This window comes from Lolium perenne, chromosome 1 (assembly GCF_019359855.2).
Source record: "Lolium perenne isolate Kyuss_39 chromosome 1, Kyuss_2.0, whole genome shotgun sequence".
NCBI classification, from domain to species: domain Eukaryota; kingdom Viridiplantae; phylum Streptophyta; class Magnoliopsida; order Poales; family Poaceae; genus Lolium; species Lolium perenne.
This window is the reverse complement of record NC_067244.2, coordinates 28,255,041-28,327,129: the sequence shown is the minus strand read 5'-3', so window position 1 is coordinate 28,327,129 and position 72,089 is coordinate 28,255,041. Positions and strand designations below refer to the sequence as shown.

General features: G+C 43.5%; 2 protein-coding genes across 5 annotated transcripts; one reads left to right on the top strand and one right to left on the bottom strand.

Annotated features, from left to right (window-relative positions):
- Positions 1-20,368: 20,368 nt before the first annotated feature.
- Positions 20,369-26,216, bottom strand: LOC127344834 (phosphoinositide phospholipase C 2). 2 transcript variants are annotated; one of them, XM_051371171.2, is made up of 9 exons: positions 25,760-26,213; positions 23,315-23,511; positions 22,997-23,132; positions 22,622-22,858; positions 21,641-21,870; positions 21,415-21,532; positions 21,161-21,304; positions 20,944-21,030; positions 20,369-20,858 (listed from the first exon to the last, which is right to left on the bottom strand). In XM_051371171.2, the coding sequence occupies exons 1-9, from the start codon at positions 26,075-26,077 to the stop codon at positions 20,565-20,567; spliced, it is 1,761 nt and encodes a 586-aa protein (XP_051227131.1). In that variant the 5' UTR covers positions 26,078-26,213; the 3' UTR covers positions 20,369-20,564. The 2 variants fall into 2 exon arrangements, with proteins under 2 accessions (XP_051227131.1, XP_071682756.1); XM_071826655.1 differs by lacking the exon at positions 20,369-20,858 and having other exon boundaries at positions 20,956-21,081; positions 25,760-26,216.
- A 7,506-nt stretch (positions 26,217-33,722) lies between these two features.
- Positions 33,723-36,810, top strand: LOC127344825 (uncharacterized). Of its 3 annotated transcripts, none has more exons than XM_071826654.1 (4): positions 33,723-34,095; positions 34,444-34,527; positions 34,836-35,604; positions 36,555-36,810. In XM_071826654.1, the coding sequence occupies exon 3, from the start codon at positions 34,836-34,838 to the stop codon at positions 35,562-35,564; it is 729 nt and encodes a 242-aa protein (XP_071682755.1). In that variant the 5' UTR covers positions 33,723-34,095; positions 34,444-34,527; the 3' UTR covers positions 35,565-35,604; positions 36,555-36,810. The 3 variants fall into 3 exon arrangements, with proteins under 3 accessions (XP_071682755.1, XP_071682754.1, XP_051227120.1); XM_071826653.1 differs by lacking the exon at positions 36,555-36,810 and adding an exon at positions 36,319-36,532; XM_051371160.2 differs by lacking the exon at positions 36,555-36,810 and adding an exon at positions 36,335-36,532 and having other exon boundaries at positions 33,724-34,095.
- Positions 36,811-72,089: the final 35,279 nt, after the last annotated feature.

The following is a 72,089-nucleotide window of genomic DNA, read 5'->3' as shown; positions in this document are numbered from 1 at the left end:
GCTGACGGACACGCGCCCATGTGGAAGAAGAAATCTATTTTTTGGGAGCTAGAATATTGGAAAGTCCTGGAAGTCCGCTCTGCAATCGACGTGATGCACCTGACCAAGAATCTTTGTGTGAATATTCTAGGTTTCCTGGGCGTGTATGGGAAAACAAAAGATACAACAGAAGCACGGGAGGACCAGAAACATCATAAAGGACGAAACGGCAATCATCCAGGGAAGTTTGAAGGGCCTGCCAGCTACGCTCTTACCAAACAAGAGAAGGAGATCTTTTTTGAAGCCCTATTCAGTATCAAGGTTCCGTCTGGTTTCTCGTCGAATATAAAGGGAATAGTAAATATGAAGGAGAAAAAATTCCAGAACCTAAAGTCCCATGACTGCCACGTGCTTATGACACAATTGCTTCCGGTTGCATTGAGGGGACTTCTACCAGAAAATGTTCGACTAGCCATTGTGAAGATATGTGCATTCCTCAACGCAATTTCTCAGAAGGTAATGGATCCAAAAACTTTGTCAGGATTACAGGAAGATGTGGTCGAATGTCTTGTCAGCTTCGAGTTGTTGTTCCCACCATCCTTCTTCAATATTATGACGCACCTCCTCGTTCACCTAGTTGAAGATATTAGAATTATCGTTCCTGTATTTTTACACAATATGTTCCCCTTCGAGAGGTTCATGGGAGTTTTAAAGAAATATGTTCATAACCGAGCTAGGCCGGAAGGAAGTATCTCAAAGGGCTACGAAACTGAGGAGATCATTGAGTTTTGTGTTGACTTTATTCTTGACCCTAAGCCGATTGGTGTTCCTGAATCTCGGTATGAGGGGAGGCTGACTGGACAAGGCACACTAGGAAGGAAAGCAACGGTGTGTAGGGACAAGATTTCTTTCAATCAAGCACACTACACAATTCTATACAATTCCAGCTTGGTGGCTCCTGATGGCGTGTAACACACACGTTCGTTGGGAACCCCAAGAGGAAGGTATGTTGCACACAGTAGCAAGTTTTCCCTCAGAAAGAAACCAAGGTTTATCGAACCAGTAGGAGCCAAGAAGCATGTTGAAGGTTGTTGGTGACGGAGTGTAGTGCGGCGCAACACCAGGGATTCCGGCGCCAACGTGGAACCTGCACAACACAACCAAAGTACTTTGCCCCAACGAAACAGTGAGGTTGTCAATCTCACCGGCTTGCTGTAACAAAGGATTAGATGTATAGTGTGAATGGTGATTGTTTGCAGAGAACAGTAGAAACAGTATTGCAGTAGATTGTATTCGATGTAAAAGAATGGACCGGGGTCCACAGTTCACTAGAGGTGTCTCTCCCATAAGAAATAGCATATTGGGTAAACAAATTACAGTTGGGCAATTGACAAATAGAGAGGGCATGACAATGCACATACATGACATGATGAGTATTGTGAGATTTAATTGGGCATTACGACAAAGTACATAGACCGCTATCCAGCATGCATCTATGCCTAAAAAGTCCACTTTCAGGTTATCATCCGAACCCCTTCCGGTATTAAGTTGCAAGCAACAGACAATTGCATTAAGTATGGTGCGTAATGTAATCAATAACTATATCCTCGAACATAGCATCAATGTTTTATCCCTAGTAGCAACAGCACATCCACAACCTTAGAACTTTCTCACACCGTCCTGCATTTAATGGAGGCATGAACCCACTATCGAGCATAAATACTCCCTCTTGGAGTTACTAGCAAAAACTTGGCCAGAGCCTCTACTAACAACGGAGAGCATGCAAGATCATAAACAACACATAGATTGATAATCAACATAACATAGTATTCTCTATTCATCGGATCCCAACAAACACACATGTAGCATTACAGATAGATGATCTTGATCATGATAGGCAGCTCACAAGATCAGACAATGATAGCACAATGGGGAGAAGACAACCATCTAGCTACTGCTATGGACCCATAGTCCAGGGGTGAACTACTCACTCATCAATCCGGAGGCGACCATGGCGGTGTAGAGTCCTCCGGGAGATGATTCCCCTCTCCGGCAGGGTGCCGGAGGTGATCTCCAGAATCCCCCGAGATAGGATTGGCGGCGGCGGCGTCTCAGTATGTTTTCTCGTATCGTGGCTCTCGGTACTGGGGGTTTCGCGACGAAGGCTATTTGTAGGCGGAAAGGTAGGTCAGGGGGCCGCCCGAGGGGCCCACACCACAGGCTGGCGCGGCCAGGGCCTGGGCCGCGCCGCCTGGTGGTGTGGCCACCTCGTGGCCCCACTTCGTTGACTCTTCGGTCTTCTGGAAGCTTCGTCCAAAAATAGGACCCTGGGCGTTGATTTCGTCCAATTTCGAGAATATTTCCTTACTAGGATTTCTGAAACCAAAAACAGCAGAAACAAAGAATCGGCTCTTCGGCATCTCGTTAATAGGTTAGTGCCGGAAAATGCATAATAATGACATATAATGTGTATAAAACATGTGAGTATCATCATAAAAGTAGCATGGAACATAAGAAATGATAGATACGTTTGAGACGTATCAAGCATCCCCAAGCTTAGTTCCTACTCGTCCCGAGTAGGTAAACGATAACAAAGATAATTTCTTAAGTGACAATGCTACCAACATAATCTTGATCATACTATTGTAAGCACATGTAATGAATGCAGTGATCAAAACAATGGTAATGACATGAGTAAACAACTGAATCATAAAGCAAAGACTTTTCATGAATAGTACTTAAAGACAAGCATCAATAAGTCTTGCATAAGAGTTAACTCATAAAGCAATAATTCAAAGTAGAAAGCATTGAAGCAACACAAAGGAAGATTAAGTTTCACCGGTTGCTTTCAACTTGTAACATGCATATCTCATGGATATTGTCAACATAGAGTAATATAACAAGTGCAATATGCAAGTATGTAGGAATTAATGCACAGTTCACACAAGTGTTTGCTTCTTGAGGTAGAGAGAAGTAGGTGAACTGACTCAACATAAAAGTAAAAGAATGGTCCTTCAAAGAGGAAAGCATCGATTGCTATATTTGTGCTAGAGCTTTTATTTTAAAAACAAAAAACAATTTTGTCAACGGTAGTAATAAAGCATATGAGTTATGTAAATTATATCCTACAAGTTGCAAGTCTCATGCATAGTATACTAATAGTGCCCGCACCTTGTCCTAATTAGCTTGGATTTACATGGATTATCATAGCATAGCACATGTTTCAACCAAGTGTCACAATGGGGTACCTCTATGCCGCCTGTACAAAGGTCTAAGGAGAAAGCTCGCATTGGATTTCTCGCTTTTGATTATTCTCAACTTAGACATCCATACCGGGACAACATAGACAACAGATAATGGACTCCTCTTTTAATGCATAAGCATTCAACAACAGATAATATTCTCATAAGAGATTGAGGTTTGTTGTCCAGACTGAAACTTCCACCATGGATCATGGCTTTAGTTAGCGGCCCAATGTTCTTCTCTAACAATATGCATACTCAAACCATTTGATCATGATAAATCGCTCTTACTTCAGACAAGACGAACATGCATAGCAACTCACATGATATTCAACAAAGAAATAGTTGATGGCGTCCCCAGGAACATGGTTATCGCACAACAAGCAACTTAATAAGAGATAAAGTGCATAAGTACATATTCGATACTACAATAGTTTTTAAGCTATTTGTCCCATGAGCTATATATTGTAAAGATAAAGAATGGAAATTTTAAAGGTAGCACTCAAGTAATTTACTTTGGAATGGCGGAGAAATACCATGTGGTAGGTAGGTATGGTGGACACAAATGGCATAGTGGTTGGCTCAAGGATTTTGGATGCATGAGAAGTATTCCCTCTCGATATAAGGTTTAGGCTAGTAAGGTTATTTGAAACAAACACAAGGATGAAGCGGTACATCAAAACTCACATAAAAGATATATTGTAAACATTATAAGACTCTATACCGTCTTCCTTGTTGTTCAAACTCAATACTAGAAATTATCTAGACCTTAGAGAGACCAAACATGCAAATCAGATTTTAGCATGCTCTATGTATTTCTTCATTAATGGGTGCAAAGTATATGATGCAAGAGATTAAACATGAGCACAGCAATTGCCAAGTATCACATTATCCAAGATGTTATACCAATTACCACATATATTATTTTCCAATTCCAACCATATAACAATTTAACGAAGAAGAAACTTTCGCCATGAATACTATGAGTAAAGCCTAAGGACATATTTGTCCATATGCAACAGCGGAGCGTGTCTCTCTCCCATACAATGAATGCTAGGATCCAACTTTATTCAGAAAAAACGAAAACGAAAACAAACAGACGCTCCAAGCAAAGTACATAAGATGTGACGGAATAAAAATATAGTTTCAGGGGAGGAACCTGATAGTGTTGTCGATGAAGAAGGGGATGCCTTGGGCATCCCCAAGCTTAGACGCTTTAGTCTTCTTGATATATGCAGGGGTGAACCACCGGGGCGTCCCCAAGCTTAGAGCTTTCACTCTCCTTGATCATGTTGTATCATCCTCCTCTCTTGATCCTTGAAAACTTCCTCCACACCAAACTCAAAGCAACTCATTAGAGGGTTAGTGCACAATTAAAATTCACATATTCAGAGGTGACACAATCATTCTTTATACTTCTGGACATTGCACAAAGCTACTGAAAGTCAATGGAATCGAAAAATCCATCTAACATATCAAAACAGGCAATGCAAAATAAAAGGCAGAATCTGTCAAAACAGAACTGTTCGTAAAGACGAATTTCTAACAGGCACCAGACTTGCTCAGATGAAAAAACTTAAAACTAATAAAAGTTGCGTACATATCTGAGGATCACTCACGTAAATTGGCATAATTTTCTGAGTTACCTACAGAGAATTAGACCCAGATTCGTGACAGCAAAGAAAACTGTTTCTGCGCAGTAATCCAAATCTAGCATCATACTTTTATTAGAGACTTTACTTGGCACAACAATGCAATAAAACTAAGATAAGGAGAGGTTGCTACAGTAGTAAACAACTTCCAAGACTCAAATATAAAATAAAATACTGTAGTAAAAACATGGGTTGTCTCCCATAAGCGCTTTTCTTTAACGCCTTTCAGCTAGGCGCAGAAAGTGTGTATCAAGTATTATCGAGAGATGAAGCCTTGACATTCTTACCAGGGGTTTTGCTACCCTTCTTACCCTTTGATTTAGGGAATATATGATGGCATCCATGTATGGAGGAGCCTAGAGTGCCTTTTTCCACATCTATGATTGCTCCGAAGAGCTTTAGCAGAGATTTTCCAAGCGTGATTTGTCCTGTTCCTACACATTTAATAACGAGATAATCAGTGGATACCGTCCTTCCAAGAATGGTTGTGAAAACACCTTCAGCTATTCCCTTGGGAATTATAACAGAGTTATCAACGAGAGTTATTCTTTCTCCCCCTTTGGTAAGTCCCCAGAGTGTCAAAGATTTATAAATACTTTCAGGCATAAGGCAAAATTTAGTCATAATATCACAACGAGCATCAAAAATTTTACCATCAATAGTAACCTTAAGAGTGGGGTCCCACATTGAGGGTTCAGAGTTTATTGGAACATAATCAAAATGCTCACGGATTCGACCATACCCTTCTTTTAAGCAAGATACATTTGTCTCAAGAGTGTTCAATCTATTATAAATACTAACAAGGGATGGATCATAATTATTAGTGGAACTAGATGATGCAACCAATTTCTTTATGGCATTAAAAGCTCTATCTCCATCGCAATGAAGGAAATCTCCTCCCACTACAGCATCTAAGGCATATCTATAACGAAGAATAAGCCCAAAATAAAAATTACTAAGAAGCAAACTTAGCGTCATTTTAGGTTCAGTTTTACTATAAAAATAAAAAATTCTAGACCAAGCTTCTTTAAAACTCTCTTCACCTCCTTGTTTAAAAGTGAAGATTGATTCCTCAGGTGATAGAGTAACAACTACAGGACTAGTCATGATAATAATAAGGTAAATGCAAGTAACTAATTTTTGTGTGTTTTTGATATAGCAAACAAGATAGTAAATAAAGTAAAACTAGCAACTAATTTTTTTGTGTTTTGATATAATGCAGCAATCAAAGTAGTAAATAAAATAAAGCAAGAAAAAAACAAAGTAAAGAGATTGGATTGTGAAGACTCCCCTTGCAGCGTGTCTTGATCTCCCCGGCAACGGCGCCAGAAAAAGAGCTTGATGGCGTGTAACACACACGTTCGTTGGGAACCCCAAGAGGAAGGTATGTTGCACACAGTAGCAAGTTTCCCCTCAGAAAGAAACCAAGGTTTATCGAACCAGTAGGAGCCAAGAAGCACGTTGAAGGTTGTTGGTGACGGAGTGTAGTGCGGCGCAACACCAGGGATTCCGGCGCCAACGTGGAACCTGCACAACACAACCAAAGTACTTTGCCCCAACGAAACAGTGAGGTTGTCAATCTCACCGGCTTGCTGTAACAAAGGATTAGATGTATAGTGTGGATGGTGATTGTTTGCAGAGAACAGTAGAAACAGTATTGCAGTAGATTGTATTCGATGTAAAAGAATGGACCGGGGTCCACAGTTCACTAGAGGTGTCTCTCCCATAAGAAATAGCATATTGGGTAAACAAATTACAGTTGGGCAATTGACAAATAGAGAGGGCATGACAATGCACATACATGACATGATGAGTATTGTGAGATTTAATTGGGCATTACGACAAAGTACATAGACCGCTATCCAGCATGCATCTATGCCTAAAAAGTCCACTTTCAGGTTATCATCCGAACCCCTTCCGGTATTAAGTTGCAAGCAACAGACAATTGCATTAAGTATGGTGCGTAATGTAATCAATAACTATATCCTCGAACATAGCATCAATGTTTTATCCCTAGTAGCAACAGCACATCCACAACCTTAGAACTTTCTCACATCGTCCCAGATTTAATGGAGGCATGAACCCACTATCGAGCATAAATACTCCCTCTTGGAGTTACTAGCAAAAACTTGGCCAGAGCCTCTACTAACAACGGAGAGCATGCAAGATCATAAACAACACATAGATTGATAATCAACATAACATAGTATTCTCTATTCATCGGATCCCAACAAACACATATGTAGCATTACAGATAGATGATCTTGATCATGATAGGCAGCTCACAAGATCAGACAATGATAGCACAATGGGGAGAAGACAACCATCTAGCTACTGCTATGGACCCATAGTCCAGGGGTGAACTACTCACTCATCACTCCGGAGGCGACCATGGCAGTGTAGAGTCCTCCGGGATATGATTCCCCTCTCCGGCAGGGTGCCGGAGGTGATCTCCAGAATCCCCCGAGATGGGATTGGCGGCGGCGGCGTCTCAGTATGTTTTCTCGTATCGTGGCTCTCGGTACTGGGGGTTTCGCGACGAAGGCTATTTGTAGGCGGAAAGGTAGGTCAGGGGGCCGCCCGAGGGGCCCACACCACAGGCCGGCGCGGCCAGGGCCTGGGCCGCGCCGCCTGGTGGTGTGGCCACCTCGTGGCCCCACTTCGTTGACTCTTCGGTCTTCTGGAAGCTTCGTCCAAAAATAGGACCCTGGGCGTTGATTTCGTCCAATTCCGAGAATATTTCCTTACTAGGATTTCTGAAACCAAAAACAGCAGAAAACAACAACTGGCTCTTCGGCATCTCGTTAATAGGTTAGTGCCGGAAAATGCATAATAATGACATATAATGTGTATAAAACATGTGAGTATCATCATAAAAGTAGCATGGAACATAAGAAATTATAGATACGTTTGAGACGTATCAGCTCCGTACATCGAGAAACATAAGAATGTTTTACGAGAAATAAACCCGGGCAAGGCCGATTCATGGATTACACGTGAACACATAAATACCTTCGGCAGTTGGTTGCAAAGACATCTCATCTTTTCCATCGAAGCGGACACCACTGTTGTAGAGCAGCTGTACTTGTTGGCCAGGTTACCATCTTGAAACATATGTACATTCCAAGGGTACGAGATAAATGGGAATACATTTTACACGATCAACCAAGATAAAAAGAGCACCAACCACATATTATGGATACATAGAGGAGATATGGGAACTTGACTATGGACCCACTTTTAAGGTCCCTTTGTTTCGGTGCAAATGGGTGAAGCTCAGCGGTGTACATATAGACGATAAGTACGATATGACAACAGTTGATCCCAACAATCTTGCGTACCTAGACGAGCCATTTGTCCTAGCCAACGAGGTGGCTCAAGTTTTCTACATGAAGGACATGTCTAGCAAATCGAGAAAAAGAAATCAAGAAAAGAATACATCAACGGAGGAGCCAAAGCGCCACATAGTTCTTTCTGGGAAAAGAAACATAGTGGGAGTGGATGACAAGACAGACATGTCAGAAGATTATAATAAGTTTAAAGAAATTCCGCCCTTCACGGTGAAAATTGACCCAAGCATCTTGCTAAATGATGAAGATTCTCCATGGCTACGGCGTAGAAGATCACAACAGTAGATGGCGATGTAAGAATGTATTCTTCATATATAGTTCCCAAGACAATCTCTACATTTATGTAATAATAAGAACCCTTTCCCCAACACTGTTAGAGGAGACGGAGTCTTTCACGGGCTTGCAGGGAAATTTTTCCGAGGAGCAGCTTCCAAAGATGCCGTAGGGCGTGTGCACCAACGACATCTTCGAGAAGCTGCGCCACGGGAGATTTCCCAACCCTTTCCTTCATCCATGGGAATGAAACTGTGCTTGGTTTGTTGATCTGCTTGGCAAGGCGTATCAATGCTCCTTTTATAGGCACGACACCGCTTCTACTTTGTCTTGTTCCTTCGACAGGGCGTCGTGCGCTACATGCTTTATCTCATCGAGCAGTGCGTCCACCCACGCGTCCTTATCCTGCCGACATCTTTAGTCTCGGTTGCACCCACCAACCGTGACAAAAGGTTACCGACACATCCTTATCCTCCCGATATCTTTATTCCTGGTTGCACCCACAAACCGTGACAAAAGGTTACCGACACATCCTTATCCTGCCGACAGCTTTAGTCCCGGTTGCACCCACCAGCCGTGACAAAAGGTTACCCGCACATCAGCCCCCTAGATAAGGCCCTCCTAGATAAGCCTCCCCCAGTCTTTTGTCTCGGTTGGAGCCTCCACCCGGGATGAAAGTTTCGCACGCCACTTCGTTCCCGCCTATTTTCTTCCCGCATTCCCGCCATTTTTCCACTATATATATGTAGGCTTGGACTCATATTTGCAAACCTCATCACTCTCTCCCATGGCTTCCAACGTATGTCTAACACCCCGGGAGGTGGAGGCGCTTTGCGCCTCGAACTACCCCTGCCCGCCCGGCTACCGCGTCCCGACCGGCTGGTTGCTGAGCGTCGGAGGCGTACCGGTCCCTCCTAACCCTGTAGGTGTGCCACGCGATATGGCCATCACGAACCACTACTATTTCGAGCTGACGCCTGAGCAGCGGAGGAATCCCCAGTGGCATCCCGACTACAGCCCGACTTGGGACAGCTTTTTCATCAATCGGCGTGAGAGGGCGGTTGCTAGGTATGAGGAGGACGGCCCGCCTCCTTCGAACTTCAACGAGGCCGGCCGTCGGATGTGGTGGCACGGCCGGACTCTCCAGAGCGTCATGGCGTATCGTGGCCCCCGCCTGCGCTACCCTCAATCCCAGCCCACGCGTGCTCACCCGCCGAGGTTCGACAACCGCGACCCCGATGCTAGCGACGATGATGTCGGCGACTATGATGACTACAGTGGCGACTATTATAGGGCTAGGCACAACTATGATTGAATGACTGCAACATTCGAATCTGGCCATGTATCTTAATTTTCAGTTGAGCTCTGTACTTTAATTTCAGTTCAATCGTAATAAATTTCGTGTCAACCACTTTATTGAACAAAAACAACCGACAACGACTTTATAAACTAAAATTAAACTAATAGAACCGACAACGACTTAATTGAAATTACAATAAAATAGATAAATTACTAGTCTAGTCTCTACTCATCGTCGGAGGTTGTCTCCGTCCAAATGTCATCCCACCGAGGATCGTTTTCGGTCCAAGTTGTATTCGGGTTCTCGAGCTCGAAGGTGGCGACGGCCTGACGGTGGCGCCTGTTGGACCTGCGTTGTGCCCTAAGGTTAGCGAAGAACGCGTCGGTGTTGTCGATGTCGTTGGGGAACTGCGCCCTCCACTGGCGCATCAACTGCTCGTCGTGCTCGGCGATGGCGATCCTGCGCTGCACCTGGCGGTGTCGGCGACGGTCCTCGTCGTCCACGAGGCACGGCGGTGGCGCGAGGAACTCCGCCTCCTCTAGCGATTCAACATCCGGGAAGTTCATGTCGCGCCGTGGCCGCCGAAAACGCCACGCCGCCGCGTCATAAGCGCACGCCGCCAGCTCCGGCGTGTTGTACGTGCCGAGGGTGAGGCGGAAGCCACCGGCGCGTATCTCGGCGTAGAACCTACCGCTCGGACGCACTCGAACGCCACCGAAACCGGACACCCCTCGACGACGTGGAGGCATCCCGGAGATGAATGAGCGGAGGAGGTGGTGGCGACGTGTGGTTGCGCCCGCACTCGTCGCTCTATATAGCGCACGCGGGGCATGGCTCGTGTAAGCCACGGCTACACACGTCGCACGCCGGCGTCGACGGGGCGAGGCACGTGGAAGCGGTGGCTACACGTCGCACGACAGCGTCGGCGGGGCGAGGCACGTGGAAGCGGTGGCGACACGTCGCACGACGGCGTCGACAGGATGCGACACGTGGCACAGGGACGCGACACGTGTGGCACGGCGGCGGTGCACAGGGGTGAAACATACACGACTTTCAATGTTTGATATGATGCGAGATGCAAATAGGTATATGGATGTCATATTCATGTTCATTAGCTTTTTCTGATCAATATTCATATATAAAAATTTTGTATTTGAGTTACCATTCAAAAGTTATTAAAATAATAGTTTTATTAATTTAAAATAGAAAAAAGAAAAGGGGTCTGAGAGGGTATGAGCTGATCTGCGTCCAACGGCTCTAGGCCATTGGATTCAAACGGCCAGAGCCGTTGGATGCGCTGTGCCACGGATCAGCCCAAAACCCTTTTGTCGCGGGTGGTGGCTCGACCCGCGACAAAAGACCCCCCCTTTTGTCGCGGGTGGTGGCTCGACCCGCGACAAAAGGGGGGTCTTTTGTCGCGGGTCGAGCCCCCACCCTCGACAAAAGGGGGTAGGTATAAATAGTTGGCGTCGCGGGCGGAGCCGCCACCCGCGATACTGGAGGCCAACCCTAACGCAAACTAGCGCCGCCAGGCTGCCGGATTTCACCGCCGCCACCACCGACGCCGTCAGCCGCGCGCGCAAGCTCCGCCTCGGGCCGCCGCCTGCACGCTCCTCTGCCCGCTCCGCCTCGGGCTGCCGCCCCTACGCGTCCTCGGGCCGCTGCCCGCGCCGCTCCGCCTCGGGCCGCGCCACACCTCTCCTGTGCCTACTCCGGCATCGCCGTCTGCACCGCCTCGGGCCGCGCCGCCGCCGCTGCAAGGTAGCGCCGCCGTGCCTCCGGCTGTTGTTGCCTTTTTTTTTTGATTTTTCAGTTTTTTTATACTTAATTGATTAGTATAGTTTAGTTAGTTAGGTTAATGAGTATAGTTAGTATATATTAAGTTAATTAGTATGTATTTAGTTAGTTAGTTTAGGTTTAGTTAGTATGTAAGTATATGTATTTAGTTAGTATATGCTAGGTTGCCCGGATACGGCGATACGGATACGGATACTGTGATACGCCGATACGTCGATTTTTCAAAAACACCGATACGGGGATACGTTTGTATACATATAATTTTTGATAACATATATACAAATTACTCATTTTTTACCAGAAAAACTACTATATAAGAGTACCTAGAGTTTATGTATGTATTTAGTTTTTCAATTCCGATAAGATAGATATACCCGACGCCGACACTAACCCTCTCCCTCTTGTAAACGCGCGTCGCCGACACCCTCTCTCTCTCGTAAACACGCGTCTCCGACACCCTCTCCCTCTCGCAAACACGCGTCGCCGACACCCTCTCCCTCTCGCAAACACGCGTCGCCGACACCCTCTCCCTCTCGTAAACACGCGTCTCCGACACCCTCTCCCTCTCGCAAACACGCGTCGCCGACACCCTCTCCCTCTCGCAAACACGCGTCGCCGACACCCTCTCCCTCTCGCAAGCACGCGTCGCCGACACCCTCTCCCTCTCGCAAACACGCGTCGCCGACACCCTCTCCCTCTCGCAAACACGCGTCGCCGACACCCTCTCCCTCTCGTAATTAAACACGCGTCTCCATTAGGGTTAGGGTTTGGTTAGGGTTAGACCATGTACTTATCGATTTAATTTTTTGCTGAAACAATGGATCCATTCGAAATCCATCGAGACTTGGAACAGGAAGACTTGTTCGAGGACATAATCCGCGATGGTCCAGAAGCCGACCGAGAAGCTGGAGAAGACCGTGGCTCCGGTGATGGAGAAGCCGACGGCTCCGGAGCTGGAGAAGACCGCGGCTCCGGTGATGGAGAAGCCGAGGACTTCGGTGATGGAGAAGCCGACGGCTCCGGTGATGGAGAAGCCGACGGCTCTGGTCATGACGAGGTATACGATCAGTTGAGGCATTAATGGAATTCTATATGTACATATGTATATAAATTAACTGATTTTTATTCTCTTAGGCCTCCGAAGATAAGTTGGAGAAACGAGGCCCGGCAAAGAAATTGGGCAAAAAAGACCACTTCAACATTGAAGCTATATCACCGAAAGGCCAACCGGTGGCACCCGCGAGCGTCAGAGTGACATTTAAGAATCAGTGCGGAGTTCTGGTTAGAGATCATCTCCCGATCACTATTAGAGAATTGAACAAGACCAAGAATGTGTCCGAAGATCAGGTTGCCGATAGGTACAAAAACACACTTTTTGACGACCTCATGTCACATTTCACTTTGCCAAATTTGGGATCGAACTCTGAGAATACCAAGCAGAGGGTGCTAGTGAAGAAATGGGCTCTTAAGAAGATGGGGGAACTTTTCCGAGCGTATAAGAACCGGTTATGGTCAGCTTATAAGGCCGAGAAGAAGCCTCAAGTATTCGAAAACTATCTAGCGAAGCAGGAGCATAACTGGAAAGAATTTGTGCAGTACAAAGAATCAGAGGAGGCTGTGAACCTGTCAAAGAAAAACAATAAGAATGCAAGCGAAAAGAAATATCACCATCATACGGGCCGAGGGGGCTACGAAGTAGCCATGCCTAAGTGGGATGCACAAGAGGCTGAGATGAAGCTGAATGGGATCACTCCTGAACCAGAGCGAGAAGGATGGGACATTAGGGCTCGAAATTGGTTCCTTGGGCATGGCTGTGAGTATGACATGAAGACAGGGAACCTTGTTGAAAGTGACAGCAAGGTTAGGGTACCCAGGGCAAAATGGATTGAAGTGACGGCTGCTATTAAAGCGGGAAAACTGAAATTTGCTCCCGATAGAGAGAAAGACTTGCTGACGCTTGTCCTCGGTAATCCTGAAAAGGGAGGACGAACAAGAGGCTTCGGCCCTAGTGTTCCGTGGGCGCTTGGGTTCCGAATGACGCGTAGACTTATAGAAGCCGAGCGAGAGCAAAACAACGCAACCTGGAGGTGCAGAATGACTGGATGGCTGAGTTCCAACGGCAACTAGACCAGCAGAAGCTGGAGATTCAGCAGCAGCAGCGGGAGATTAATGAACTTAAAGGACATCGCCAGCCAGATAATACCGCCGGCATATATCAGCGACGAGACAGCAGCGTGGCCGACTCGGAGGCCCCGCCTACACGGATGATGATAGATGCCGGTCCTGGCGACCCCTTGGATGGAATCAAGGAGCAAACACCTTGTGATCTCCATGAGGTGTTCAGGAAGGTGTCTGTTAAGGTGGCGGTCGGCTATGTCTTACCGGCATTTGGACCTGAAGGTGACCCGGCAACATGGCATGGCAATCAGATTCCAGCTGGCTATGCTCGTGTCGGGGTGGATTCAGTTGTACCGATGTGGGAGACATTGGAGCTCCAAATCCCTGGAGGTGATGGGGGGCTTACACTCAGAGAGGTGCTGGGAGAAATCATTCTCTGGGAAAAGAAGAACATCAGGCTGCCAGGCTGGGTAGCCCCTAGTACCAGTCGTCCCAGTAGGTCACCATCACCTCCTCCAGGTGATCGCAGGCCACCATCACCTCATCCTACTGATCACATGTCGCCACCATCACCCCATGGGTACGACGTCGACCACGACATTTGTAGTCCATCTCCATCTCCAGCGCCGCCGCCTCCACCCACTAAGACTCGGAATGCACCCACCCGGAAGCATTTCAAGAGTCCTGTCCGCAAGATGTCGCCCCTCCCAAAAGTACCAAAGGTTCCCCCCCCCCCCCCCCGTCCTTACGATCGTACTGAGGAGGAAAATGATGCCATTGTTAAGAAATACAATTATGATTTTTTTCATAAGGAGAAACCTCCAGCGCCAGAGCCATACACAGAGAAGCAAAAAAGAATATGATGTTAGTTTTCTGAACACACCATCGCAGTATGACTTACGCGAGAAGAAGGATGACTATACACGCCACCTTGCGAAGGTAATTGACGAGAAGAAGGATGAAAAGGCTAAGGAGAAGGATATTGCTGGCACGAGCAAATCATCAGCTAGAAGTGCAGCCGATAAAAAGTCAAGTTCAACAAGTGCACCCCTCAAGGCCAAGCAAACGACAAAAGGCAAAAAGAGAAAGGAAGTTCCCCTCCTCGGAGATCAGCCCAAACAATCGACCCCAGCACTCAAAGTGTTTAATGTTCCCAAGGTGTACCAGGAACATGGTGGTTTTGATATGGAAGAAGCTGCAAGCCTAGCGGCTGCCTGTTCAGTTACCGTGGAGGAATTGCTGCTTGCAGCAGATGCTGCACTACCCACTGCTGATATAGCTCCTAAATTTGTCTACGGGGCCGACTTGGTCAGCAAAGAGCAGCTGCATAAACTGCCAACACATATGCGGAATTTGCATCAGTGGTACCTTGATGCATGCAAGGAGAACATAAGGTACATCGTGGCGAATATACCATTTGAATATTACTACCGAAAGGAGGAGATCCATATTGAGATGAATGAACTCTGGCAGTTATTCAATTTAGAAGCCCTCGACAAATCTCTCATGAGTTGCTATTGCTTGTAAGTTGTTAACTACATATAAGTTCATTTTCATTCAGTTCATGTTCGTTTTCATTGCATATACTCATTATATCTTATGTGTTCTCTTATGGAGACTGAAGATCAGTGAATGCAAAAGTAATAATATTATCAATATTGGGTTTGTTGACCCAGATAAATTACATGTTGAAACGGTAAAGCATAATGGCTCAGAAACGGGAGGAAACATACTAAGGTTTTTGGGGTAGCAATATTTCTGTGATTCAATATTGTTTCCTTACAACTACGAGTGAGAGTCTTAATGATCTTTTATGCACATTCAATTTTTCTTACTCGATGTTAAGTGTAATTCCTGACGTATATACATAACATGTGCAGCTTCCACTGGATTCTACTAGACATTCAACCTGATAAGAGAATAGTTGAAGTAAGAGACCCACTGAGTAGAGGCGTGGACGGGTTCCGCGACTTGCAGAAGTTGCTCCAATTGTAATTTCCTTCATCGCCGCGCTATATCTTTCGTGAGATATCAATTAATTATCCACTCATTCAATCATTCTTTTGCCTGACAGGGCTTGGATAGCTTTCAAGAAACATCATAAGGGTACCTGGGCAGAGAGGCTAACATTTACTCCTGTACCGTGCCCCCAACAGCCACAAGGGACGAATCTATGTGGATACTACGTTTGCGAGTCCATTCGCATGTTAACCACTGAGAAGCAGAACAATAATAAATTCGACGTAAGCAATAACATTCACAACTTTATTTATTATCGTCAATATTTCGTTATCAAGATTGATATAGTCATACTCATCTCATTTTCGTATATAGGTCGAGTTCATGCGGGACAGACTCCAACCAAAGGAACACCTACTAGGAATTGCGGAGGAACTGGCGGGATTTTTGGTTAGAGAAGTATTAAACAAAAAAATGCTTGTTTAGTCCAAATAGATGCTCCACCTCCAAATAGACAGTCGTTAGTACCGCTTGTCGATCGTGAGCTCCATGTATATATATATATGTAAGGGGAATCTACGAATATGTAAGGGGAATCGACTTTTGCTTCCAATATTTGTTTGATCGATCTATATACATATAATGAATGAATCTCGTGTACCACTTCTAGTAGCGTACAAATATATGCAACTTTTATTTTCGAATGAAAAAAATGAAATAACAGGCGGTCGGTGGCGGGGGGGGGGGGGTGCTCCACCCCTCAAACCCTAAAGCAGCAGCGTTGTGCGCGCGCCACGTAGAGGGCCTTTTATCGCGGGTGGTAATACCGCCCGCGACAAAAGGGCCTATCCCCTGCGCGTCCCGCGCCTGCCACGTGGTGGACTATATGCCGCGGGTGGTAAGCGACCCGCGACAAAAGGTGGACCTTTTATCGCGCCTCTTTTGTCGCGGATGGCCACCCGCGACAAAAGGCCCTTACCACCCGGAACAAAAGCCCTGTTTTCCACTAGTGAGGGGCACCCGCACCAGCTGGATTTTCCAGTTTGGGTGACTGGGTGTGTCTGAGAGTGCTCTTTCTTGGAAGCGAACACACGAAACCTGCGACGACCGGCCTAGTTAGATTTAGTTATTTTCAATGTTTTATACTTGTGTATTCAAACTATGTATTAGTTTGTGGAAAATCATGTTCCCAATTATGTGTTAGTTTGTGGAATGAAATATTTCTTCTCTTTATTCGATTTTCTATGCTTTTATTTGTGATTTTAATTCAAAAATTCTATCGGGGCCACCAGTTTAGGCGTGCCGGTGTGGGAACAGCTCCTTCAAATAGAGGATGCAGTGCCAGCGTCCCCCATACGAAGGTGTCGTCGCCTCTTCCGGTGACTATTTAGGGGGCACCGGTGGAGATGCGCTTATCCCGTCTTCATGAACTATAAAAATATTTGTTAAAAAAAAGAGAAAAAGTATTATAATATTCACTCCATCCATTCATTATGGTAATATACACAAAATGAGTTAAAGTGAACGATCCTGGTAATCTAGTACTATTGGTGTACTCAAAATTTATTTATTATTCTTATTGCAATTCGTCACATGCTGGGAGGCTTGGTCGACAGTGAGTGATCTTCAGACTAAGAAAATTTTCTTTTTGAAGAAAACCGGGCGAAGATTGGCTGCTCATTTATAATTGATAACATCTATTCCAAGAAATTGCGATATATTATTTAAAATTGTAATATATTATTTAAAATTTCAATATATTGGCGGATGATGGCGACATCGGTCGACGTCGTTACCTTGTCGAAGGCGTCATCTTTGCCCGTCTTGACACTACACTTGGCGAGTTGGGGATGCGCGGCTGCCGGTGAAAACCGTACTCCGACCTCGGTTGGCGGACGATGGCGACGTATCGCGCCGCTACCTTCTTGAAGGCACCGTTGTCGCAGTCTGCGGTCTCTCACTCGTGCTACTCCGGGGAAAACCCTAGGTCCGGGTCTCCTGGATCGGACGATGGCGGCGCGCCCTGCGTTGTTCTACCTCTTGGGGTATCGTTTTTGGAGCAGCGGCTGGATGTTGGCGGATGTCGGTGGAGTGGTATTCATCTACCACATTGTTGGCGCTGAGTCTTAGTGGCATGGTGTTGCAGGGTATCGACGACGATGCAGGATGATGTATGCGTACAGGATGGTGGAGCCGTCTGGCGTCATGGTGGCATCGATGGCAGGTCTTGCAAGGTTAATGCGATGATCGCACTTGAAGATGGAGTTGAGGAAGACGGCGGTAGCAACTTCTGTAGCGTGTGCGTTGGCGTGCGTTGAGAGTCTGCTCGACTGGATGTGCTTCTCATCTGCTATTGGACGATTTTGGGAAGGCATTTAGTTTTTTGGATGATGTGAGTTGGTGTATTATCACCCTCTTCATCCCACTGTAGGTATAATAAGGTTGCTTCGAGATTGATCTTTTGTATTGTTCTTGTACGGTTTTGTGAATAATCTAATAAAAAATACCGTGTGCATCCTTTGGATGCAGAAGCTGGGGCGATATTTCCCCCATTTCGAAAAAAAATTAAGTATGGTGATGCATGTATCATGTTGAGTGAAAGTCATGTAAATTTTCCAGCATTACATGAAAAACTCTTGGATATATTATGTGATCTAGAGTGTAGAATTGATTCCAAGAGACGCGCTTTTTTTTAGATAAAAGGCAACCGGTGTCCGACTTTAAATTAATAAATCCCTCAGTTTTATAACATAGTATAATTACAATGTTGCGGCGTACAGCTTAGCCAACAAAGTTACGGAGGGAAACAAACTAGCACGGAACAAGGGGACTAGAAGCAAGCCAAGCAACAACGCCGCACCCCCAGACGACTGCCACGGCATGGCCCTGAACTAGCGCTCGCTTGCCATCACCACCTAGCTCTCACTTGCCACCAAGTCCGCGTGAATAAGCTTTAATTGCCTTGTCAACTCCAACAGGTTTGCTTTGTCTTGGTGCTTTGCGAGTGGAGCCCACAGCTGCAAAATAACAATGATTTTGTAAAGAAGGTTTGCAGGTTTCGAAATCACACTAGATTCATACACATGCTTATTGCGGATGTTCCAAAGCGTCCAGCTTTGTGCCGCAAATAAAGTCCAAATTAGTCGCCGAGGGCGACCCAAAAAACTAGAGACAATAGCAAAAATATTGGGCAAAGGAGGTGGGAGACCAACAACATTCTAGCAGCTGTCTAACCACACTCCACATAAATCTGGCGAGGGAGCAAGTAAAGAAAATGTGGTTGGCGTCTTCCGGTAGGTCACAAAGAGCGCAGCGCCCCATGACCGGGCCAAATCTCGAAGCGATCAGCTGGCTGGAGGGGAGGCGGTCCAGAACAAGTTGCCAGGTCAAAATACGAATTCGGTAATTTGGCAGCCCAAAATGTCCCTAGCATAGACTACCGAGGCTCCATCTGATAACTTGTTATACAATGATGACACCGAATAACATCCCCAAGGATCCGGGTTCCAGACTACTTTATCCTCCCCGGGAGAAAGGTGGAACTCATCTAAAATATGTTGTAACTCCTCCCATTCCCTTCTGGCTGCTAAGTTAAAAGATCTTTGAAACCAGATCCTCGAGGGTTCTTCACATGCTGAGGCGACAAGAAGTTGTGGATTATCATAGATGCTGAACAAGGTGGGGAAGGAATCCCTAAGAGGTCATCGCCCCACCAACAGATCCAGCCAAAACATGGTACGTTTCCCATCACCAACCATGTGCTTGGCTCCAAGTTTGAAAAAATGTTTGATCTTGTGCAAGCTTTTTCATAAAGGTGAGCCTCCCACCCCTGATCCGGTGAAAATATCGGTCGCAGCCGCATACTTGGCTCGAATAATCTGAGACCACCGAGCATTGTCCCCTGATACAGTTTCCATACCCATTTGAGCGGGAGTGCTATATTCATTTTCCTGGAATTGAGCAGTCCAAGCCCCCCGTCCTCCTTAGGACGACAAACCGCCGGCCAATTCACTAAGTGGTATTTGCGTTTTGGTCCCGGTCCTTCTCAAAAGAACCAAGAGCGATGCGAGTCGAATTTGGAGTGACCCCATCTTGGAGCAAGAAGAGTCCCATAGCAAACATGGGCAAGCTAGCCAGACAAGAGTTGGAGAGGATTAGCCTCCCTCCCGAGGAAAGGAATCTCCCCAACTAAGTTTCAATCTTCAGCCCTAGCTTTCTAACCAGAAACATCCATTGGTCTATAGACAGTTTACGATCGGAAATCGGGAGGCCTAAGTACACGAAGGGGAAGGCTCCTAGCTTGCAATTGAGCATGTTGGCTACCCTCTGCTGCTCTTCGATTGTTTAACCCATAACAATCACCTCGCTCTTGTGGTAATTGATTTTAAGACTAGACATCTCTTCGAAACACATTAGCAAGAATTTCAGGTTTATAATCTGTCTCTCATCGTGTTGGATAAGGATCAAGATGTCATCGGCGTATTGCAAATGCGAAACCCTCCCGGGAACCAGATACGGCACAACCCCAGAAATATGCCCTGCCTCTCCCGCCTTAGAAAGCATAATGGAGAGAGCTTCCGCCATAAAGTTGAAGGGCAAGGGGGAAAGGGACGCGCTTGCGCGTGCATAACTACTAGTGTTACATATAAAAGCTTGCAGTGCTAAATTTTAGGCGTCGTTGCTCTTGAGTCCTTGGTATACTGAACAATCATTTGATCTTTCGTTAACTCACAACATCCAATGACAAATAATCACCGCACCCGCAGTTCTAATCACATCATATACAGCATGCGCGTGTGTACAATGACAGAGGCGCCCCACCGACCAAAAAAGGCGGAAGTTTCTACACGCACCACCGACATCACCGGAATCAAGACGACACCTCGCAAGCTTGTCATACAAACTCGAAGCGCATTAGGAGCTTGACTGACCGCATCATCTCGCCATCACGGCCGCATAGCCTGACGGAGCGAATCCCAGGCCGGAGCTCCCACACCGGCAAGCAGGTCTGGCCACCGAAGTCATCCTTTTGGTGGTTGTCGGACTCGTGCACCTCCACCCGGAGAAGGGCGAGCTCCGGCACCGCCAAAGGAAATACGAACTCGTGGTCCCACGTCGGTATCCAGTTGTCCATGATCACCTTTGTCTCCTCCATCCTAGTGTCTGCCATCACTCCTGCTATACCCACCTGCACTTACATCAGGCATTTTTCAATAAGTACTACATCATATTTCATGGCACTGATTAATTGCTGGATGAGGCAATGGGCTGACCCTTGCGTAGAAGTCTGGTGGTGAGAACTTGTCGAAATGCGTCTTGTGAAAGTCGAATCGCCACCCATCTCCCATGTAGACAGTCACCTTTAGATGGTAGCAGCATTGTGGAGGAAACGAGTTACAAACTTTCCGTTACTGTAGCGAAACCAGCAAAACAGGGATACTGCATTTCAGTAGTTCAGGTTGGCATGTGTTAAAAAAAAAATCGCTTCACCTTTAGCCTTGTCTTTACTGGTAGATTAGATCTTGGATCAAACATTTTATCGCAGTTCATCAGAAAATCGGGCTTTTTCACGTAACCGCAGCCACCATTTGCTCGAAACATCCCTTGAGTCAGCCAAAGTTTCCTTCCATGGCCCTGTAGAAGTGAGAAAATTGTCCAGATCAGATTGTAAATAGTTGGTTTCTGTAATGTCAGTTCTGTGTATAAATAGGACCATAATTGCTGAAAATAGTGACAGATGTTACCTGCATGTTTGCTGCAACCATCTGAGCTCCATATCTCCAGCCCATTAGTGGATTATAATTGGAGGACGTAATGCGCGTCGTCCGAGGGAAAATCCGAAGCAAGTTTTTCTGTGTAAACCTGAATAAATGTTACTCACGATTTGTTAGTGGAGTATTGAATAAAATTTTATTCAGGGAAGCTCTGAAGAAATAAGTTCACATAAAAATACACTTGAGATCATCTCACTTGATAATTTCAGCTCCATGAGTCATGGTAGCCTTCTCATATGCCGTTTCGCCCAAGCTCATCCGTGATACCTTATCGGGATCAACCTTGAGATCCTCATCCATGTCGTGCTTCCTCCGGGTGAGGCTGATCGCGATCAAGCGCTTGTACTCCATGTTAACCCCTTGTTGTGATGTCTTCTCCATCTCTTCCTCTTCTTGAACGTACAGTTTGGTATCCTGCTCTGAAACCTACACATTTACAGCTGATACATCACGAGACCTGATAATATTTCGGTTGTTCTAGTGCAAAATTGGTGATGTCTCCATCACTGTATATATGTAAATGACACTACTACACTTGTGTTAAATTTATTCACTGGCTTTAAATATATTTTTACCATTGTCATCGGTACTTTAAGTAATTTTATTTTTCCCCCCAAGTTGTGGCCTTTTATAGCTTTTCAGCTATCCAAAAACAATATTGCTACATTATACACATTACTTGTGACTGCTTTTAGTAGTATAATTATTTTCATCGGGATGAAAAATTAGATCCGCCATTTAGGAGCATGGAAGCTGATTGCGCAGACAATTCAGACTTAAATTGTTAGTAGTTTGCCTCACTTTGTCAAATTCCCTCATATTCCATCAAATTCAGTCAAATTCTATATATTGTGTCAACTTTGCTCACAGGTATTTAGGAGTATCGACCTAGTTAGGTGTCAAGTCATGGAGAGACATGAATTTGCCTAGTTAGCTTTGGGAAAACAGAAAAATATTGTAAAAGTAGTCACAATGATACAAACAAAAGGTGAAATGTGGCAAAGCTAATAAATGGATTAAACATTGTAAAAAAAACAACCAGAGAGTAAAACATTGTTCAATAATTTAGTTTCTTTTGTTATTTTCTCAGAATTACATAATTTCAATAAATAAAGAAAATAAAGGCCAAATGTGGTCCTGGAGACTATGCCAAGTAGTAGAAAACGGGGCGAAGTACCTCACGATTAACAGCCATGAGGGCCTTGTTGTCCGGGATTTCATCCCCCCATACACTTTCCTCCTCCTCCACACCGCCTTTTTGTGAATCCTCCTTGCTGCTCTTCGTCTGGAGATACTCTTTTGGCGGCTTGGTCGATACGATGATCTTGCCCTTGAGGTCCTCGGGGGAGGGGAATTCCGACATCGCCTCAGACTCCGTGAGGTGGAGTGTGTTCCCAAATGTTTCCTTGATCATCTGCCAAACATGCATGACTATTATTTTTTTCACGAATGTTAACATACGTGATTATCATCCAGTTGGCATTTAAAAGGTTGTAACCCTGAATTTCAGAACTGAGAATTCAGCTGTGCAGCCGTGCAGGTAGTGTTGTACCTTTGCTACTTTGGCTTGGAGATGGGGAGTGAGGTGGTCTTCGAGGGTAAGGATGACGGGGTATGGGGAGGAGACGAAGGCGTGCTCCTTGATGGCCTCCAGGCATTTTTCCAGCTCCACCGGCGACGTCCATGTCCTGCAAAACTCAAATCCACTTCACTTTCATATCCAAAGGTTCCCCTTCACCACCGACCTCGTCGATGGCGAAAGCCCCGACGTCATCGTGGCACCTGCCTAACGTCATGCTTACGTAGGTCCAAGTGTACGAGCCAATTTTGCCAAATAGTCAAAGGTTCAAAGAAGAGACAAAGGCCATACCTGCCGTGTAGGACGTCGACGTCGTCCTTGCCGGAGTTCGGCCATAGGTCGAGCTCGATGACCCTGACGCCGTCGCGTAGTGCCTTGATGATGGGCGCCTCGCTGCAGCCGCTGCTCAGCTGGTTCCCCGTCAGGTACGAGTTGTGGCCCGTGTAGATGAAGTAGTGCGACAGCGGTAGCGTCATGTCATCCTGAACCTGCGCGTGCATCCAAAGGTAGAAACATTTCAGACTTGGAATTTTGGAGCATGTATGTAGGAACAAAAGACAAGGACAAACAAATCTTGAAGTACTGCGACAGCGGCAGCCTCATGTCATCCCGATCCTGCATCCAAGGAATCTGAACTTTGGAAAAATGTCTCTCCAATTCATAATGAGTGTCGAAGATTTTGTACTAATATAGTGTAAAGTTTATACCAATTCACCGACGTTTATTTTAGATCGGAGGGCGTAGGGAACAAAAGTTCAGGGGTCCAATCCACACTAAGAAAGCTCCCCGATACCCAACTGAAGAGTACGGCCAAGAGGGCAAGTACAGTGGAAGCTACCAAGTACCTCCAACACCAAATCCAATCACAACTCTACATCGTGCAAGGTCGGAGTCATCACCAAGAAGTGGGGACATCCAAAGGTAGAAACATTTGAAATTTGGAGTTTTATAAGATGTAGGAAAAATACAGGAATAGAAATTAGAGGTCCACATGTAGAAAGCTCCAAAGAAACCGATCCAATCAGACTTGGACATCATGCAAGGTCGGAGTCACGGCCAAGGCTCCACAAACTAATTCACGTGGTTTTGTTTCTGCACCAACTGAACCAAAGTCATGGCAGTCCTGTATTTGCATATATTTTTCCTTCGTTTGAATGTCGTTTGTGGCCGGAATTTTTTTTCGATAAATAAATGATTCAGTCGTAGTTCAGCCGTTCAGCGTCAGATGAGGTCGGGCTGTCGGTGAAAAATAATCCAATAACACAGACAAGTGACACATCCCGACATCTCGAGTTCTCTACTGAAGAATCCATGTTGCAGTGTTTCTTCTATAGTTGGACACGTCGTGGCACTGTTTTTTCTACTAGTAGCACTTCTTTAGATTTAATTTTTCAAGAACGCCAGAACACTAACTGATAACATGGGGGCAGGCGATACTTTTTTAGATATATTGGTTCAAGCACTTGTTTCTCGTGTACCTTAGTGTTTTCAACCTCACTTGCCATGCTTGATACCTTCAGTGATGATCTACGAGCGAATCTTCAACTAGACACACATAGTGGTTCGGCTTGATCACTTTAGGCATGTTTAAACTGATCCAAAGTGTTTGATTAACTATAGCCGCCCAGCTCCCTTCCTGCTCTCCCTAGTCCCAAAGTAGAGTGGCTAAACTTAAAAAGCATAAAGTTGATGATTCCCCGTCAACTGAGATTAATTAAACCTTGATTTGGTCGAGTTGCACTTGCACATCGTCATGTTGAAAACAACAAACATTTTTTAGTCAATAAGGGTGGTCATTTCTGTACCTAAAATCACACCTTCTGATGTCGAATTATGTAGCTAGTTGCCGCGGGATCTAAAGCCTAAAACTTGCAACATAAATTGGAGATTTCTCAAGAAAGATTTTTAAAAATCTTGATTAAGTGATGGAAAACAAATACAAGCCTCCAAAAAGACTAGTCCCCCCCTTCGTCAATTGATCACTTAAATAATTATAAAGAAACCTTGAATGGCTCCACTTTCAGATCATGGTTTTTCGGTAAAAATCGCTTTTTTATTTAAAAAGTATTACACCCGACTTCTACATACCACACAACTTTACGAAGTGAGAAAACACCGAAAAAGTCTGAAGTACACAACCAATACTAAAAATCTATAGCTACCTAGAGGTACTGTCGTACTGAAATATCCTAGGCCTCACTCTAGCATACGGTGACACATGCAAGCTGAACACTGCAGTATGATCCACATACATTGAACATTGCTCATGTGCCTAACTGTTCATGCATAGTACTCCTGTCCCTGATTATGAGCCACACCTACAACAGTGTAATTAATTGCAAGTTGACTTGAATGCACAACGTTTATGTTTTACATAAACCACCTTATGTATCTACAATATTAATATCCTAGATTCTACAAGGCAAATATCCATTTTGTTTGTTGCTGGCCTATTCTGACCAGGAATCAATGAACCCAAGTTATTTAAGAAGAGAAAAACAAAATCAGCTGTCTACTGGTACCCTGTTTCGAACATTCCAATGCACTGCTGTAACCTATATAAGGTCCACGCATGCACAAGTACAAAAAATATATCAGGATCTCTTTCTGGAATTCAGACCATGGGAAATCTTGGAACTTTTCATCCAAAAGTTCTCCAAAATCAAGTCTTAGTAAAAATTTCAAGAAAACAATAATTTTAGTACAAGCGAATGGGTCGAGCTCTGTGTAGCTTACCCCTCGGCGAGGATGGAGGGCGGCGTTGGCGTCGCTGGAGAGCCAGCGGTGGAAGCCCTCGACGGTGAGCCCACCGCCGCCCTTCTTCAGCAGCTTCTGCTCCGCCGCGAACGCCATGACCTCCCTTGCCGACTCCTCGAGGTTGTCGTCGCTGATCTCCCCTTGCACCTCCCGGAGGAACCTCCTGAGCGCCTCCTCCCCGAGAACGCCGCTGTCGTCGCTGGCGTACGACTGGAATAGGTCGCCGATCGCCTCCGACGGCTCGTTCGACGCCGGCCGGAACCGCCGGCGGAAGCAGCACACCCTGTACGTCGTCATGGCCGCGCACTGCCTATAGGAGCCGGATCAGTCTACAGCTGCACACGTCGAGTGTAGTAGTGGAGTAATTAAGTTTGGTGCGAGTATGAGCGCTAGCTGGTGCATACTATCTCTCTCTGTATATGGTGTGTGTGCGTGAGGCAGTTTCTGTTTATATATACAGGCCTTGATGGGAGGCGACAAGAGCAGCTCATCACCTAGCGCATGTGTGAGAGGTGATGAAAATAGTTGAACCAACTCGGCCCTAACACGTGGATGTAGGCCCACATGCTGAATGAAATTTTCCAATTGATCCAGGACAGGTTCTTCTTACAGTATTATTGTTGTTATTTTTCTTCTTAATAACAATAACAGTAACAATAACCGATTTGCATTTCTTTTGACGAAATAGAATTTTATACTATTACGTATGATCAACTTGATTCCATGAGTTCAGTGTTATTTCTAACAAATTCGACCAGACTTCTTCGTAGCACTAGCTCTTGACTTGGCATACAATCACTCTAGTAGTCTAGTGGCTTCACATTGAACGAGAGGGGAAGCTTTGGTAGCCACTCCCTCTGTCCGGAATTCTGGTAATGGTCAAAGTCAACATTTATAAATTTTAACTAAGCATGAAATAGTACCAACATCAATACTCCCTCCGTCCGGTTTACATGGCAATATGGCATACACGTATCTTAAGATCTAGGGATACGCGTCGGACCTGTAAACCGGGACAGAGGTAGTAATATAAAATATCTATTATTAATATCATTGTAGAATATATTATTATATTATACTCCGTATTTGGTGGTATATATGTTGATATTTTTATCTATATATTTGATCAAACTTTGTAAATTTTAACTTTGACCAAACTTAGAATGCAGGCTAATTATGGACAAAGAGAGTATATATACTGTGTTCGTAAGCTCTGAGCTGCAGCAGAACAAGCACGATTAGACTGGATTATCAATGTCAAGGTGGACTGAATTTCCAAGAGGGTGATAACTTTGGTGGATTATCAATGCAATAGAACAATCCTAAAGAAAAGCAAGCGAAAAGATAAAGGTGCACAAAACAATCTTACAAAGAAGCAGGTATACCTCACCGGTGAAGGATTTGAATCGATTCAAATAGTTCTTTGCTAGGAGATTCTTGATTACAAGAGTTCTTTTTCTTGACTCAAATCCTACAAGGAAATTACAAAAATATGCACTGACACGTGGCCCTAGGCCTCACATGTCATCTACACTTCAAACGTACGTGAACTTCTTCCAGCGTTTCTTACTCGCATATACGGCGGTCCCGGTGGTACGGTGTACATCTCTTGTTTAGTTGCCGAGTCAATTTATTGACACGAAAGGTGAAACTATTTTATGTTAGTGGAGCTAGCGGATAAGGTCATGCATGTTGCATCTGCATGAGTGTTCACGGGACCAACCAGAAAATATAAAATGAGTACATATTTGACCGCGTTTTAGCAGTAGCTATCCATCCACCAAGCATGCACGATTCTCGCTGGTTAATGGTTCGCGCTCGATGCATATTGCGGTCCCGGTCGGCCACACACTAAGGCTATACGACGATCCATGCATGCCACCCTGAGCAACTAGCATGCGTTTGTCTGTTACTCATTTCCGGGTAGATGCGGCTCGTGAGGTGTCCGAATGGCATTTTTCAGAATACTGTGGCGGCAGCAAGGACGGATCGATCTTCTTGTACGTGCTCGATCGTCAGTTTTGTGGCCGTCGTTGTCGTCTCCGATCGGGGTAAGGGGACTGGGGCCAAATGTGGAACACATGCCATGGAGCCTTTGTGAAGCTGCATTTCCGTGTCGCTTGCCAACCTGTGACCCCAATCGGCCCGGCCGGGGTGTCGCCGTCGGGGATCGGTCCATTGATCCCACTTTTTGCAACACACACACACACACACACACGTTACATCGCCTATAATGTGAGGGGCACGTACGTGTACGCTGCTCGTACAGTTAACTGAAACCCAGCCCTAACTGAATGACAAGCGATAGCATGTTAACTGATACCGACTTACGGAAAGGGGGATATTCAGGACCCAACATGATCATCGGGCAAATTAAACACTTCGATTGCTTTTATCGGAACAGGGAAGAAAATTGTGTTACTACTACTGATGGACAGCTAATATGGCTTACACGACTGCATGCATACATGCACTAACTCCTATCAGAAAGCAGTTGGAACTGAATCTTCCAAACTATCAAGTGCTGCAAGGTAGGTTGCTTTGCTGGTGTGGCGATGTTCCCTGGAGGAGGCTGGTGGTGGTTTTGCCACTGTTTAATTGGTTTCATTGTGAAGAAAAGCGCATTTGAATGGAGCCTAAGTTTGGGACTGAATGGAACTGATCCTACATTAAGGATCAATGTAGGATGCAAGGTCCTAATCTAGCCTAAGTTTGGGACTGAATTGGAACTGAGTCCTACATTAAAGCCGGATGCAAGCGTGGCGATCCTTGGATACTACCCTCTGACGATATTTAGTTCAGTTACATGACAAACTTTTGAAAAAGAATCACTTCATTTCATTAAGCTATAGAGGGGCGCAAGTTCCCCTATTGGTCCATCTCTATCTTGCGTGTCCTTACAACAACAAAAATATATCTCGTAGGTATATATACGTGTCCATATACCCATGCCATGATTGCTGATTGACTTGACGAACCAATGATTTAGCAATTTGTTTGTCAAAGCTAAGCTAATTAGTAGTAGGTGGAGATAGGTTTGTTTTGTCACAAGGAATCTGTCAAGTCATCTAGTCGGGAACAATAATCTATCAGGTGATAACTTAGTAAACTAGGTAGGTCAAAAATGCTATGGGGTCCACAAGATTTAGCCGTCCAAGTGTCGCATGCTCCTGTTCTTTGCTCAAATTAAGGAAGAAGCTAGCTGCGTGATTGGGGTTTGGCTTAGTTGCCAGCTCCATCGATTGGTTTCATTGTATGTATACGTATGTACTGTTTGGTTAGTATATGGATGCAGACATAATTAATCAGCGTCAGCTTAATTAGGTTGAAATTCTGTTTAATTAGCATCCACCAGCTGTGCATCAGATTTAGCGTCCATCATTTCCGCGTCGCTGTCTCTCACAAAGAACATGACCTTGGCTTCGAAAACAACCTCAGAACGATTCAGGACCAACCGACATGAATGGATTTTGTCGTCCCCGTTTCATTCTTCTTAATTGACTGATGGGATGTAGTAATTTGTTTTGGTGCAAAGTAGTGATTGCAAACAAATTAACACGAACAACAGGTCCAAGATGGATGCCTACTGGCATTTAGGCCCAGGCCAGCCCAGTTCCAAATATTGGGCTGGAGCAAGGTATATGCATAGCTTGCCTTTTGTGAGGAAGCTCCTATTGGAGCGGCAATTAGGGCGTCACCGACTCACCGCATACCCTCTTCGATAAATTGGTTCACCCCATATTGGTCCGTTAGGGCACGTACAATGGGGTGACGTCAGCCTTCTCTTAGAGGTGCCACATCAGATTTTTTGCTTAGTTGGAGGAGAGAGAATGAAGGGAGAGAAGATTGTCTTCTCTTAGTTAAGAGATCATCTCTTAGAAAATAAGGGAAAGCATTTTCTCCATTGTATGACATGTCTTCCCTTACCAACATAATTTCCTACCAATTTTAGTTGATTACCATTAATTGCTAGGGAAGGCTATAAGAGATAACGTATTGTATGACTTATATCTATTGTCATCTCTAGATGATGTGGCGGCATAAGGGAAGGCATACCTTCTCTACCATTGTACATGCCCTTACACCATTGTTGATTCTAGGGCTCAAATACATATAAGGACCAAATCTGGTGCAAGATTTAAATGATGGATGGAAAGATCACTCTTGGCAGCAGGAAGCATATCCCCATAAAATCCATTTCCCAAGCAATGCCAATTTTTTCTATACCTTTACTACCGAGAGGTTTATGTAAGCACATCGATTCCATTTTTTTCTATAGCTTTACTACCTAGTGGTTTATGTGTAAACCAAGACACATGGGGATTAGGTTTTTGAGATATCGAAATCTTTAATCTTTCCATGTTGGCGCAGTCTAGCGCATTCTACATAATTAGGAGTCTTTGAGTGCAAGGGTTTTGGAAGCATTTTATTTTTCCTCATTGGATGTACTACATCCCGAGGTTGGGGCGGGCATGTCGCAAGTCTGGAGAGTGGTACACGAGAGCATTCAGGTTCTAAAGCAATGACTCTTCAAAAAGACCGGGTTGGATTAAAAAACAGATCCCAACAACGACCAATGGTTACCATGATATTGCATGTTGCGACCAGTAGTAGGGTGCTTGATTCAACCACAACTACATAGAGGGAGCGGAAGCTCCGGCGTTGTTTTTTGCCCATGGATGTTGATTTTTTATATTTTTTTTTGAACTCAGGGAGGGGTCTAGAAGACCCCGGGATTTCTTTCATTAACGTGGTAGGTGCAAAGATTTGCAAAAAACCCCTTATACAACACTCGCTCTAAGAACCTAGTATTTGAAGAAAGGGGCTTGCACTTTACAGAAAACACCAATTAAAGCAATCGAGGACTTGGGTGTCTCTACCACCAGTCGCCGGCGTCCTCCAGGCGTCGCCGCCGAGGAACAGGAGCGAGCAGCTCGTGGACTCCCTTCCGGCGAGAATCCCCTGCCAACGGCCGTCGTCGAGCCACCGGGGACAAGACCACTTGGTGGCAAGACGCCGTCGAGCTACAGCAACAAAGGAGAAGGGGGCCTCCACAGTGGAGGTTGCAGTGTTGCCGCCATATCGGCAAGAGATAGCCGAGGCACAGCTACCTCGCGCTTGGATGATCACAGGCTTGAGAGGATCTCCCTGAGCTTCTCCCTGCTTGCAGGAATCCACCAGCCACTTCCAGCCTCCTTCAGCACCACCAAGGCCCGAGAGAGAGGAAAGCAGCAGCAGCAGATTACCACCAGGAGGAAGAAGACTCCGCTTATTGACAGAGGCTTGACCATCACGGTGAAATCCAATCAGCCACCACCACGGTGGCGTGGAGGAACGCCAATCCAGTCTCCGTCTGATGCCGCGGAAGAGCATCAGGAGGAAAAGCCTGAAGGGGGAAAAAAGGAGAGGCCTTATTGATGAAGATGCATGGCGCCCGTCTCCGCCTCCTCCACACCTCCTGCCACCAGAGATAAACGGCGGTGAAGAGCAGAACCAGGAGCATCAAGATCCGGCCCGCGAGATCTGGATTCCATCTTCGGGCATCACGCCACGACACGGCAAGTAGCCAGCAAGATCTACAACTACAACCTATACTAAGACCGGCGCCTCTCCTCCACCTTCTCCGGACGGCATCGCCGCCGGCGAGGGTTTCGGTTTGGCCCGGGGCGGAGTGGACGACTCTCAAGGGGGCAGAGACGAGAGCCTTCGAGAGGAAAGGAGAGAGTTCTGTTTGCCCATGGATGTTGATATTATTATAGATACCTATCAACTGCCGAAGACAGAGTGACTTCTGGGTCTGGGTTTATGATCGGAAGTGGGTGTTCTCATTAAATCGGCGTACACGATGTTGATCACAACTAGATAAGAAGGAAAGAATGAGTAGAGAATGATAGATCCCTAGCTTGTCTAGGTGTAGATCTTGTGCCGGGTACATGATGCAAACGGTGTGTGTGTGCCGAGAGAGATCGAGGCCGAGGAGTTTACCTTCTCCCTGTGAGGAGGAACCTGTCGGTGTCGACATGCAGGCGACGGCGGTGGCATGATCGAGATGCGGTGCGGTGGAGCTTCCCATCGGCACACGTTATAACCCTAGATCAGTAGGGATGTCTCGCACACATGGTGAACCTTGTACGTGCGTGTCCGGCCCCCACGCCTCTATGTAGCGCGGCGATAGGGGCCCACCAACCATTGATCGGTTGGACACCCCCGATCAGGGCACGGGCCAAAGGGCACGTCGAGCCGTTGGGCACGTACGTGGTGGAGATCAACCTAACATTCTCCCCTTTGCACTGACCTTTACTTTTAACATTATACTTTAACTTTTACTCGTTTCATCATGGATCAGTACATAGGGTATGTTTCATCGTCACAGCTCGATTGTCGATAGAATCAGACAAACACAATATACTTTTCTGTTTTGAAACACATTATATTTCTTTTGGGCCTCTTATGATCCTGGAAGGGTAAGGCTTTTCCTTAAACCCATGCCGGCGAAGTATTCCTTGAACACACTGGGTGGTAAGCCTTTCGTTAGCGGATCCGCAAGCGTATCCTTTGTCCTTATATGCTCGAGACTTATAGTGTGATCCTGGACCTTGTGTTTTACAACATAATACTTTACCTCAATTGGTTTCGTATTACTCGACTTGTTGTTGTGAGCATAAAATACTGCGAGCTGATTGTCGCAGTACATATTTAGTGGTTTGTCAATACAATCTACCACTTTCAAGTCGGGTATAAATTTATTTAACATAGTGCCTACCCCGTGGCTTCATAACATGCTATAAATTCTGCATACATCGTGGACGATGCAACTATTGACTGTTTAGAGCTTCTCCACGAAATAGCCTCCCATGCGTGAGTAAACACATATCAGATGTGGATTTTCTATCAACTTTATCTCCCGCAAAATCTGCATTTGAATGCGCTCTTATTTCTAGGGAATCAAATCTTTTGTATGTTAGCATGTAATTCTTTGTGCCTTTATGTAACGTAATGCCTTCTTTACCATTTTCTAGTGTTCTATATACCTGGATTTTCTTGATATCTACCGAGTACCCTGGTGATAATAGTAACAATATACTTTTGTAACTGCGCTACAAAATTTTAAAAAGTAATGTTACGAACAAAGTTGTTAAACAATAAATATTTTTCTATGAGTTTGTTTACAACAAAAATCGCTATCAATGCAAAAAAAAAAAATTGCAGACTATTACAACAAAAAATCATATGTTTTGTAGCAATGGTAAAGTGGTTAACAACATTTTAGTTTGGTACAAATTGAATGACAATAAAAGTCACATCTACTTTAATGAAAAAACACAAACAATTACAACAAAAATCACAAACTTGTGGCAAACACCCATGCAGAGATTACAATATTCCGCATGTGCTTTTACTACAAAACTTGTGCACGCTAGTTACAAACATAAATAAGGTATGCAACAGCGAGAAAAATCTGTCATTTTCCATGCCGTTTTGTAATACGAACGTGGGTGGATGCATATTTTTGATGTCTCAGTGGTGGTGGGCTTCAACTAGCGCAGCTAGCCTTGGTGGTGGTGGGCTTCAACGTAGATGCCCATGGTGGTGGTGGGCTGTAGCGTGCATGGATGGTGGCCCAAAAAGAGGCAAGCCAAGGCCCTATCGGGACGACCGATCTTTTGCTCTGATCGGTCGTCTGATTTTCCATTTCCTAACTATCTTACTGATTTTGTTAGTAGTGGAACTGATTTGAATTTTTTTTTGCAAAAATTCATTTTTAGGTTCACACAGTGTTATAATATTGAGCAAGTTATTTTGGGAGGGAGAAGTATTTCTGTTAGGCCAGAAGCTGGCTGGGTTTGGGTTTAGTCTTCCGACTGTGGAAAGCAAATTTAGAAGCCCAAACGGACAAGGCCATCCAACAAAGCCCAGTAGTGCCCCAAAATGGGTTTAGTCTTCCAGTTCTCCTTTCTCACTCCTTCATTCCCATCGAGCTTGCCCGCCGCCGCCGCCGCCGCCACCTGCTCCCTGCTGCTGCTTTTCCGCCACCACCCCCTCTACCGATTCCCCGCCGCAACCACGTCCTGGTTGGAACCCAAGTCCCGCCTTGGCTCTCCTCAGACTGGCCCCTCTGCGCGAATCCATGGAGGAGCTCGCTCGCTCGCTGAACGGCCGTCTGCTGCAGCTGCTCCTCTAACCACTCCCGTCCGGGTGCTGCTCGGCCAAGCCGCCGCCGCCTCCTCCTGCTCAACACTGACGCGCTCACCGACGCCGCGTCCTTCCGCAGCACGCAAACGCCGCCTGTTGTCCTCCAGCTCGACTAGGCCCAGGTTGCTGGCTATACATGCTCTGTCGTCTGCAAGAGAATACACTGCTTTGTTTCAGATCAAGTTTATGCTCTGTTTTTCTTATCCAAATGCGCTGCAATTTGGTAAATACACATCGATTTGTCATACAGTACATCCAAATGCCATGTTTCTGAAATCTGAAAAGCGGTTACACATTTTGCTCTGCAATTTGCTAAATGCCCTAGTTTTACTGTTTCAGGCAGCCCATGACGCTCTATCATCATGCTCTGTTTCTGAAATCTGAATACATATTACTCATGTCTGATGATGCGGATCATCAACATTTGGGTTGGTTCATTTAGTAAACTTACAAATTTTGTTGTATTTCAGTCTTTCCAGCGTTGCCGTGTTGCACCACCCCATCGGACCCAGTCCCGCTGTTGGCCTTCTTTGCCGATCGTTCACCATTTGTGGGTGAGACAGAATTCTTCACCTCTCCTTCCTAGGGTTTAGTTTTGTCTAGATTGATTGCCAAGATGTCCCGTTAACTAGGCGTCTCCCTTTCCAAAGGGTTACAAGAATAAATATGCAAGCTTTTGCATATTTAAAACCATAACCGTTTTGGATTTTCCACGTTTTTTCGATAGCCGGGAAATGTGTGGATTGGATATGTTTCCCATTCTCTGCTCCATCCCGACACATGATTTCAGTAAAACTTGTAATTGTTGAAATTAATCGAACTACAGTTGAAAGCATTATATGTCTGTTTTGTTACTTATTAGATGATGGAGCATCGTCAGTGGATGTACAAGGGCCGACCCAGTCAGGGGAAAATGACCGAGGAATGGAAAGAAAAGACCAAGCAGTTCATCGACAGGGCGTTTGAGTGGGACAAGACACCGAATGGAACTTCATGCCCCTGCAGCAAATGCCGTAACCAGAAGCGAGTGTCAAAGGGTACTATGACTCAACACCTGGTCGTTCACGGGTTCACGCCTTTCTACCACACTTGGGAATTCCATGGTGAAAAACCATCAAAACGTGCAAGAGATAAGGAGGCGGAACAGAGCACACAGATTCTAGGCACCGGAGAATTTGATGCTGGGATTGACGATTGCATAGGTGAAGCAAATGCGTCTGAAAATCCAGCTGTAGAAGAGACACACGAGAAGCTGGACCAGAGTACAAAAAAGTACTACGATACTTTGTTTGCGGCACAGAAACCTCTTCACTCACATACAGAGGTTACTCAGCTGGATGCAATCACACGCCTAATGGCCTTGAAGTGCGACTTGAACTTGTCAAGAGATGCATTCGATGATCTTCTGACCATCATTGCCAGCATTCTGCCACAAGGGCAGATACTACCGAAGAACATGTACGAGACGAACAAAATCTTGAAGACTCTTAAGTTGCCATCGATGGGATCCAAAAATGTTCCGGTCAGTTCATCTTCAAATCTGCATGAAAGCCCGGTAATTCCTACGACGGCTTCTCAGCCTCCGCCTTAGGCCTGCACTTCAATCATCAGGAGGGGCACAGGGACTCCAGGTGAGTTCTACTGCTCTTCCTTCTCGTGCTTTTAGGTTTCCTTTGTCCACAGATAGCAAGCTTTCATATCTTGTGAACATATCAAAATTTAGAACTTGAATTTAGAATTTGTTGATATTTAGAACTAGAAAGTTCAGAACTTCGGAGCCGCAAAAGCCTGCCTGTTGCCTCTTCAATGCTGGGTTAGACAGTCACATGCACGTGTGAAAGGTTCACAGGTCGCCTATCTGCCATGCAGAGCTCCACGTAGGTGTCCTAGTCGGACTTGTGCTGCTGACACAACAAGCAGCTGGTACTAGCTAACTAGTAACTCACATCGTGGAGTACTACTGACTGACTAGGAGTGAGTGCTAGAGCTAGCTCGGTTAAGTCTCTCGTTACTATTTCACTAAGCATTTCATATGCACACATTTCTACTCCACCAAACTACTACTAGCTAGGTATAGATGCATGGTATGGCTCCTGATTAAATTACCGATGACTCCTACACATGAAAGCTATCTTTCGTGCAAATAACTTTATTTGTTTGGCTAAACAAGAATTACGTGAACAAAAAGTCAGGTTCTAACTTTACTGTGATTAACTCTAATTCTTCTTGCATGCAAAGATTACCATCCAATTTAAATACTAGAGATTAGCAAAAACCAAAAGAACTTATGTCAATTATCATTTATCTCAAATTAATTAATAACTCAAAATTCTGGGTTGTCACAGCTTCTTTCACCTGTAGGATTTGCATCGCGGACGCCTTTGTCGATGGTGCTCATTGTCTTGCAAATTTGGTTATGTCCTTGTAAACTTCGCTTCATGGCGGATCGCTACGTAGTTGTTAGTTGCTGGTTGTGTTTGATGTACTTGATGGATATAATTGTGAACCTTGCTCTATGTACTTGTTGGTTGACGGATGAGTGATACTATGCACTTGCTATGTGATTTGTATTGATTTACAGGGATTCTGGGGAGAACAGGAAAGAAATTAGAAGCAAGGGGGCTTTGTTGAGTTTAACATTGGGCACAAGTGTTACACTCGGCAAACATACCCATTTGCATCGACCAGATGGCACTGACTGGCAAATGGTTTCAAAATTTTGCATGTATGCAAGAAATACACTCGGCAAACTGTTTTGTCACATGGATTCTGTTTGTCCTGATGTTGTGCATGAGAAGATACCGAGAAAGGCTGAAGTGAATGAGTGATTTCATTGATTGTGACTGCAGATATTTATAGTCCATCAACAGCCAGATGTACAGTGCGGTTACACTGTCTGTGTCCCTTGGAAAAAGACATGACAGTTCCCTTTGCACAACGATTGGACAAAAACCTAAATATTCTAACTGCTATATAGAACATACCATGTAATCTAGTAATTGGTAGGTTAGCCTAAAACCAACGCTAATTGATTTCTAAGACTCCCCCTTGAACACCGTTGTCTTCTAAAGCTTCTATGTCCTGAAAATCTCCATAAGGTCTAACACTCCCCCTTGAACACCGTTGTCTTCTAAAGCTTCTATGTCCTGAAAATCTCCATAAGGTCTCTTGAAAATCCTGATAGTTCTTAATCTCGTAGATGCTTAATCTTGTTGGATCCATGTCCTCCAAACATCGTGTGGGGAAAATGTAAGGAGAAAAATAGAAATTTGATATACCGTTGGTATAGTTATTGTCTCACTAAAACCTAATGAGAAATTCGTTGGAAGACTCGTTAGAAAAGAGTACAATGTTTTATATATGACCATGTTCAGCTTTAGGAAATTTCTCCCCATGAACTTTGCAAATTTCGTAGTCATCTCATACCAATACCATAAATATATTTTTAAAATGCAGCTGTTGGTAAAGACATAGTAAACAAATCTGCAAGATTGTCACAAGATTTTGTTTGTAAAATATTAATTTCTTTATTTTTCTGTAATTTATGGGGGAAATAATAATTTTGGAGCAATATGTTTTATGATATTACTTTTAATATATCTCATATGCATTTGAGTATGACATGCATCATTATCTTCATAGATTATAGTTGGTGATTCTAATAAACCAATACCACATGATGTTTGGATATGATTAATCGCTCTCCGAAGCGATACACACTCTCGTGAAGCTTTATATAATGTAATTATTTTAGAATGGTTAGTGGAAGTTGCTACTAGAGTTTTAGTTGAGTTTCATGAGATAGTATTTCCACCGTATAAAAATACAAAGCCAGTTTATGACCTAGCATTATGGGGATCAGAAAGATAGCCGACATCATTATAACAAGTTAAAGTCATGTTTTGATTTTTCAGATAGAATAAACCAAGATCTTTAGTACCTTATAAATACCTGAAGATATTCTTCACTTCAACCCAATGGCATTTTGTTGAAGCTGCACTATGTCTAGCTAGTAAATTTACTGCGAAGGCAATATCTAGCCTAGTACAATTAGCATGGTAGATTAGTGCTCCTATGGCACTAAGGTATGGGAACTTAGGTCCCAATATATCTTCGTTATCATCCCTAGGTTTAAAAGAAACTTTTTCCATATCAAAGGATCTAACGACTATAGGTGTTTTGGATGGATTTATCCAAATTGAACTTTTACAGAAGTTTTTGAATATATGCCGGCTGATAAATGAGTATTCCTGGGGAAAATGCTCAAGTTGTAAACCTAAATAGAATTTGGTTTTCCCAAATTCTTCATCTCAAACTCCGTCATTAAATGATTGCGTGCTACTGATATATTTGCTATGTTACCAATGATGTTGAGGTCATCAACATAAACTTAGATGATGCAAAATTCTTTTGAGGATTTCTTTATGAAAACACATGGGCAATCATCATTATTTGAGTATCCTTTCTGAAGAAAGAAATCACTAAGTCGGTTATACCACATTTTACCCGACTACTTTAAGCCATAGAGTGACTTTGTAATTTTACACAATACATGTTGTGATTTGTGTTTGGATTTGAGATTTTAAGTCCATCAGGGACTTTCATATAAATATCCGCATCGAGTGACCCATATAGATATGCGGTCACTACATCCATTAACTACATTGATAAATTTATTTGTACTACCAATGTTATTAAGTATCGAAACGTAATTCCACTCATTACATGAGAATATGTATCGTCGTAGTCGATACCGGGTCTCTTTGTAAACTCTTGTGCTACTAGTCTCGCTTTATATCTCACCACCTCATTGTTTTCGTTCCTTTTTTGAATAAAAACCCATTTAGCTCCCACATATGGAAGACTTTACGAGGAGTAGGTATTACTTTAGAGAATACATTTCTTTTGTTAAGCGAGCGCAATTCTGCCTCAATCGTCTCCTTCCATTTAGGCCAATCCGAGCGCTTCAGGAACTCTTTCATAGATTTTGGCTCTGGATCTAGTTGAAAGGTTTTAGAAATTTTAGAGGTGAAATATGTGTCGACAAGCGTAGTCTTTCTATTGTATGATTCTCCCGAATCGATATAGTTTGTGGAAATTTCATTAGTTTCTTCAGGCACCGTGTGATTTCACATAACAACGGTGTCTAGTTGTTTCGATATCCTAGCATTAGAATTTGTGTGCACATTTATGCTAGGTTCTTGATGTTTAACATCATCTTGGTGTCTATCAACTTCAAGTTGATTTGCATTTACCGTCATAGATTTTCTTTGTTTCCGCGGTGGCTTTGGATAAGCCTTTTCCCTTAAGACCAGAGTTCTCCTTTTATTTACAATTAGGAGTTGAGTAGTTTTATTTGGTACCTCTACTCATTCTGGTGCATTGACTGCAGGGATATACGATTTGGTGACACTTTTGTGATCAGTAAATGCGCCTGGCAAGTTATTTGCAAAGTGTTGCAAATCTATCATTCTCTGAACTTCAGATTCAGATTCTTTAGTACGTGGATCTAAGGATTGGATGCATGTTACATTCCAATCTACTTTCTGGCATTTTTTGTGGTTTGTTTCTCCCCCTAATGCCAAAAAATGATACTCAACAAAAATTGAATCAACGTACCGGGATGTAAACATGTCCCATGTTAGGGGTTCTAAATATTTTATAATTGACGGAGAGTTATATCCCACATAGATTCCTAGTTCTATGCAAGCCCATGGAGGTACGTCGCGGTGGTGATATCGGTACATATACAACGCAACCGAATTTTTGCAGATGGGAAATACTTGATTAATTGCGTCGTACTATTTGAAACGGGGAAGTTTCATAATATGTAGTTGGTCTAACTTGTATCAGATATACGGGGTGTAAAATTGTATGTTCCCAACAAGAGGTTGGTAAATTGCAATTCTGCAGTTGTGGTCTTACAATTAGTTTTACTCTTTTGATTAAAGATTTAGCTAATCCATTTTGAGTATAAATATAAGGTACATAATGTTCTAAATGAATACATAAAGTCATACAATAATCATTAAATGCACATGAACTAAATTCAACTGCATTATGATTTTCTCTTAATTTGATAATTTGAGCGATCACTTTTTCAAAAGGACGGTTACGTGCAGATAATAAACACACATGTGATCATCTAGCGGATGCATCAATTAGCACCATAAAGTACCTAAATGGTCCAGATAGAAGCTGTATTGGACCATGTATATCTCCTTGATTCTTTCAGGAAATTTAAGAGACTCATTATTAACTTTGAGGTAGGATGACTTAATAATTAATTTTCCAGTAGCACATGCGGTGCATACGAAGTCTGATCACTTAGGAAATCTTTTAATTTTTAAATTATGACTAACATAATCGCTTATAATTTTTCTCATCATACCTATTCCAGAATGACCAAAACGATCATGCCAAGTATTGAATTTATCAAGATTTTTAAAAATTATTTTGTACGCAATATAAGGTGCGACATTAATGTATGTAAAGTATAATCTGGAATAAAATGAAGGGAAGTTTTCAAAAGTTTGTTCCTCATATCCGTCGCTTTTTGTTAAAATAAAATATTCTTTCTTATCCATCTTTATGGTTTTAAGATGAAAATCATTTGATCGGATATCTTTGAAACTTATAAGGGTAAGCGTTGATTCAGGACACAATAGTGCATTCTGAATTACAATAGTAGTACCCATGGGGTGCTTGAATGTGTCTCTTCCTGAACCAATTGATGTTTTGTTACTCCCGGTTATAGTCATAACCTCTTCCTTTCTCTTAGTAAGAGTTTGGAAGTATTTTGTTTCCCTTAAAATCGTGTTAGTGGTAGCACTATCCAGTAAGCATAATGCTTTTTTCCATCGGATTTGTTCCGTAAAGTTTCTTCGTGTTCTCTCCTGTGGCCTATTTGCTCTATCTAGGACAACGCGTGCATGACATGAGAATATACATAGAGGGTTGAAGTGAATGAGAGATTGAACAATTGGATGTACAGTGCGGTTGCATTGTTTGTGTCCCTTAGGAAAAGAGACGATGGATCACTTTGCACATCGATTGGACAAAAACCTAAATATTCTAACTGCTACCTAGAATATACCATGAAATCTAGTAACTGGTAGGTTAGCCTAAAACGAAGGATAATTGAATATATGCCGGCTGATAAATGAGTATTCCTGGGGAAAATGCTCAAGTTGTAAACCTAAATAGAATTTGGTTTTCCCAAATTCTTCATCTCAAACTCCGTCATTAAATGATTGCGTGCTACTGATATATTTGCTATGTTACCAATGATGTTGAGGTCATCAACATAAACTTAGATGATGCAAAATTCTTTTGAGGATTTCTTTATGAAAACACATGGGCAATCATCATTATTTGAGTATCCTTTCTGAAGAAAGAAATCACTAAGTCGGTTATACCACATTTTACCCGACTACTTTAAGCCATAGAGTGACTTTGTAATTTTACACAATACATGTTGTGATTTGTGTTTGGATTTGAGATTTTAAGTCCATCAGGGACTTTCATATAAATATCCGCATCGAGTGACCCATATAGATATGCGGTCACTACATCCATTAACTATATTGATAAATTTATTTGTACTACCAATGTTATTAAGTATCGAAACGTAATTCCACTCATTACATGAGAATATGTATCATCGTAGTCGATACCAGGTCTCTTTGTAAACCCTTGTGCTACTAGTCTCGCTTTATATCTCACCACCTCATTGTTTTCGTTCCTTTTTTGAATAAAAACCCATTTAGCTCCCACATATGGAAGACTTTACGAGGAGTAGGTATTACTTTAGAGAATACCTTTCTTTTGTTAAGCGAGCGCAATTCTGCCTCAATCGTCTCCTTCCATTTAGGCCAATCCGAGCGCTTCAGGAACTCTTTCATAGATTTTGGCTCTGGATCTAGTTGAAAGGTTTTAGAAATTTTAGAGGTGAAATATGTGTCGACAAGCGTAGTCTTTCTATTGTATGATTCTCCCGAATCGATATAGTTTGTGGAAATTTCATTAGTTTCTTCAGGCACCGTGTGATTTCACATAACAACGGTGTCTGGTTGTTTCGATATCCTAGCATTAGAATTTGTGTGCACATTTATGGTAGGTTCTTGATGTTTAACATCATCTTGGTGTCTATCAACTTCAAGTTGATTTGCATTTACCGTCATAGATTTTCTTTGTTTCCGCGGTGGCTTTGGATAAGCCTTTTCCCTTAAGACCAGAGTTCTCCTTTTATTTACAATTAGGAGTTGAGTAGTTTTATTTGGTACCTCTACTCATTCTGGTGCATTGACTGCAGGGATATACGATTTGGTGACACTTTTGTGATCAGTAAATGCGCCTGGCAAATTATTTGCAAAGTGTTGCAAATCTATCATTCTCTGAACTTCAGATTCAGATTCTTTAGTACGTGGATCTAAGGATTGGATGCATGTTACATTCCAATCTACTTTCTGGCATTTTTTGTGGTTTGTTTCTCCCCCTAATGCAAAAAATGATAGTCATCAAAAATTGAATCAACGTACCGGGATGTAAACATGTCCCATGTTAGGGGTTCTAAATATTTTATAATTGACGGAGAGTTATATCCCACATAGATTCCTAGTTCTATGCAAGCCCATGGAGGTACGTCGCGGTGGTGATATCGGTACATATACAACGCAACCGAATTTTCGCAGGTGGGAAATACTTGATTAATTGCGTCGTACTATTTAAAACGGGGAAGTTTCATAATATGTAGTTGGTCTAACTTGTATCAGATATGCGGGGTGTAAAATTGTATGTTCCCAACAAGAGGTTGGTAAATTGCAATTCTGCAGTTGTGGTCTTACAATTAGTTTTACTCTTTTGATTAAAGATTTAGCTAATCCATTTTGAGTATAAATATAAGGTACATAATGTTCTAAATGAATACATAATGTCATACAATAATCATTAAATGCACATGAACTAAATTCAACTGCATTATGATTTTCTCTTAATTTGATAATTTGAGCGATCACTTTTTCAAAAGGACGGTTACGTGCAGATAATAAACACACATGTGATCATCTAGCGGATGCATCAATTAGCACCATAAAGTACCTAAATGGTCCAGATAGAAGCTGTATTGGACCATGTATATCTCCTTGATTCTTTCAGGAAAATTAAGAGACTCATTATTAACTTTGAGGTAGGATGACTTAATAATTAATTTTCCAGTAGCACATGCGGTGCATACGAAGTCTGATCAGTTAGGAAATCTTTTAATTTTTAAATTATGACTAACATAATCGCTTATAATTTTTCTCATCATACCTATTCCAGAATGACCAAAACGATCATGCCAAGTATTGAATTTATCAAGATTTTTAAAAATTATTTTGTACGCGAATAAGGTGCGGCATTAATGTATGTAAAGTATAATATGGAATAAAATGAAGGGAAGTTTTTAAAAGTTTGTTCCTCATATCCGTCACTTTTTGTTAAAATAAAATATTTTTTCTTATCCATCTTTATGGTTTTAAGATGAAAATCATTTGATCGGATATTTTTGAAACTTATAAGGGTATGCGTTGATTCAGGACACAATAGTGCATTCTGAATTACAATAGTAGTACCCATGGGGTGCTTGAATGTGTCTCTTCCTGAACCAATTGATGTTTTGTTACTCCCGGTTATAGTCATAACCTCTTTCTTTCTCTTAGTAAGAGTTTGGAAGTATTTTGTTTCCCTTAAAATCGTGTTAGTGGTAGCACTATCCAGTAAGCATAATTCTTTTTTTCCATCGGATTTGTCCCGTAAAGTTTCTTCGTGTTCTCTCCTGTGGCCTATTTGCTCTGTCTAGGACGACGCGTGCATGACATGAGAATATACATAGAGGGTTGAAGTGAATGAGTGATTTCATTGAAGTGAATGAGAGATTGAACAATTGGATGTACAGTGCGGTTGCATTGTTTGTGTCCCTTAGGAAAAGAGACGATGGATCACTTTGCACATCGATTGGACAAAAACCTAAATATTCTAACTGCTACCTAGAATATACCATGAAATCTAGTAACTGGTAGGTTAGCCTAAAACCAAGGATAATTGATTCCTAGCTGCGTAGATAATCATCTTGTCTCTGGATATTTGACATGGTTCTCCAAGGTTTGAGATTAGTGTTCTCATGATTTTTTTGGCAATATCCCTGCATCTCTTTCCTTTTTGTCGCACTAGAAAGCGTGCACGTGCAATGCACGTCTAGACTAAGTCACATTATAATTAGTCTAAGCACTCTAGCACAACATTATAGGCTTACTCACGTGTAATGCATGTTTGGAAATAAATTTTATCACCTCATCGCAATGTGAAACCATGGATAATTACAAGGGGGATAATGTGTTGTTCAACGTCTAATATGAAGACAACAAATATATACCAACGTCTTGATGGGATTCGTAGCATAGAAAATAAATTTTTTCCTACCGCAAGAACGAATAACAAGCCAAGATCCAATCTAGAAGATGGTAGCAACTGTCAACACCCAGATTTTTAAGTCTGAATGCCTATTATGTCATACATCGCAATCCCAGGAATATTGTTGTTGCGAGGCATAATAGTTAAGTATCACAGTCATCATTCATTACAAACCATAAGTCTTAGAAATTTGGAATCACATGATCCATATTACACGAATAGTTGATCTATTGATCAACAAACAAACACAAGTTCATAGTTCAACATAGCGGAAGCGTAAGATACAAGGACTCTCTAGTCCACAGGCCAACGCTTGACGTCAGAAGGCGCTTAGTTGTCGTAGGCGTCCTGCTGGTAATCTCCTTGTTCCTCTTCATACTCTGGCCATTTGAATAGCCAGGGACAAAGCCGTGAGTACTTTAAGTACTCGCAAACTAATACTAAAGTAAGTGCTAGACATTCTAGTATGGTTTGCTAAGCTCTAGTTTATTTGCAGAAAGCTAGTTTTAGTTCACAAAGTTTGAGAAAAGCTTATTCAAGTGCTAACTAACTCAAGTGGGAACATTAGTGTCATTCCCACCATTCAAGTGGTGATTTCAATTCAATTCACCACAAGTCAATTCACCATCACTTTTCAACATCATTTTCAAAAATATGACATCGGAAACTGTATGGCCTTTCCAACCGTCCGTAACCGTGGACGCGGCTATTCGAATAGATTTACACTCTGCAGAGGTTGCACACTTGTGCCACAACATTTGATTTCATCCGTCGGGATTACCCCGAATCATCGTAACACAGTACGCGGATCATCAACCATAACCTTTCACTTACAAATCCTAGTATGAGCACCTCTCCCCATGAGCTTGGCCTCCCAGTGAAGACCAACTGTCAACCTGGGAACTGCACAGGGCTTGGCCGTACAATTCACCTCAATTTCACATCATTTCTCAACAACGGAGGCAGCCTCAAGCGTAACCCCTATGACGTGTGTTCAGAGGGAACCCATACTAAGACGCATAAACTTCCAGTTAAGCCCTACCCATAATCAGGTATTGTGGGGGTACGTAATAATTGGAAAGGTATCGCATTCAAACCAACATCATTGTTTATCAAAAATCACCATCTTCTCTTGTTCACATTCACCTTCAAAAATCATTCAATGGAATGCATCTTCATTCCAAGGTTTCAAATCCATTTCAAATTCACATTGTTCCCATCTAGAGTAGTCAAGTTTTATTTCATTAGCACTAGCTCTAAATCATGAGGGGTGCTACCTTGCTTTGCTTGGAAGAGACTAACTTCACTACTCTAGTAACCAACTTGTACGTTTACCAAAGTTAACTATAAAAGTAACTCATTTGGAAAACAAGTAAAGCTTGTAAAGTAAAAACTTGGGATAGGTTCATGTAAGAAAAGATAAGAATCATGGTGCCTTGCCCCAAGGGGCTTTGCACTTTGCAAGAATATTAGCTTGCCTTGGTAGTTCTCAAACTGTTCCTCCTCCTCCTCTTGGTAGCAACCTTCTTCTTCGGCGTACTCTCCGGTTCTACCGTCTAAATTTGAATACGAGTATAATTACTCACTAATTCAATGGCTATTCCATACATCACATATAAACACACAAACTATTCTATGCACACAAAATAATCTACTTAGGTGCATGGGTGGTGTTGTTTGAAAAGAATTCACTTCTTTGCATTTCATATGTAAATGATAGTTTCCATAGGGTTTTTGAGGAATAATTTCCTCTCATTGAAATCTTCTTAAGATTTAATTTCCCAAACAATCATGTATGAACTCATATTGACCTGGGTCAAATGTTCATCATCATCATTTGTGAAAATGATTTAAATGAGGTAGATCACCTCATACTATTTAAATAACACTATATTTGATTTAAATCTCAAGTAATTCATATAAGAGATTTTGGGACCAGGGGTCCAAACATCCCATGAACTCATGTGAGACAAGTTTAAGTGAAGTATAAGACTTCACATACTTTACTTTAATAGTTTTGGACAATATCAACTAGTTAAACTATCCAAATGATCCATTAATTAAACTAGGGCATGATCATGCAAAGTGACCACACCATTTTATTGCAGAAACAATTAGTGTATGTCAAATGTGAGCTATTAGAGTTGGAACTAACTTAATATCTATTTTGGTTGATTTTTAAGAATTATTTGAATAGGGAAAAGTCCCTGTCTTGTTATTTTTATCACATTTATTCTACAAAGAATCTGGCCATGAGGCCAGTGGAATTGGCTAGATAATTTCTCTAGCTTTCTAACCATATAAAGTTCATCCAATTTGGTTTAGCCAATTTGATTCTATTGAATTTCAAAGTGACAGCAGTATTGAAATTCATTTGTAAAATTTAAACGGGATTTGAATTTAACAGGCCGGCGGGAAAGCTAGTTGGGCTAAATGATTTGAAAACGGCCCAAAGCCAGCCCAGCCACGGTCCAGTGCCGCGCGGGCTGCCTGATAGAGGGTCCCGCCTGTCAGCGAGTGTTAAACGCCGAAGCGGTATGGGCGAGTCTGAGGCGTTGGATTAGAACGCGATCAAACGGTTGTGGTTCATCGTCCCGCCGGCGAGAGGGGAGTTCACCGGCGGCTCAGGTAGGGGGTCGGAGAGCTCACCGTGGCTCCAGCTAGGGTTGGCAAGGTGCGCGATGACGTTGTGGACGACGGCGAGTCGGCGGTAGCAGTGGCTCGTCCTGGGGTGGCTCCAATCGACGGCGGCGTCCACCAGGTACTGGCGGCTCCGATCTCCAAATTGGAGCAGCTCTGGCGACGATCGAGTGAGTGGAGTGGTGGTGGCGAAGCAGTGAGAGGTGGGGAGTGAGCTGGTGTGGTTGGTTTGGTCCAGGGAACCTCCTATTTATAGAATCGCATGAGGGTTGCGGGGCAGTGAGGTGGTCGACATGGGCGCAGCGTCTCCAGCGGCTGGTCGAGCTAGGCGAGGCTATGGCGATGCTCTACGGGTCCAGGCGGTGCTACTGGCAGCGACATCGTGGTCGGGGAGCGTCGGAATCGCTCGCATTGCTTCCGTGTCTGGCGCGCCCGCGGCGGAGCAGGGTCTCCTTCTCCGGCGGCGGTGGGCACGGGTCGCGGTCTGGCGGTTGTCTGGCGGCGTCCAGGTGTCGAGTGCGTGCTCAAGGCGTTGAGAGCTGGCCCAGGGCGAGTGCAGGTTGGCGGCGCGGCGCGTGTACTGGGCGTGTCCGCGTCGTGCATACGTGCGACGTGAGCGGCGTCCAGGGCGGGTGCTGGGGTGCGTCGTCCGGCGTGTGGTCGCCGTTCCTTCGACCATGGCGGTGCTAGGGCGTGCTAGGGGACGCGGTGGCGCACGGTGGCGAGGTGGTCCTGGCAGAGGAGCAAGGGGAGAGAGGGGAGGTCGACGAGCTCGGGGACATGGCCGGCATGGACATGCCCTAGCTTGCTCTCTCTCTCTCTCTTAGCCTCACTATGCTCCACTTAAGGTTTAAGGGGACCAGGGAGCACAATGGGATAGGTTAGGGTAGTTTAGGTTAGGTAGATTCACTATTTGCAACTATTGCAAATAGTGCCCGAATTTGTAAAATACAAAAATAACCAAATTTGAAATAATTCAAATGGTGAAAGTTTTTGAAATGTGAGTGTTGATATAAGTTGTAAATGACCAGAGAGGTTTTGAGGTGGTGGTGGAAAAATTAGAATTCAAGAATTGGCCAAAATGGCTAAGTGTAGAAGGTTACATATGTGAAAAAGTTGGAACTTTGGATGAGCCTTGCTCATGATCAAAGATGAATTTGACAAGATGATCTTCACCAAAGTTGTTCACCTTGATGTTGACTTTGACATGGTGCAAAGAGTTAGCAAGAGTTGGTTTGAGAAAATTGAATGGCAAGGGCTCAAAGTGGTGATCAGACTAGAATTGTCAAAATTGACCATTATCATATGTGAGTTGGGTTTGTGTTCGGATTTCATTTGAATTGTGAAACTTTGATTCCAAAAGTTGTAGTAAGTGTTTAATAACATTACTCAACTAATGGTGAAGACCAAATAGGTCTAGGGTCAAAATTTATAAAAATGCCATAGGGCATATGTGAGGGTTTTTAGGGTTTTCCATTTAATGGATTTTCTCCCTCTTTGATTTATTTGGTTGGTGATCTTCATATGATCACACTAGGGTTTTAGAGCATATCAAATACACGTAATAACAATCATCATGGCATATCACTCAAATGCACAAGTCCTATGCATGGTACTATATGCAAAAAGAAAAGTTTTTGTTGGTTTGAAATTTTGCTTTCTGGAATTCTCTAACTTTCTTTTTATTGAAATTTGGGGTGTTACAAACCCTTCCCCATTACAAAAGATCTCATCCCGAGATCGAAAAGAAAGTTAGGTACTAAAGAGATCTGGGTACTCCTTCTTCATGAAGTCTTCGCGTTCCCATGTGGCTTCATCCTCGGTATGATTGCTCCATTGGATCTTCAGAAACTTGATGCTTCGGGTGCGGGTGGTTCGGTAAGCTTCTTCCAGGATGCGAATCGGCACTTCGCGGTAAGTCAGATCCTTGTTGATATCCACCGATCGGTGATCGATGTTCTTGAACACTTCGGTCTTCTCCGGGACTTCAAGGCACTTCTGGAGAAGTGAGATGTGAAACACGTCGTGCACCGCCGACATTTCTTCAGGCAACTCCAGTTGATAAGATACTTTACCTCGGCGGCTGAGGACTGATGTCTACGGGAGCTTCTATTCTTGTAGACAGTGTTGGGCCTCCAAGAGCAGAGGTTTGTAGAACAGCAGCAAGTTTCCCTTAAGTGGATCACCCAAGGTTTATCGAACTCAGGGAGGAAGAGGTCAAAGATATCCCTCTCATGCAACCCTGCAACCACAAAGCAAGAAGTCTCTTGTGTCCCCAACACACCTAATAGGTGCACTAGTTCGGCGAAGAGATAGTGAAATACAGGTGGTGTGAATATATATGAGCAGTAGCAACGGCACCAGAAAAGTTCTTTGCCCAGGACAGTAAACAAGCAGTAGTAACGCAGCAGTAGTAACACAGTAAAACAGTAAACAAGCAGTGATAGCAGTATTTAGGAACAAGGCCTAGGGATTAGACTTTCACTAGTGGACACTCTCAACATTGATCACATAACAGAATAGATAAATGCATACTCTACACTCTTGTTGGATGATGAACACATTGCGTAGGATTACACGAATCCTCAATGCCGGAGTTAACAAGCTCCACAATTCAATGTTCATATTTAAATAACCTTAGAGTGCATGAAAGATCAATAAGACTAAACCAAGTACTAACATAGCATGCACACTGTCACCTTCATGCTAAGAAAGGAGGAATAGATCATATCAATACTATCATAGCAATAGTTAACTTCATAATCTACAAGAGATCATAATCATAGCATACGCCAAGTACTAACACGGATGCACACACTGTCACCATTACACCGTGCAGGAGGAATAAAACTACTTTAATAACATTGCTAGAGTAGCACATAAATAAATTGTGATACAAACACATTGCAATCATAAAGAGATATAAATAAGCACTTCACTATGCCATTCATAACAGTGAATAAGTATTCTGTGAAATATAGCCTAAGAGACCCACACGGTGCACACACTGTCACCTTTACACACGTGGGACAAGGAGTCTCCGGAGATCACATAAGTAAAATTCACTTGACTAGCATAATGACATCTAAATTACAAGTATCATCATATGAATCTCAATCATGTAAGGCAGCTCATGAGATTATTGTATTGAAGTACATAGAGAGAGAGATGAACCACATAGCTACCGGTACAGCCCTTAGCCTCGATGGAGAACTACTCCCTCCTCATGGGAGACAGCAGCGGTGATGAAGATGGCGGTGGAGATGGCAGCGGTGTCGATGGAGAAGCCTTCCGGGGGCACTTCCCCGCTCCGGCAGCGTGCCGGAACAGAGACTCCTGTCCCCCAGATCTTGGCTTCGCGATGGCGGCGGCTACAGAAGGTTTCTGCGGGTTTCGTCGAACGTGATAGGGTTTTCGCGACGGAGGCTTTAAGTAGGCGGAAGGGCAGCCTCGGAGGGGGCCTGGGGCCACCACACCATAGGGCGGCGCGGCCCCCCCTCTGGCCGCGCCAGGGTGGCGTGTGGGGCCCCCAGGGCTTCCCTCTGGCGGCTCTCGGGTGTTCTGGAAGCTTCGTCCAATTATAAGACTCTGGGCGTTGATTTCGTCCGATTCCGAGAATATTTCCTTACTAGGATTTCTGAAACCAAAAACAGCAGAAAACATGAACTGGCACTGCGGCATCTCGTCAATAGGTTAGTTCAAGAAAATGCACGAATATGACATAAAGTGTGCATAAAACATGTAGATATCATCAATAATGTGGCATGGAACATAAGAAATTATCGATACGTCGGAGACGTATCAGCATCCCCAAGCTTAGTTCCTGCTCGTCCCGAGCAGGTAAACGATAACAAAGATAATTTAAAGTGACATGCCATCATAACCTTGATCATACTATTGTAAGCATATGTAATGAATGCAGCGATCAAAACAATGGTAATGACATGAGTAAACAACTGAATCATAAAGCAAAGACTTTTCATGAATAGTACTTCAAGACAAGCATCAATAAGTCTTGCATAAGAGTTAACTCATAAAGCAATAAATCAAAGTAAAGGTATTGAAGCAACATAAAGGAAGATGAAGTTTCAGCGGTTGCTTTCAACATGTAACATGTATATCTCATGGATAGTTGTCAATGCAAAGTAATATAACAAGTGCAATATGCAAGTATGTAGGAATCAATGCACAGTTCACACAAGTGTTTGCTTCTTGAGGTGGAAAGAAATAGGTGAACTGACTCAACATAAAAGTAAAAGAAAGGCCCTTCGCAGAGGGAAGCAGGGATTAAATCATGTGCTAGAGCTTTTTAAGTTTTGAAATCATATAGAGAGCATAAAAATAAAATTTTGAGAGGTGTTTGTTGTTGTCAACGAATGGTAATGGGTACTCTAACTACCTTATCAACCAGACTTTCAAGAGCGGCTCCCATGAAGGACGTTATCTCTACCAGCAAGGTAGATCATCCCTCTTCTCTTTTGTTTACACATGTATTTTAGTTTCATTATTGATGACACTCCTCCCAACCTTTTGCTTACACAAGCCATGGCTAACCGAATCCTCGGGTGCCTTCCAACATTCACATACCATGAAGGAGTGTCTATTTGCAAAATTAAGTTGCTTACTGATGAACCAGAGCAAAACATGTGAAGAGAATTATTAATGCAAGTTGTAATTAATTGGAGCTAGGAACCCCATTGCCAGCTCTTTTTGCAAAATTATTGGATAAGCGGATGAAGCCACTAGTCCTTTGTGAAAGTCTGTCAAAAGTAAATGACAAGATCGAAAGATAAAACACCACATACTTTCTCATGAGCTATAAAACATTAACACAAATTGAGAAGCATTTTGAAGGTTTAAAGGTAGCACATGAAGTATTTACTTGGAATGGCAGAAAATACCATGTAGTAGGTAGGTATGGTGGACACAAATGGCATAGTGGTTGGCTCAAGGATTTTGGATGCATGAGAAGTATTCCCTCTCGATACAAGGTTTAGGCTAGCAAGGTTATTTGAAACAAACACAAGGATGAACTGGTACAGCAAAACTCACATAAAAGACATATTGTAAACATTATAAGACTTTACACCGTCTTCCTTGTTGTTCAAACTCAATACTAGAAATTATCTAGACCTTTGAGAGACCAATTATGCAAACCAAATTTTAGCATGCTCTATGTATTTCTTCATTAATAGGTGCAAAGTATATGATGCAAGAGCTTAAACATGAGCACAACAATTGCCAAGTATCACATTATCCAAGACATTTTTACCAATTACTACATGTAGCACTTTCTGTTTCCAACCATATAACAATTTAACGAAGCAGTTTCAACCTTCGCCATGAAAATTAAAAGCTAAGAACACATGTGTTCATATGAACCAGCGGAGCGTGTCTCTCTCCCACACAAGCATGATGTAATCCAATTTATTCAAACACAAACAAAAACAAACACAAACAGACGCTCCAAGTAAAGCACATAAGATGTGACCGAATAAAAATATAGTTTCAGGGGAGGAACCTGATAATGTTGTCGATGAAGAAGAGGATGCCTTGGGCATCCCCAAGCTTAGATGCTTGAGTCTTCTTGAAATATGCAGGGATGAACCACCGGGGCATCCCCAAGCTTAGACTTTTCACCCTTCTTGATCATAGTATATCATCCTCCTCTCTTGACCCTTGAAAACTTCCTTCACACCAAACTTCTCATAAACTTCATTAGAGGGGTTAGTACATAATCAAAAACTCACATGTTCAGAGGTGACACAATCATTCTTAACACTTCTGGACATTGCTCAAAGCTACTGGAAGGTAATGGAACAAAGAAATCCACCCAACACAGCGAAAGAAGCAATGCGAAATAAAAGGCAGAATCTGTCAAAACAGAACAGTCCGTAAAGACGAATTTTTAACAAATACTTTCGTTGCTCAAATCAGAAAACTCAAAACTAATGAAAGTTGCGTACATATCTGAGGAACACGCACGTAAATTGGCATATTTTTCTGAGTTACCTACAGAGAAAACAGCCCAGATTCGTGACAGATAGAAATATGTTTTTGCGCAGAAATCCAAATCTAGTATCAACCTTCGATTAGAGGCTTCACTTGGCACAACAAAACACAAAACTAAGATAAGGAGCGGTTGCTACAGTAGTAAACAACTTCCAAGACACAAATATAAAACAAAGTACTGTAGCAAAATAACACATGGGTTATCTCTCAAGAAGTGCTTTCTTTATAGCCATTAAGATGGGCTCAGCAGTTTTAATGATGCACTCATAAGAAATAGTATTTGAAGCAAAAGAGAGCATCAAGAAGCAAATTCAAAACAAATTTAAGCCTAACATGCTTCCTATGAAAAGGGATCTTGTACACAAATAAATTCATGAAGAGCAAAGTGACAAGATCAGGAAGATAAAACAAGTGTAACTTAAAAAATTTCAGCACATAGAGAGGTGTTTTAGTAACATGAAAATTTCTACAACCATATTTTCCTCTCTCATAATAACTTTCAGTAGCATCATGAGCAAATTCAACAATATAACTATCAAATGAAACATTCTTGTCATGAGCTTCATGCATAAAATTATTACTCTCCACATAAGCATAATCAATTTTATTAGTAATAGTGGGAGCAAATTCAACAAAGTAGCTATCATTATTATTCTCATCATCAAATATAGGAGGTATATTGTAATCATAATCAAATTTATCCTCCATAGTAGGTGGTACCAAAAGACTACTATCATTATAATCATCATAAATAGGAGGTAAAGTATCATCAAAGTAAATTTTCTCCTCAATGCTTGCGGGACTAAAAAGATCATGCTCATCAAAATCAGCTTCCCCAAGCTTAGAATTTTCCATATCATTAGCAACAATTGTGTTCAAAGTATTCATGCTAACATGTTCCATGGGTTTTTTAATTTTCGGATCAAACCATCCATGTCTTAAATCAGGAAATAGAATAAGAAGCTCATTGTTGTCCATTATGCCAAACTAGTGTAAACAAGAAACAAAAAGATGCAATTGCAGAATCTAAAGGAAATAGCTTCGAGCACAAACACAATGGCGCCAGAAAATCAAGTTACACTGAACCGAAGTATGAGTGCCTTTTACCTTTCCTCCCCGGCAACGGCGCCAGAAAAGTGCTTGATGTCTACGGGAGCTTCTATTCTTGTAGACAGTGTTGGGCCTCCAAGAGCAGAGGTTTGTAGAACAGCAGCAAGTTTCCCTTAAGTGGATCACCCAAGGTTTATCGAACTCAGGGAGGAAGAGGTCAAAGATATCCCTCTCATGCAACCCTGCAACCACAAAGCAAGAAGTCTCTTGTGTCCCCAACACACCTAATAGGTGCACTAGTTCGGCGAAGAGATAGTGAAATACAGGTGGTGTGAATATATATGAGCAGTAGCAACGGCACCAGAAAAGTGCTTTGCCCAGGACAGTAAACAAGCAGTAGTAACGCAGCAGTAGTAACGCAGTAAAACAGTAAACAAGCAGCGATAGCAGTATTTAGGAACAAGGCCTAGGGATTAGACTTTCACTAGTGGACACTCTCAACATTGATCACATAACAGAATAGATAAATGCATACTCTACACTCTTGTTGGGTGATGAACACATTGCGTAGGATTACACGAATCCTCAATGCCGGAGTTAACAAGCTCCACAATTCAATGTTCATATTTAAATAACCTTAGAGTGCATGAAAGATCAATAAGACTAAACCAAGTACTAACATAGCATGCACACTGTCACCTTCATGCTAAGAAAGGAGGAATAGATCATATCAATACTATCATAGCAATAGTTAACTTCATAATCTACAAGAGATCATAATCATAGCATACGCCAAGTACTAACACGGATGCACACACTGTCACCATTACACCGTGCAGGAGGAATAAAACTACTTTAATAACATTGCTAGAGTAGCACATAAATAAATTGTGATACAAACACATTGCAATCATAAAGAGATATAAATAAGCACTTCACTATGCCATTCATAACAGTGAATAAGTATTCTGTGAAATATAGCCTAAGAGACCCACACGGTGCACACACTGTCACCTTTACACACGTGGGACAAGGAGTCTCCGGAGATCACATAAGTAAAATTCACTTGACTAGCATAATGACATCTAGATTACAAGTATCATCATATGAATCTCAATCATGTAAGGCAGCTCATGAGATTATTGTATTGAAGTACATAGAGAGAGAGATGAACCACATAGCTACCGGTACAGCCCTTAGCCTCGATGGAGAACTACTCCCTCCTCATGGGAGACAGCAGCGGTGATGAAGATGGCGGTGGAGATGGCAGCGGTGTCGATGGAGAAGCCTTCCGGGGGCACTTCCCCGCTCCGGCAGCGTGCCGGAACAGAGACTCCTGTCCCCCAGATCTTGGCTTCGCGATGGCGGCGGCTACAGAAGGTTTCTGCGGGTTTCGTCGAACGTGATAGGGTTTTCGCGACGGAGGCTTTAAGTAGGCGGAAGGGCAGCCTCGGAGGGGGCCTGGGGCCACCACACCATAGGGCGGCACGGCCCCCCCTCTGGCCGCGCCAGGGTGGCGTGTGGGGCCCCCAGGGCTTCCCTCTGGCGGCTCTCGGGTGTTCTGGAAGCTTCGTCCAATTATAAGACTCTGGGCGTTGATTTCGTCCGATTCCGAGAATATTTCCTTACTAGGATTTCTGAAACCAAAAACAGCAGAAAACATGAACTGGCACTGCGGCATCTCGTCAATAGGTTAGTTCAAGAAAATGCACGAATATGACATAAAGTGTGCATAAAACATGTAGATATCATCAATAATGTGGCATGGAACATAAGAAATTATCGATACGTCGGAGACGTATCAAGGACTTTGAAAGGTCCGACATAGCGGGGTGCAAGCTTTCCTTTCAGTTGAAACCTCTGCATTCCTTTCAAGGGGGATACCTTGAGATAGACGAAGTCTCCGATCTCAAAGGTCATCTCCCGACGTCTCTTGTCGGCGTAGCTCTTCTGTCTGGATTGCGCCGTCTTGAGGTACTCTCGGATCTTGTGGACTTTCTCTTCGGCTTCACGAAGGACATCTGGGCCAAAAACTTGGCTCTCTCCGACTTCCGACCAGTTCAGGGGGGTACGGCACTTCCTTCCGTACAAGGCTTCGAAGGGGGCCATCTGTAGGCTGGCTTGATAGCTATTGTTGTAAGAGAATTCGGCGTAAGGTAGGCAGTCTTCCCACTTGGATCCGTATTCCAGTACGCATGCTCTAAGCATGTCTTCCAGTATCTGGTTTACTCTCTCAGTCTGTCCGTCGGTCTGAGGGTGATAGGCGGTGCTGAAATTTAGGCGGGTGCCTAGTCCTTCATGCACTTTCTGCCAGAACCTTGAGGTGAACCGTGATCCTCTATCTGACACTATCGATTTGGGGGTTCCATGCAGAGCGACTATTCTGGAGATGTAAAGTTCAGCTAGCTTTGGGCCTTGATAGATGGTTTTGACGGCGATGAAATGGGCGACTTTGGTCAATCTATCGACCATTACCCATATGGAATCATTGCCTTTGCTGGATTTGGGCAGTCCGGTGATAAAGTCCATTCCTACGGAGTCCCGTTTCCATTCCGAAATCTGGAGGGGTTGTAACAGTCCGGCGGGTCGTTGGTGTTCTGCCTTGACTCTCTGACAGATGTCACACTTAGCGATATAGCTACCGATCTCTCTCTTCATTCCGTGCCACCAAAATTGTTCTTTTAGGTCTTGGTACATCTTGGTACCTCCGGGGTGGATGGAATAAAGGGTGTCATGGGCTTCTTGCAGGATGACTTGTTTCAAGTCAGAGTCCGATGGTACGCAGAGAGGTTCTTTGTACCAAAGCACTCCGGCTTCGTCTACGGTGAATCCGGGGGCTTTTCCTGCGGCTATCTGTTTCTTGATTCCGTCAATGCTAGCGTTGTCCTTCTGGGCTTCCTTGATCTGACCAACCAAGGTGGGTTGCAGTTCTATGCTGGCTAGGAATCCTTCACTAACAAGTTCAAGTCTGAACTGTTCAAACTCTTGATGCAAGCTGGGCTGTTCAGTTGCGAGCATGGAGTTCAACTGGCACGACAGTCGACTCAAAGCATCCGCTACCACATTGGCCTTGCCGGGGTGGTAGTGAATCTCCATGTCGTAATCCTTGATCAGTTCGATCCATCGGCGTTGCCTCATGTTCAACTCTTTCTGGGTGAATATGTATTTGAGGCTTTTGTGGTCGGAGTAGATCTCGCATCGATTACCCATGAGGTAATGACGCCAAACTTTCAGGGCTAAGACCACGGCTGCAAGTTCGAGGTCATGGGTTGGGTAGTTCTGTTCATGTTGCTTGAGTTGCCTGGAAAGGTAGGATACAACCTTGCCTTCTTGCATAAGCACGCATCCAAGTCCAGTCTTGGAGGTGTCGCAATATACGTAAAAGGGCTTTGCGATATCTGGCATGATCAGGATTGGGGATGTTGTCAGTCTACTCTTGAGCTGTTGAAAGCTCTCTTCACATTTGTCGGTCCACTCAAACTTTCTGTCCTTTTTCAGCAGTTGGGTCATTGGTCGAGCGATGCTCGAAAAACCTTCTACAAATCTGCGGTAGTATCCGGCTAATCCAAGAAAAGCGCGGACCTCGGTTTGTGTGGTTGGGGCTTGCCATTCCATAACAGTTTTGATCTTGGCGGGATCTACGGCAATTCCTCCTGCACACAAGATGTGTCCCAGGAATCCAACTTCTTCCAGCCAAAACTCACACTTGCTAAACTTGGCATACAACTTGTGTTGTCTAAGGGTTTCTAGGACAATCTCCAAATGCTGTTCGTGTTCCTCTTCGGACTTGGAGTAGACGAGGATGTCGTCGATGAAAACAACGACAAACTTGTCCAAAAAGTTCATGAAGATCTTATTCATGAGATTCATGAAATAAGCGGGGGCATTGGTTAGTCCAAACGACATGACGTTGTACTCATACAACCCATATCTGGTGGTAAAGGCAGTTTTCGGAATGTCGGTGGCTCGGATCTTCAGTTGGTGATATCCAGTTCTAAGATCTATCTTGGAGAAAACTCTGGATCCGGTGAGTTGGTCAAACAAGTCTTCGATCTTGGGTTGGGGGTATTTGTTTTTGATGGTGACATCGTTAAGCTTACGATAGTCCATGCATAAACGATTTGCACCATCTTTCTTGTCGACAAACAAGACGGGGGATCTCCAGGGGGATGCACTCGGTCTAATCGAACCTTTGGCGAGCATGTCATCTATTTGCTTCTTCAGTTCCACAAGCTCCGTTGCGTTCATGCTGTAGGCTCTCTGGGCTATGGGTCCAGTTCCGGGAATTAACTCGATGATAAACTCGATATCCCGATCCGGGGGCATACCGGGTAGATCATCCGGAAACACATCAGGGTAGAGACAAACGACCCTGATTTGATCCAGAGTTGGCTTGGATACACTTTGGTTGCAGGTAAATTTTCTGGGTAGTTTTTCAGAGATGTGCTCAACTACGATACCGGTGCTGCTAGTCATGGTTATGGCTTTCTTGGCGCACTCTATCAATCTGTTGTGCTTGGACATCCAGTCCATTCCTAGGACAACTTCCAAACCTTTGGTTCCAAGTATGATTAGATTTGCAAAGAAATCTACATCATGGATTTTGATTGGCACATTTTTGCAAAATTTTCTGGCTTTGGTGGTTGATCCGGGGATTTGAACTATCATAACATGCTTCAAACTGAGGGGTTGAATTTTACTTGTTGATGCAAAGTCTTCGGTGACAAAAGAATGAGATGCTCCGGAATCAAACAATACTCTGGCGGGGATGTGGTTGACAGAAAACATACCCAGTACAACATCTGGTGCTTCCTGGGCTTCTTCGGCGTTCATGTGGTAGAGGCGGCCGTTGCGGTTGTTGGGGTTGTTGGGGGCGAACTTCTTGCCGGTGGAGACACGGCGTTGCTGCTGAGCAGGTGCAGCGGTGTTGCTGGCGAGCTTGGCAAGACGCTTGGGACACTCGTTGGAGTAGTGCCCCACTACACCACACTCATAGCAAGTAATGGTGGTCTTGTCCTGCTTGTTCGCAATGGGCACGGCATTGCTTCCGGTTCTGGGAGCGGTGTTGGTGTTGTTGTTGTTGTTGTTAGGAGCTCGGGGTGGAGCGCGGTTGTAGTAGTAGTAGTTGTTGTTGTTGTAGTTGTTGTTGTAGCCTCCTGGCTTGGAGTTTCCTCCACTCCGGTTCTGATAACCGGGGCGAGAGTTCTGCATCTGGGGTTTGTTGTTTCTCGGAGTGAAACCTCCGCTTGAGCTAGGGCGAAACTTTTGGGGGTGGCTTGATCCACTCTGATTCGCCATGCGGCGCTTGCGGTTCTCATTGGCTTGGTTTAACTTGCCCTCCATCTGGATGGCGGAGTCAACAAGGGCTTCGAGGTCGGCGAAGGGGATGTTGACGAGGACAGTATGCATCTCATCATGCAGTCCGTTCAGGAATCTCTCCTTCCTCTTCTCAACGGTGTCGGTCTCATCAGGGGCATACCTCGACAGTGTGAGAAACTTGTCACGGTATTCAACCGCCGTCATGCGACCCTGTTTCAGTTCACGGAACTCATCCCTCATCTTCTTGATAAGACCCGGGGGTACATGGTACTTGCTGAACTTGAGTTTGAAATCTTCCCAAGTCATGAATTGACCCCCGTTCATGGCACGGGTGCTTGTCCACCAAGCGCGGGCTGGTCCAGCGAGATAGTGGGTGGCGAACAAAACCTTCTCGTTGGCTTCTACTCCGGCTACCTCCAGATTGTTCTCCATAGTCTGGAGCCAATCGTCGGCGTCGAGGGGCTCCTCGGTCTTGCTAAACATCGGAGGGTTGGTGTTTTGGAAGTTCTTGAGCTTGGATCCGGGGTGGTCATGATTTCCATGGCCTTGGTTGGCGATGTTCTGCAAGGCGATGAGGTTGGCTTGGCGTTCGGCTCTCTCGGTTTCCCGGTTAGCAAGCATGGTTTGCAGCAGTTGCAGCATCGCGTCGTTGGTGCTATTTGGAGGGGCCATCTGAAGATGTAGAAGATTATGAGATAAGAGGGAACATTCTATGGTTCATTTTGGTTAAGTTTGAAAACAATTTGAAAACTTGTAATCTTTTCATGACAAACATAACATTCATTCATTCATGCAACACATAGTACAAACTACACACATACTCCAATGGTTTTAAGAACCATTCACATGCTACGATACAAGGGACGTGATACAACTCACACCTACTATAAGTGGAACTAGTGCATCTACTCCTCATCATCGACATCGATCGGGACGTAGTCGTCGGGTCCTGCCTCCAGGAACTCGTAGTCCTCCTCCTCGGTGTTCTCGTCCTCCTCAAAGTCGTTGTCATCGCTCAGGAAGGCATCTCCTCCCTGAATGTCGATGCCTCCATCGTCATCCTCCAGCTGACGAATCTGATCCTCCTGGGCCTTGACAGTGGCCTCAAGTGACGCGATCCGGGCGCGAAGGCGACGAATCGTAGCGTCCTTCTTGGCATGCTGCTGGCGAAGGCTCTTGCGGTCGTTGTTGAGTAGCTTGATCGCCTCACCCTGCTCGGTGATGTGAGCATGGGTCTGGTTCGCGTAAGCGCGAGTGGCGTCGAGGTCCCTCTGAGTCTGGTAGAGCATGAAGTCCAGGTGCTCAGCATGGTGCCTCAACTCCGGGTGCGGCTGCAGCTCCATGGGCACTCCCGCAGCATCACGCCTCACAAGGTGGGCGTAGCGAGAGGCGAGGATGCGCACCACGTTCTGTCCACAGAGGCGTGCAAGTGCCTCCTGTAGGCCACGTGCGAGTCCGTCGAGCCAGTTGCTCTCGCGGAAGGAGAAGAGGATCCTCTCCGAAGTGGGAGGCTCCATCTTGCCCCTCAAGTCGGCAGTGATCACCCACTGCAACTCTCCTCCGGGCGTGTCGTCCAACTGAACCACGTGGAACTCGGGGTGTGGGCGCCCAAGGAAGTCAGAGACGGCGTTGAGGTCGTGCTCGAAGATCAAGCTTCCTCCGTTCCCAAGCTGGTAAAACTTGGTGTTGATGGGTTCATTCGGCTCCATCTGAAAGAGAATTGGAGGAGTAAGTTAGAGATTGCAAAGTGTGGCAAAACTTTAAGTTGATTCAAATAAGATAGAACATCATTCATCCAATTTTGGCAAAGTCTCAAAGACAAGAGTGTAGGAACTTTTCACAAATATTTCTTTCCTTTGATTTCAAAGTTAAGTTTTTCAGAACGCCCATTCTAACTAAGGTCTTCTAAGGTCAAACAATGGCTCTGATACCAACTTGTCAACACCCGGATTTTTAAGTCCGAATGCCTATTATGTCATACATCGCAATCCCAGGAATATTGTTGTTGCGAGGCATAATAGTTAAGTATCACAGTCATCATTCATTACAAACCATAAGTCTTAGAAATTTGGAATCACATGATCCATATTACACGAATAGTTGATCTATTGATCAACAAACAAACACAAGTTCATAGTTCAACATAGCGGAAGCGTAAGATACAAGGACTCTCTAGTCCACAGGCCAACGCTTGACGTCGGAAGGCGCTTAGTTGTCGTAGGCGTCCTGCTGGTCATCTCCTTGTTCCTCTTCATACTCTGGCCATTTGAATAGCCAGGGACAAAGCCGTGAGTACTTTAAGTACTCGCAAACTAATACTAAAGTAAGTGCTAGACATTCTAGTATGGTTTGCTAAGCTCTAGTTTATTTGCAGAAAGCTAGTTTTAGTTCACAAAGTTTGAGAAAAGCTTATTCAAGTGCTAACTAACTCAAGTGGGAACATTAGTGTCATTCCCACCATTCAAGTGGTGATTTCAATTCAATTCACCACAAGTCAATTCACCATCACTTTTCAACATCATTTTCAAAAATATGACATCGGAAACTGTATGGCCTTTCCAACCGTGCGTAACCGTGGACGCGGCTATTCAAATAGATTTACACTCTGCAGAGGTTGCACACTTGTGCCACAACATTTGATTTCATCCGTCGGGATTACCCCGAATCATCGTAACACAGTACGCGGATCATCAACCATAACCTTTCACTTACAAATCCTAGTATGAGCACCTCTCCCCATGAGCTTGGCCTCCCAGTGAAGACCAACTGTCAACCTGGGAACTGCACAGGGCTTGGCCGTACAATTCACCTCAATTTCACATCATTTCTCAACAACGGAGGCAGCCTCAAGCGTAAACCCTATGACGTGTGTTCAGAGGGAACCCATACTAAGACGCATAAACTTCTAGTTAAGCCCTACCCATAATCAGGTATTGTGGGGGTACGTAATAATTGGAAAGGTATCGCATTCAAACCAACATCATTGTTTATCAAAAATCACCATCTTCTCTTGTTCACATTCACCTTCAAAAATCATTCAATGGAATGCATCTTCATTCCAAGGTTTCAAATCCATTTCAAATTCACATTGTTCCCATCTAGAGTAGTCAAGTTTTATTTCATTAGCACTAGCTCTAAATCATGAGGGGTGCTACCTTGCTTTGCTTGGAAGAGACTAACTTCACTACTCTAGTAACCAACTTGTACTTTGACCAAAGTTAACTATAAAAGTAACTCATTTGGAAAACAAGTAAAGCTTGTAAAGTAAAAACTTGGGATAGGTTCATGTAAGAAAAGATAAGAATCATGGTGCCTTGCCCCAAGGGGCTTTGCACTTTGCAAGAATATTAGCTTGCCTTGGTAGTTCTCAAACTGTTCCTCCTCCTCTTCTTGGTAGCAACCTTCTTCTTCGGCGTACTCTCCGGTGCTACCATCTAAATTTGAATACGAGTATAATTACTCACTAATTCAATGGCTATTCCATACATCACATATAAACACACAAACTATTCTATGCACACAAAATAATCTACTTAGGTGCATGGGTGGTGTTGTTTGAAAAGAATTCACTTCTTTGCATTTCATATGTAAATGATAGTTTCCATAGGGTTTTTGAGGAATAATTTCCTCTCATTGAAATCTTCTTAAGATTTAATTTCCCAAACAATCATGTATGAACTCATATTGACCTGGGTCAAATTTTCATCATCATCATTTGTGAAAATGATTTAAATGAGGTAGATCACCTCATACTATTTAAATAACACTATATTTGATTTAAATCTCAAGTAATTCATATAAGAGAGTTTGGGACCAGGGGTCCAAACATCCCATGAACTAATGTGAGACAAGTTTAAGTGAAGTATAAGACTTCACATACTTTACTTTAATAGTTTTGGACAATATCAACTAGTTAAACTAGCCAAATGATCCATTAATTAAACTAGGGCATGATCATGCAAAGTGACCACACCATTTTATTGCAGAAACAATTAGTGTAAGTCAAATGTGAGCTATTAGAGTTGGAACTAACTTAATATCTATTTTGGTTGATTTTTAAGAATTATTTGAATAGGGAAAAGTCCCTGTCTTGTTATTTTTATCACATTTATTCTACAAAGAATCTGGCCATGAGGCCAGTGGCATTGGCTAGATAATTTTTCTAGCTTTCTAACCATATAAAGTTCATCCAATTTGGTTTAGCCAATTTGATTCTATTGAATTTCAAAGTGACAGCAGTATTGAAATTCATTTGTAAAATTTAAACGGGATTTGAATTTAACAGGCCGGCGGGAAAGCTAGTTGGGCTAAATGATTTGAAAACGGCCCAAAGCCAGCCCAGCCATGGTCCAGTGCCGCGCGGGCTGCCTGACAGAGGGTCCCGCCTGTCAGCGAGTGTTAAACGCCGAAGCGGTATGGGCGAGTCTGAGGTGTTGGATTAGAACGCGATCAAACGGCTGTGGTTCATCGTCCCGCCGGCGAGAGGGGAGTTCACCGGCGGCTCAGGTAGGGGGTCGGAGAGCTCACCGTGGCTCCAGCTAGGGTTGGCAAGGTGCGCGATGACGTTGTGGACGACGGCGAGTCGACTGGTAGCAGTGGCTCGTCCTGGGGTGGCTCCAATCGACGGCGGCGTCCACCAGGTACTGGTGGCTCCGATCTCCAAATTGGAGCAGCTCCGGCGATGATCGAGTGAGTGGAGTGGTGGTGGCGAAGCAGTGAGAGGTGGGGAGTGAGCTGGTGTGGTTGGTTTGGTCCAGGGAACCTCCTATTTATAGAATCGCATGAGGGTTGCGGGGCAGTGAGGTGGTCGACATGGGCGCGGCGTCTCCGGCGGCTAGTCGAGCTAGGCGAGGCTATAGCGATGCTCTACGGGTCCAGGCGGTGCTACTGGCAGCGACAGCATGGTCGGGGAGCGTCGGAATCGCTCGCATTGCCTCCGTGTCTGGCGCGCCCGCGGCGGAGCAGGGTCTCCTTCTCCGGCGGCGGTGGGCACGGGTCGCGGTCTGGCGGTTGTCTGGCGGCGTCCAGGTGTCGAGTGCGTGCTCAAGGCGTTGAGAGCTGGCCCAGGGCGAGTGCAGGTTGGCGGCGCGGCGCGTGTACTGGGCGTGTCCGCGTCGTGCATGCGTGCGACGTGAGCGGCGTCCAGGGCGGGTGCTGGCGCGCGTCGTCCGGCGTGTGGTCGCCGTTCCTTCGACCATGGCGGTGCTAGGGCGTACTAGGGGACGCGGTGGCGCACGGTGGTGAGGTGGTCCTGGCAGAGGAGCAAGGGGAGAGAGGGGAGGTCGACGAGCTCGGGGACATGGCCGGCATGGCCATGCCCTAGCTTGCTCTCTCTCTCTTAGCCTCACTATGCTCCACTTAAGGTTTAAGGGGACCAGGGAGCACAATGGGATAGGTTAGGGTAGTTTAGGTTAGGTAGATTCACTATTTGCAACTATTGCAAATAGTGCCCGAATTTGTAAAATACAAAAATAACCAAATTTGAAATAATTCAAATGGTGAAAGTTTTTGAAATGTGAGTGTTGATATAAGTTGTAAATGACCAGAGAGGTTTTGAGGTGGTGGTGGAAAAATTAGAATTCAAGAATTGGCCAAAATGGCTAAGTGTAGAAGGTTACATATGTGAAAAAGTTGGAACTTTGGATGAGCCTTGCTCATGATCAAAGATGAATTTGACAAGATGATCTTCACCAAAGTTGTTCACCTTGATGTTGACTTTGACATGGTGCAAAGAGTTAGCAAGAGTTGGTTTGAGAAAATTGAATGGCAAGGGCTCAAAGTGGTGATCAGACTAGAATTGTCAAAATTGACCATTATCATATGTGAGTTGGGTTTGTGTTTGGATTTCATTTGAATTGTGAAACTTTGATTCCAAAAGTTGTAGTAAGTGTTTAATAACATTACTCAACTAATGGTGAAGACCAAATAGGTCTAGGGTCAAAATTTATAAAAATGCCATAGGGCATATGTGAGGGTTTTTAGGGTTTTCCATTTAATGGATTTTCTCCCTCTTTGATTTATTTGGTTGGTGATCTTCATATGATCACACTAGGGTTTTAGAGCATATCAAATACAAGTAATAACAATCATCATGGCATATCACTCAAATGCACAAGTCCTATGCATGGTACTATATGCAAAAAGAAAAGTTTTTGTTGGTTTGAAATTTTGCTTTCTGGAATTCTCTAACTTTCTTTTTATTGAAATTTGGGGTGTTACAAACCCTTCCCCCTTACAAAAGATCTCGTCCCGAGATCGAAAAGAAAGTTAGGTACTAAAGATATCTGGGTACTCCTTCTTCATGAAGTCTTCGCGTTCCCATGTGGCTTCATCCTCGGTATGATTGCTCCATTGGATTTTCAGAAACTTGATGCTTCGGGTGCGGGTGGTTCGATAAGCTTCTTCCAGGATGCGAATCGGCACTTCGCGGTAAGTCAGATCCTTGTTGATATCCACCGATCAGTGATCGATGTTCTTGAACACTTCGGACCTTCTCCCCGTTCCAGCGGGCAGCGGATGTAGTAGATCCTCCTTTGAATTCCGCCAGCCTGACGGCATGGTGGCGGTAGTGGTGGAGATCTCCGGCATGGCTTCGCCGTAAGCACCGCGGGAGAAGAAGGGGGAGGGGAGAGGCTAGGGTTTGGGAGAGGGAGCTTGGGCTGCGACTTGGGGTGCCCCTTGGTCCCTTTAAATAGGTGGCCAAGCCCCTTGGGTCGACCAAAAACCTGCCCCCAAGTTTGACTGAGTTCCGACAGGTTTCTGGTTCCGAAAACCTACTCCTACTCGGACTCTTTTGCCAATTCCGAAATTGCATTAAGGAAAGACTCCTTTTCCCTTAAGGCAACGTGGTTGCACCTATTTTGGAACCCTTCGGACTTCCTTAGAAAGCCCGGGTCGTTCCGGACACTTCCGGAACCTTCCATAATATTCTGGACTATTCCAGTCCTTCCAAAGCCTTCTAGAAGCTCCGGTCAAAACACCAGACTTTTTCTGAACCCCAAAAAATGACTTCCCATATATGAATCTTATTCTCCGGACCATTCCGAACCTCGTCGTGATGTCTTGGATCCCATCCGAGACTCCGAACAACATTCGAGCTCCATTCCATATTCCATATCTACTTAAAACGGCATCAAACCTTAAGTTTGTCACCCTACGGTTCGAGAACTATGCGGACATGATCGAGACTCTTCTCCGATCAATAACTAATAGCGGGACCTGGAGATCCATAATAGCTCCCACATATTCAATGATGACTTCGTGATCGAAAGAAACATTAACATACGATACCAATTCCCTTTGTCGCGCGATACTTTACTTATCCGAGGTTCGATCATCGGTATCTCCATACCTAGTTCAACCTCGTTACCGACAAGTACTCTTTACTCGTACCGTGGTATGTCATCTCTTGTGACCTTGTCACATGCTTGCAAGCAAATTAGATGTCATTCCACCGAGAGGGCCCAGAGTATATCCCACTCTTGATCCATATGCCTCAACTCATACTTTCCGAATACTTAATCTCATCTTTATAACCACTCATTTACGCAGTGGCGTTTGATGTAATCAAAGTACCCTTCCGGTATAAGTGATTTACATGATCTCATGGTCGAAGGACTAGGTTACTATATATATGAAATCTTATAGCAAGTTGAACTTAATGATGTGATCTTATGCTACGCTTATTTGGGTGTGTGTCCATTATATCATTCATCTAATGACATAAACTTGTTATTAATAACATCCAATGTTCATGATCACGAAACCATGATCATCTATTAATCAACAAGCTAGTTATACAAGAGACTTACTAGGGACTCCTTGTTGTTTACATAACACACATGTATCAATGTTTCGGTTAATACAATTATAGCATGGTATGCAAACATTTATCATAAACACAAAGATATATTATAATAACCATTTTATTATTGCCTCTTCGGAATATCTCCAACAGTCTCCCACTTGCACTAGAGTCAATAATCTAGTTTACATTTGTAAAGATATAACACCCTGGCCTTCTGGTGCTTTACCATGTTTAGCTCACGGGAGAGTGATACGTCTCCGACGTATCGATAATTTCTTATGTTCCATGCCACATTATTGATGATATCTACATGTTTTATGCATACTTTATGTCATATTTATGCATTTTCCGGCACTAACCTATTAACGAGATGCCGAAGAGCCAGTTACTGTTTTCTGCTGTTTTTGGTTTCAGAAATCCTAGTAAGGAAATATTCTCGGAATTAGACGAAATCAACGCCCAGGGGCCTATTTTCACACGAAGCTTCCAGAAGACCGAGGGAGAGACGAAGTGGGGCCACGGGGCGCCGCCACACTAGGGCGGCGCGGCCCAGGGGGGCCCGCACGGCCCTAGCGTGTGGGGCCCCCGTGACGCCCCCTGACCTATCTCCTCCGCCTACTTAAAGCCTTCGTCGCGAAACCCCCAGTACCGAGAGCCACGATACGGAAAACCTTCCAGAGACGCCGCCGCCGCCAATCCCATCTCGGGGGATTCAGGAGATCGCCTCCGGCACCCTGCCGGAGAGGGGAATCATCTCTCGGAGGACTCTTCACCGCCATGGTCGCCTCCGGAGTGATGAGTGAGTAGTTCACCCCTGGACTATGGGTCCATATCAGTAGCTAGATGGTCGTCTTCTCCTAATTGTGCTTCATTGTCGGGTCTTGTGAGCTGCCTAACATGATCAAGATCATCTATCTGTAATGCTATATGTTGTGTTTGTTGGGATCCGATGGATAGAGAATACTATGCTATGTTGATTATCAATCTATTACCTATGTGTTGTTTATGATCTTGCATGCTCTCCGTTATTAGTAGAGGCTCTGGCCAAGTTTTTGCTAGTAACTCCAAGAGGGAGTATTTATGCTCGATAGTGGGTTCATGCCTCCATTAAATGCAGGACGATGTGAGAAAGTTCTAAGGTTGTGGATGTCTTTGTTGCCACTAGGGATAAAACATCGATGCTATGTCTAAGGATGTAGTTGTTGATTACATTACTCACCATACTTAATTAAATTGTCTGTTGTTTGCAACTTAATACTGGAAGGGGTTCGGATGATAACCTGAAGGTGGACTTTTTAGGCATAGATGCATGCTGGATAGCGGTCTATGTACTTTGTCGTAATGCCCAATTAAATCTCACAATACTCATCATATCATGTATGTGCATGGTCATGCCCTCTTTATTTGTCAATTGCCCAACTGTCATTTGTTCACCCAACATGCTATTTATCTTATGGGAGAGACACCTCTAGTGAACTGTGGACCTCGGTCCATTCTTTTAATCGAATACAATCTACTGCAATACTTGTTCTACTATTTTCTGCAAACAATCATCATCCACACTATACATCTAATCCTTTGTTACAGAAAGCCGGTGAGATTGACAACCTCACTGTTACGTTGGGACAAAGTACTTTGGTTGTGTTGTGCAGGTTCCACGTTGGCGCCGGAATCTCTGGTGTTGCGCCGCACTACATCTCGCCGCCATCAACCTTCAACGTGCTTCTTGGCTCCTACTGGTTCGATAAACCTTGGTTTCTTATTGAGGGAAAACTTGCCGCTGTACGCATCACACCTTCCTCTTGGGGTTCCCAACGGTCGCGTGCTGTACGCGTATCAAGACATTTTAAGGCGCCGTTGCCGGGGAGATCAAGACACGCTGCAAGGGGAGTCTCCACATCCAATCTCTTTACTTTGTTTTTGTCTTGCTTTATTTTATTTACTACTTTGTTTGCTGCATTAAATCAAAATACAAAAAAATTAGTTGCTAGTTTTACTTTATTTGTTATCTTGTTTGCTATATCAAAAACACAAAAAAATTAGTTACTTGCATTTACTTTATCTAGTTTGATTTATTTACTATTGCTAAAATGGGTACTCCTGAAAATACTAAGTTGTGTGACTTCACAACCACAAATAATAATTATTTCTTATGCACACCTATTGCTCCACACCTTTACTACAGTAGGAATTCTTTGAAATTAAACCTGCTTTACTGAATCTTGTTATGCGAGAGCAGTTTTCTGGTGTTAGTTCTGATGATACTGCTGCCCATCTTAATAATTTTGTTGAATTATGTGAAATGCAAAAGTATAAGGATGTAGATGGTGACATTATAAAATTAAAACTGTTTCCTTTCTCATTAAGAGGAAGAGCTAAAGATTGGTTGCTATCTCTGCCTAAGAATAGTATTGATTCATGGACTAAATGCAAGGATGCTTTTATTGTAGATATTATCCCCCTGCTAAAATTATATCTTTGAGGAGTAGCATAATGAATTTTAAACAATTGGATAATGAGCATGTTGCACAAGCATGGGAAAGAATGAAATCTTTGGTTAAAAATTGCCCAACCCATGGACTGACTACTTGGATGATCATCCAAACCTTTTTTGCAGGATTGAATTTTTCTTCACGGAACCTATTGGATTCAGCTGCTGGAGGTACCTTTATGTCCATCACTCTTGGCGAAGCAACAAAGCTTCTTGATAATATGATGATTAATTACTCTGAATGTCACACGGAAAGAGCTCCACAAGGTAAGAAGGTAAATTCTGTCGAAGAAACCTCTTCCTTGAGTGATAAGATTGATGCTATTATGTCTATTCTTGTGAATGGTAGGACTAATGTTGATCCTAATAATGTTCCGTTAGCTTCATTGGTTGCTCAAGAAGAACATGTTGATGTAAACTTCATTAAAAATAATAATTTCAACAACAATGCTTACCGGAACAATTCTAGTAACAACTGTAGGCCATATCCTTATAATAATGGCAACGGCTATGGTAATTCTTATGGGAATTCTTACAACAATAATAGGAACACACCCCCTGGACTTGAAGCTATGCTTGAAGAATTTATTAGTACACAAACTGCTTTTAACAAATCTGTTGAAGAAAAGCTTGGGAAAATCGATATACTTGCTTCTAAAGTCGATAGTCTTGCTGCTGATGTTGATCTTTTGAAATCGAAAGTTATGCCTAATGAAAATCATAATAATAAAATTGTTACTACAGCAAACGCCATCCAAGTTAGAATTAATGAGAATATAAAATTGATGGCCGAATTGCGTGCTAGGTGGGAAAGAGAAGAAAATGCTAAAGAAGACAATATAGCTAAAGTTTGGACTATTACCACCACTAGTAATGCTAATGCTCCACATGTTTCTGCACCTCCTACTATTAATGGTAAAAGAATTGGTGTTGGCAATGTTTCCACTTCTATTGCAAAGCGTGAAAAACTGCACAAAGCTGCTAAAGCTATTTAAACTCGCTGTGATAAAAGCTTGCTGAATTTTTTTCCAACATTGGGGATAATGATCCCATTGCTTTAGATTATAATGGTTTGGATTTTGATGATTGCCATATCTCTGAAGTTATAAAGTTCTTACAAAAACTTGCTAAGAGTCCTAATGCTAGTGCTATAAATTTGGCTTTCACAAAACATATTACAAATGCTCTCATAAAAGCTAGAGAAGAGAAATTAAATCGCGAAGCTTCTATTCCTAGGAAGCTAGAGGATGGTTGGGAGCCCATCATTAAGATGAAGGTCAATGACTTTGATTGTAATGCTTTATGTGATCTTGGTGCAAGTATTTCCGTTATGCCTAAGAAAATCTATAATATGCTTGACTTGCCACCATTGAAAAATTGTTATTTGGATGTTAATCTTGCTGATAATTCTACAAAGAAACCTTTGGGGAGAGTTGATAATGTTCGCATTACCGTTAACAATAACCTTGTCCCCGTTGATTTTGTTGTCTTGGATATTGAATGCAATGCATCTTGTCCCATTATATTGGGAAGACCTTTTCTTCGAACTGTTGGTGCTATCATTGATATGAAGGAAGGTAATATTAGATATCAATTTCATCTCAAGAAAGGTATGGAACACTTCCCTTGAAAGAGAATGAAGTTACCTTTTGATTCTATCATTAGAACAAATTATGATGTTGATGCTTCGTCTCTTGATAATACTTGATATACAGTTTCTGCGCCTAGCTGAAAGGCGTTAAAGAAAAGCGCTTATGGGAGACAACCCATGTTTTTACTTCTGCACTTTTATTTTATATTTGAGTCTTGGAAGTTGTTACTACTGTAGCAACCTCTCCTTATCTTAGTTTTGTGCATTGTTGTGCCAAGTAAAGTCGTTGATAGTAAGGTTCATACTAGATTTGGATTACTGCGCAGAAACAGATTTCTTTGCTGTCACGAATCTGGGCCTAATTTATGTAGGTAACTCAGAAAATTATGCCAATTTACGTGAGTGATCCTCAGATATGTACGCAACTTTCATTAAATATGAGCATTTTCATTTGAGCAAGTATGGTGCCTCAATAAAATTCGTCTTTACGAACTGTTTTGTTTTGACAGATTCTGCCTTTTATTTCGCATTGCCTGTTTTGCTATGCTTGATGGATTTTTCGATTCCATTAACTTTCAGTAGCTTTGTGCAATGTCCAGAAGTGTTAAGAATGATCATGTCACCTATGAACATGTAAATTTTAATTTTGCACTAACCCTCTAATGAGTTGTTTTGAGTTTGGTGTGGAGGAAGTTTTCAAGGATCAAGAGAGGGAGATGATACAGTATGATCAAGGAGAGTGAAAGCTCTAAGC

What these genes read in the sequence shown, in the direction of transcription:
- LOC127344834 (XM_051371171.2), bottom strand. Translation starts at nt 26,077, where the DNA reads ATGACGACGTACAGGGTGTGCTGCTTCCGCCGGCGGTTCCGGCCGGCG. An exon ending in CCCTCCATCCTCGCCGAGGG is followed by an intron (nt 23,512 to 25,759) that starts GTAAGCTACACA and finishes ATGCACGCGCAG; the next exon opens with GTTCAGGATGACATGACGCT. An exon ending in TCCAAGCCAAAGTAGCAAAG is followed by an intron (nt 22,859 to 22,996) that starts GTACAACACTAC and finishes CATGTTTGGCAG; the next exon opens with ATGATCAAGGAAACATTTGG.
- LOC127344825 (XM_071826654.1), top strand. Translation starts at nt 34,836, where the DNA reads ATGATGGAGCATCGTCAGTGGATGTACAAGGGCCGACCCAGTCAGGGG.